Source organism: Pistacia vera, unplaced genomic scaffold, assembly GCF_008641045.1.
Source record: "Pistacia vera cultivar Batoury unplaced genomic scaffold, PisVer_v2 Contig67, whole genome shotgun sequence".
Classification (NCBI taxonomy): Eukaryota; Viridiplantae; Streptophyta; class Magnoliopsida; order Sapindales; family Anacardiaceae; genus Pistacia; species Pistacia vera.
The window spans coordinates 406,012-478,100 of NW_022196523.1; the positions used below are offsets into that span (position 1 = coordinate 406,012).

At 36.9% G+C, this 72,089-nt stretch overlaps 1 long non-coding RNA gene and 2 pseudogenes across 1 annotated transcript; all 3 read right to left on the bottom strand.

Annotated features, from left to right (window-relative positions):
• Nucleotides 1–7,016: 7,016 nt before the first annotated feature.
• LOC116112899 lies at nucleotides 7,017–8,447 on the bottom strand. The gene is made up of 3 exons (XR_004125323.1): nucleotides 8,051–8,447; nucleotides 7,750–7,950; nucleotides 7,017–7,333 (listed from the first exon to the last, which is right to left on the bottom strand). It is a non-coding gene; the product is annotated as an uncharacterized LOC116112899 (long non-coding RNA).
• An 18,911-nt stretch (nucleotides 8,448–27,358) lies between these two features.
• On the bottom strand, nucleotides 27,359–32,225 carry LOC116112802 (annotated as a pseudogene).
• Nucleotides 32,226–59,689: 27,464 nt separating this feature from the next.
• LOC116112876 lies at nucleotides 59,690–61,278 on the bottom strand (annotated as a pseudogene).
• Between the last annotated feature and the right edge of the window lie 10,811 nt (nucleotides 61,279–72,089).

A 72,089-nucleotide genomic window follows, 5' to 3' on the forward strand; every position in this document is an offset into this window, starting at 1 on the left:
GGTCGGTTGTGGTGGTAGTTTGGAATGGGGTGAAGGCAATTTGATAATTGCACCCTCTACATCGGTTTCAAAGTCCAACTGCCGCTAACAGAGTTACTTTTAAAGTGAAAATTTGGAATAAATAAAACCAGGATATCAAGTTAACATTTCGCTAAACCTCGGGTGGGAACTTTTGGTTTGCTCTAATAAAAATTGGTTGCAGTGTTTGCAGTTAGACGTATAACCCAATTTAATTTCTGCCTACTAAAATCTAAACCCCAAATATTTGTACCCTTGAGAGGGTTCCACTATTCCACCAATTGAAACACAAAAGTCCAAGCAAATCATTAACTCACTCACTCCACCAAAGAAGCAGGTTTGACCAGTCTATCCATCGATCCAATGGGATAAATGGGTACCTTTAATCAAGGTTCTGAAACCCGGACCGGACCGGGCGGTCGAACCGGTCGGACCGCCACCCGCTTACATTTCCGGTTTGAAGAGAGTGAATAACCGGGATTTGCCATTAAACCGTTTCAAACCGCGGTTGGACCGTCGTACTGTAGCAAACCGACGGTCCAACCGTTATTTAAAAAATTTCCGGTCCTAGTTTTTCCGGTTTAACGCATGAAAAAATGAAATAAAAAAAAAAATTTAAATTTCAAAACAATCACATGCACATAAAAGTCAAACTGTTGTCAGACTAAAACCAAACCCTTAAAATACTTTTATTAAAAAACACATTCTTTTTACTTTGTTTTGGCTACACATACACTGATAGTCTGATTATCTGATACAGAGCCGTCGCCTTCTTCCTTCAATTTTTCACTTTTTCTTCTGGTTTGCACTTTGCCGTTTGCTGCTGCCATTCACGATCTCCTCCAGTCTAGTCCTCCTCTTCGTGTCCTCCATTCGAGATCTCAACATTGTTTTTACTTTTGGGTTTTGGCTACAAATACACTGATACAGAGCCGTCGTCTTCTTCCTTCAATTTTTCACTTTTTCTTCTGTTTGCCGTTTGCTGCTTCCATTCACGATCTCCTCCAGTCTAGTCCTCCTTTTCGTGTCCTCCATTTGAGATCTCAGAAGCAATGTCAGATCTCCTTCAAGCTTTCAGCTAAGCTTCAGCGCCTCACGTCTTCACTCTTCAGTCTTCAAGTCTTCGGTCTTCGGTCTGCAGTCTGCTCTACTCTGCTTCAGCGCTTCATTCTTCAACTTCCAGTCTTCTAGTCTTCAACGTGAACTCTTCAATCATCACCATCTCTATTGCTGATCTACCGGATAAGTCATTTCAGCTCAGATTTCAGCTTCAGCCTTCACATCTGCTGCCGTCTGCCGCCGTCTGCTGCCATCTATGAGCTGCCATTTGCCGTGACCAAGTAACAATCTACAGATTCCTATATTTTCTGTCTTCTATGCTTTATGTACATATTTATGAATGCTTATAGATTCTATCAAGTTTACTACTGCTTATCATGTTTTATTATATGCTTGATTCCTTTGGTTATTGGCTTATTTTTAGTTGCTTTCTGTGTTCGCCATTTCATTGTCTAGATCAATGCAATCACAGTGCTGTCTAACATAGGAATAACATTATCAATGCCCAACAACAATTCGTCAAAGTGCATAAAAACTACATACAAACAAGCCCCAATATCTCAGACGAATCAAAAATACGAATCATCCAACAAATTATATCGCACTTTCATGCCTTAAACGAACGCCTCCATATCCTAACTCCAAATCCCCCGACAATCGCAAAAATTTACAAGCTTTTAATAAAAGTCAGCGGCGTGAATGAGATAGGTGAGCACCAGCACCACCAACATCAGCACATATGCAATCCCTTGGTCGATAGATGTCCCTGAAACCATTAAAAACCAAACCCAATTCAATGCCAAAGTAGAGCCCACCCAATTTGAATTTTTTGGCTTTTTTTACAATTTTTTCTTATTTCAGCATGCTGATTTCGTCAGCATGCTGACGTCCACGGTCTGACCGACCGGTCGAAACCGTTCGAACCGAGAACCGGCCGTTTGGTCGGGCCGGCTCCGGTCCGGTTTTCAGAACATTGCCTTTAATCTCTCGGCTAAATAATTTCGTTATCAATAATGGTTCCTTACAAATCAATCTTACTAACGAACCTACACACTGACATGGCAGAAACAATGACAAATACCACCTCATTTGCCACCTCATCCACTACCACGTCAATTAAAAAAAATTCAAAAATTTTGCCTCCCCATATTTATCAAAAATCTGTACCCAATTAGAAACTATAAATCAACAAACACTATAGACACCGAAAATATTGTACCGAAATATTATACGATCTACGTGTAAGACATCTCTAAATTCAATAATGCTACGGACACCGGGATTTTTGCATCGAAATATTGTACCGGCCTATGTGTAAGACATCTCTAATTTTTTAACAATTTTTTTCTAGTGAACGACCGTCCATCAAATTTGGACGGCCGTTCACTCAAATGGACGGGCGTCCATATACAAGGGACGGGCGTCCCCATTTAAAGGACGCCCGTCCATAAATAAAATACAATAAAAAGTTTTTATAAACTTTGGGGACGGCCGTCCATAATTTTGGACGGCCGTCCCTTATGTTTGATGGGCGTCCATTAGGAATGGAGCCCGTCCATACTTAAAAAACAAAAAAAAAAAAAAAAAAAAAAAAAAAAAAAACATTTGGACACTTAAAAAAAAAAAAAAAATGTGCTTCTTCGTCTTCATTCCCCAGCTCCTAGGTTTCATGTAGTTCTTCGTCTGAGCATTTTGTTGTACAAGAAATTATAAGAACTGAAGGTGCTCATCTTTCGGGTATTAGCCAAATCCTGATGATGCCAGGTGCAGGAAGCTAGGCTTGCAAGTTGATCTGGTTTAAGCTCAGAGCTCACCAGTGTGAAGAAATCTGCTGCCATGGATTTAACGTGCTCAGCAGTGATGTGTCCAGGCTTTCTAGAGCAAAATTGGATATATCCCTCTCCATGGATATTCTTTTTAATTGTTTTTTGTGAATGTGTAGACTTCTCAGTGTGATGTTTGCTTTAGTTGAGTTATTGGCATTGGTTTTATGGTTTAGTTTGTAGCGTGTAAAGAGGGATCATGGTTATCTGGAAAAGTAAATTAATAGTGGCTGGAGAGACGATCAGTTTTGGCTTGGCTTGAAGAAGAAGAAGAAGAGCGAAGAAAGCAAACATTTCCGAAAGGAAGAAGAAGAAGCAGTATCCATGTTTAGAATTTTTTTTTTTTTTTATTAAGTATGGACGGGCGTCCATTACGAATGGACGGGCGTCCATTCTTTTAAAAAAAAAAACTTTTTATTGTATTTTATTTATGGGGGACGCCCGTCCCTTGTATATGGACGCCCGTCCATATAATATGGACGGGCGTCCATGTGAGTGAACGACCGTCCAAATTTGGTGGACGGCCGTTCACTAGAAAAAAATTGTTAAAAAATTTAGAGCAATAACACTACGGACACCGAAATATTGTACCGGCCTACATGTAAGACATCTTTACATTTTTTAACAATTTTTTTCTAGTGAACGGCCGTCCATCAAATTTGGACGGTCGTTCACTCACATTGGACGGGTGTCCATATACAAGGGACGGGCGTCCCCCATAAATAAAATACAATAAAAAGTTTTTTTTTTTTTTAAAGTATGGACGTAATGGACGCCCGTCCAAAAGTAATGGACGACCGTCCATATGGACGGTCGTCCATTACTTTTTGACGGGCGTCCATTCGTAATGGATGCCCGTCCATACTTAATAAAAAAAAAAAAAAATCTAAACATGGATACTGCTTCTTCTTCTTCCTTTCGGAAATGTTTACCTTCTTCGCTCTTCTTCTTCTTCAAGCCAAGCCAAAACTGATCGTCTCTCTAGCCACTATTAATTTACTTTTCCAGATAACCATGATCCCTCTTTACACACTACAAACTAAACCATAAAACTAATGCCAATAACTCAACTAAAGCAAACATCACACTGAGAAGTCTACACATTGACAAAAAACAATTAAAAAGAATATCCATGAGAGGGATATATCCAATTTTGCTCTAGAAAGCTTGGACACATCACTGCTGAGCACGTTAGAATCCATGGCAGTAGATTTCTTCACACTGGTGAGCTCTGAGCTTAAACCAGATACAACTTGCAAGCCTAGCTTCCTGCACCTGGCATCATTAGGATTTTGGCTAGTACCCGAAAGATGAGCACCTTCATTTCTTATAATTTCTTGTACAACAAAATGCTCAAACGAAGAACTAACATGAGAACCCAGGAGCTGGGGAATGAAGACAAAGAAGACGATTTTTTTTTTTTTTTAAAGTGTCCAAATGTTTTTTTTTTTTTTTTAAGTATGGACGGACGCCCGTCCAAACATAAGGGACGGCCGTCCAAAATTTATAGACGGCCGTCCAAAATTTATAGACGGCCATCCCCAAAGTTTATAAAAACTTTTTATTGTATTTTATTTATGGACAGGCGTCCTTTAAATGGGGACGCCCGTCCCTTTTTTATGGATGCCCGTCCATATAATATGGACAGGCGTCCATGTGAGTGAACGGCCGTCCAAATTTGCTTGACGGCCGTTTACTAGAAAAAAAATTGTTAAAAAAATTAGAGATGTCTTACACGTAGGTCGGTACAATATTTCGGTGCAAAAATCCCAGTGTCCGTAGCATAATTGATAAATCAATTTCTGAGAACCCTTCCCCTAAAATTGAAAAATCTCTCCCACAACCAACCCATCTCTACCACCGCCATCGCCGAAATAAAAGAAGAAAACCATGAAACAAAGAAACTTCTCTCTTCATATCTTGGCTTAAGTTTCTTTTCACTCTTTAGCTTTATTTCCACAAAAGTCTCTCTTACTGATACCCATTTCGGAATATCAAGTGAGGGAGCTTTCGACGCGGTTGGTGATGGTGGAGGAGCAATTGAGGCAGATGAAGTCACAGAGGAAAGAGGACTCGAAGGCGAATCGAGGGTGGTGGAGATCTTTGCTACTCGCAGGAACACGCGGCAGGCGGAGTAGAGGCTGTTGCTGCAATAGATTGTGAATGAGGAGATGGCGAGTTTAAGATCTAAGATTGACGAAATGGAGAGGGAGAAGGCAGAATTGAAGAGGAGAGTTGAGGAACTTGAGGAGATAATTGGGTTTATGTCTAGAAGAGCAGGGTGTGAGTTTGAAGAAGAAGAGGACCAATTTGGTGGGTGTGGGAGTAGGGACTTTTACGATGGGGATGATGGTCATAATTGTAATTTTGGATTCAACTTTGAGTTTTTGGCTTCTGCTTCTAAGTTTTGTGCTGAGAAAGCTAGTGTCCGGTAGGTTTGAGCTCTGTTTCATTAATGTAATTTATTGCTCCTAATTTAGGTTTTCAAATGCTTCAAGCTTTTGATGTTGATTCCAATGTTATGCTATGGGATCATGTTTTGTTTTGGTGAGAATATTGTACAAGAAATGGCTAATACTAGTAATTGTATTAATAAAGTGTTTCCTTGCTCATAGTAAATCTTGTGACTTTCTTTTTTAATATAAATTACTAATGAATTGGTTATTTACTTGTGGGTGAGGAACTAAGATCCAATTTTTGCCGTTATTGAAGCTTTATCCATCGTAAAGAAAGAGGAGGAACTTGAACAGGATGAACACTAACTGCGGTGGTAGGTATGTGGTTTGAGTTTGTGGGTTGGATATACTGAATTTGGAGGCCAAATTTTAATTAACTAATTAGTAGATTTGCGCTGTAAAACTGTTTTCAACTATTTGGCAACAGCTTTTAACATCACTATAAGATATCAAACGCATATTTTGCTATTTAACTATGACTTTTTGTTAAAAAAGAAAACATTGAAAATGGAGTCAAGACATATTATATTAAAATAAATGAGACACTTTCATAAACATTTTGAATTAATTGTTGAATTTGTTAAGCTTTGAAGACAATTCAAGGGGATGAAATTGTTAAGCTTTAAGGGCAGCACCCTTTCATAAACATTTTGATGATGGATTGCATTGGCGTTATGCTGTTTAATTTTTTTAACGTGGTAGTTCGTTTTTCTATTTGACTATTAGTAGTTTGTTACAAAAATATTTCATTTCTACATAAAAGAAGAAACTTAGAAGTCAACAGAAGAAATTGAAAGCTTATGACCTATCCTCTTTATTGGAGTTCCGTCTTGAAGTGAAATTTTTCTTCAAGTTTATATGCAGAAAATGATTTACTTGACAATATTTTCTGAGGATGTTTGTAAAACCAGCTTCTAGATTTACCTTAAAGCCACCTTTTGTTTTTTGTGATGCATTTGTTCCTTTTGAGATACACATCAAGAAAAATTTTGGATTACAAGTTTCAGATTGTGATTAGTTCGCACCTATATCCATTGTTTTTTGAGTTTCACTACTTACAGATCTCAATGTATGATAGACTTGTATAAATGTAAACTTCTACTTTTTAGTTTTTACATAATAAACCCGGTAGTGCATTTGAGTTGTAAGTTTACTTTGGCACGAATGATTCTTAATAGGGCTTTAAGCAATGTACTGAAGCACTTTACATCAGATTAGTTGGCATTTTTTGGGAGTGCTTAATTAATGCTTAACGCAGTGCTAACAAAGCACCATCATTTCTCCTTTTTGTAGTGATTACACAGTATCATGAATAATCTAAGTATTGTGTTTATCACTTGCCTTTTCTCATCCACAAACCATAAAGTGTAAATATTTACATTTCAACTCAATAACACACTCGGCGTTTGAATCAATTGAAAAATTCTAGCATTCAAATGAAAGTCAAAATGAGATTAGATGAAAAGCTTGTCATAAACTTTGAAAATTCATACCTTCTCCTGTCAAAATGAGATTACATCAAAAGCTTGTTATAAGGTTGTCGAAACATATGTGTGTACTACTTCATTAATGATATAAAGTATAAAAAAATGAGATCCCAATAAGCGGACCTCTACAAAGTCAAAGTTCCTTGGACAAACCCAAGCAACCAAGCAAAACAAAAACAACAAAAGAGTCACAAATTTACAATCCATAAGAACCATCTAACCACCCTCAAAGAGGACTAAACAAAAAATGACCAGCATCACAAAAACAATGCAGGTTTTTTGGTAAACAAAAACCAATTGCACAAGTTGTACATTAAAACCAGCCACCAAAAAGAGGCTAAAAACCCAGCACTACAACTGCAAAAAACCTGCACATGAATGCAACCAAAACAAGGGGAAGAAGTAGCAGCAGCAGCTAGCAAAACTGCAGATAACTGCCGAGCGCAGAATGCCTTTGTTTCTCCACGTTCTTAGCCTTTGTTTTTGCCTCCTATGAAAAACCATAAATAAATTAAACTCAATTCTAATAAATTAAACTCAATTCTAATAAATTAAACTAAACTAAACTTTGTATGATTACAACACATAACAAAATCAAATGGCAACAACACTCAAAAGAAAACCAGTTATTTCATGCATCTGACCTTTTTAATTGTATTAGCACCCAATGGAAACAAAATAAATAACCGAGCAAAGACAACTAATGCCAATTCAAAACATAGAAAAATCAGAACAGTTAAAAGCAAAACTTTGAAGAAATGACAGAGCAAAGACATCTAATGCCAATTCAAAACATAGAAAAACCAGAACAGTTAAAAGCCAAACTTTGAAGAAATATCATGTTGAAATTGGCAGAGGAAATTAAACTAAAGTAATGAAACAGATTAATTGCACATTTTGTTGTACCGTCATTGTGAAGCTAATGTCTCTGGTCTCAGAACCATGAATTGCTTTGCATTTTATGTCTCGTCAAGCTCTTTTGCCGAGACATGACCTCAGTCTCGAGTCGCGACGATGGACTCACGTCAATGGAAATTGACGACAAAGAAGAGAATTTGGAGAAGAAAGTAGAGAAACCAAAATTGAAATAGCCTTTGTTTCTGGCTCCTTCCTTATAGCAAATGACAACACGTCAAATCAGTTACCTCTTATTTCACAGAATTCTAAATGATAAATAAGAAAAAATAATATGGTGCAGCTTCAACACCTCAAAGTAAAACTGGCATTTTCTTCAAGTTTGGCCGAAGATGACTCACAAATGTAATACGAAGACAAGAGAGCTAGCTGGAACGCAAGTTTGACTGGAGTTCGAACTCACTGGAGAGATTGAGAAAGAGGACTACAGACTTCGGCGAGACAGAGTGAGTCCATCTAGCTAGACATCTCAGTGGTGGTGGTGGCCCACAATATCCGGTTATGGTGGTCATATTTTTCCTCTGACGGTAGCATAGGTGGTTACGGTTGATTGGCGGTGGTAGATATTTTCCAATTTCAGAGGAAGGGAAATCAATTTCTGATTTAGTGTCCGTCTCTCAAAATTTTGATATATAATTTGGGAGGGAATTAGGGAATAATTTGGGAGGGAATGAAGGAACAGATGTGGGAAGTGGGTGATGTGGTGGATGAGATGGCATCTGCCATATCAGTTGCCATGTCAATTTGTAAGGCTGTTAGTAAGAGTGGTTTGTAAGGATAGCATTACTGTATCTTTTAAGGCTTCAAGCATTACGGTTTCCAACTCGAATAATACTACGAACACTGAATTTTTGCACCAAATTTTTTTACTAAACGACATGCCATCCAATCAGACATGGACATGTTGGATAGAAAAAATGTCTCCCATGAATGGACAACTGTCCAACAATCACAGACGATCGTCCATACTTTACGGACGACCGTTCATCACGAATGGATAATTTCTACAAAAAAAATCAATAGACCCCTATCCGCATATATGGACAGGTGTCCATTTACTATGGACGAGCATTCATATAAGATGGACGTCCGTCTAGAATATTTTAAAAACAAAATGATTGATGCCCGTCCATCTAATATGGATGGGCATCCATATACAATGGATGGTCGTCCATATGCAATGGACGACCGTAAATTATTATTCGAGTTTAATAAAAAAACTCTTTCAAAAGTTTAATTTTCGTAGGTATTGGGTTTCAGTTTACCAAACTCTTTGTGAAGCCCCCTAAAGTTTATGTGAAACTTTCTCCAAAATACTGATTTTAGAATATGGAAATTCCAGTCTCAGATGACAAAAGTAATACTTTAAAGAATTATTAACTAATAGTTGCATGTGTTAGTAACTGCCGGATTTGCGTAGTGGAAAAACGTAATATTTAAAACGAATAGATCAATTACACGAACCAAGATCCAAGTATAGATTATAACGTTTTCATGCATAAATTGAAACGTAAAATAAAACTATATAAAAACAAATCCATACAAGGATTTAGTTTATACCGACGTCTGGAGGCTCCTCCGAATATCTCAACTTCAGACACGAACATTGTTCACCAACTACTGTTCACCACGATACTGTTCACTGAACTATTCAGTGGATACTATTCACCAACACTGTTCACGTGATTCTTCGCTAATCAATCCAATGTAGGATCGCATTCACGAAATTCTACACGAAGATAATTCGCAAAACCCTTGATTATTTTGCTAGAACAATCAAGGGCTTCAAGAAGCAAGAAAAGAAGAACAAGAAAAATTTCTTCTTCACACAAGAGTGTAACGTGAGAGAGAGAGAGATAGGGTGGCTAGGGTTTTTGATTGAATGAATATATCACCTTGTTTTAATTTTAAGTTGCACTTATATAGTGCAACAATTAAAACCCTATTACACTTAAGAATAGCCATGGGCTCCAACCCTAGTTCACCCTTGCAACCAAACACACCCTTTATGGTATTTTAATTAATTAATTATTATTATAATTAAAATCAATTAATATATAATAATACATTAACATTTAATTAATAATAATAATTCATTTAAATATAATCTCACTAATTTAATTTTAATATTAAAATTAAATACAGGCAATAACCTCAGCAAATTTAATTGCACTATGAGATTACCAAAATACCCTTTCATCTTGAAAGACGAAAGTACCCTTCTCACAAATTGATTCTTAAATTATCTTCTAAGTGTGTGACCCGTAGGCTCTTCATCATATCGGCAATGTGTAGTATCGCGATTAACACCATTTAATCGCCTCACTACATACAGATCAAGATTAGCCCCTAGCAAGGCATCATGGCCACCTGATAGATTCGGATTCAATGAAACCGTAGCCTGTCACGGTATGGTTACCGTGCAATCCAATCATTTCATCATCTGTTATCTTATCAAGATTTGAGGTACAAAAATAGTGTCAACCTCAGATATCCTCGATATGTTTGTATTCAGTTAATGGACCAATGATCGGAATAATAAATTGGATTAAGCATCAACTCAATCCCACTGTGGCCATAGATTTAATGTCATTGTCATTTACTGAATTACTCAGTGAGATAACTTTTCCCGTACCCAGGAGTGATGAATCCTTTGTTGATCCACCATAGTCTAGATACATTTCCCAATGTAGCCTATCACTATCGTATTGATACCTCTGAATAGAACTATGTTGGGCTAGTGTCAAACTACATCAATTGGTGCACAAGGCGCTTTGGTGATCTCAAGTCTAAGCATCACATGCACCACCATCCGTTAGAAGATTTATTCCATAGACACTGGGGTTGCCATCCTTATGGAATCCTCTGGTGTCTATCCAGTGAACTTGCTTCTAGCAAGCACCCATGCATTGCATTAGGTTGTCGGCAAATAACTTTGACAAGTGAGATCAATCATTGCCTTTCGATAGGGTCATTCAATACTATAATAGCTTTACTGTATTATCTGTGTCCTTGGTCAGAATAATACTAGGGCTGCAGACATTTCTAGAATGGCCACCATATGTGATCATAGGGTTCTCACTATCAAGATTTGAAACACTGGATACCCTCGTCTCGATTCTACCATCTTAAGGACATATATCATTACATATAACTATGATTTACACGATATAGAAGAATATGCCTTTTATTGATAAATAAACATTTATTATAGAGTCAATTTTGCAATAATAGATTGGCTTTAGGACATCTACTCCAACAATCTCCCACTTGCATTATAGCCAATCATTTATGTATTTAACATCGAATGACCCAAGTGCTCATCATGCTTTTGCTCCAACTGAAACTTCAACAGTAGGTTAGTAGGTATTCTACAACTCTGCACATTCTCTTTCTGATTGACTTCTCATATCAGATTGAATCAACTAAGTGTTTGGATTATTGGTGAGACTGTGATTCCTCAGCCACAACAATTGCTCCATTGTTATCACAGTAGAACTTTATTGGATCAACAATGCTTGGAACTACATCAAGTTCAGTAATGAACTTCTTGATCCAAACCGCCTATACGGTTGCATTAAACAATGCGTTATACTTAGCATCAATCATAAAATCCCCTACCATACTTAACTTCAAGCTCTTATAGCTCATTGCAACTCTATTGAGACAAAATATAAACCCGGATTATAAACAAAAATCATCTTTATCTGTTTAGAGATTAACATCACTGTATCTTCTTACAGTGAGCTCATCTTCCCCTCCATAATCCAAGATCATATCCTTAGCCCCTTTTTGGGTATTTAAGGATGTCCATTGACACTTATCCAGTGTCACTCACTTGGATCTGATTGATATCCTCTACAAGTGCTGAATGCATAGAAGACATCAATCTGAGTACATAACACATTGCTCACTAAGATCCTATTGATATCTTCTGCAAGTGCTTAATGCACATAAGATATCAGTCCAAGCATGAAATCACAACATCGCTCTCTTAGATCCGATTGATATCCCCTACAAGTGTTTGATGCACATGAGACATCAATCTGAGTATACAAGATGGATCCACTTATTAAAGCATGTGGGATCCTCTTCATTCTATCTCCCGCAATGTGTGGTTTAGGACAAATATCCGCAGAGACATAGACACTATGTGCCACCAAAAAAGATTCCTTCTTTGATTCTTCCACACTGAATCCTTTAAGTACCTTGTCTATGTACTCCGACTTGGGCTAAGCAAACTTCCTGATCTATTACATTAATAGATCTTCATTCCGAGAATGTAAGCTGCTTCTCCTAAGTTCTTTATGGGGAATCACTTGGATAACCAAGTGTTTACTGACTGCAAGTTTGGTATATCATTCCCGATCAGAAGTATTTCATCAACATATAACACTAGGAATGCCACTGCACTCTCACTCACCCTTTTGTAAACACAGGTCTCATCTTCATTCTTGATAAAACCAAAATATTTTATGGCTTCATCGAAACGAATGTTCTAGCTCCTTGAAGCTTGCTTGAGTCCATAAATGGACCTCTACAACTTGCATATCCTTTTAGCTTGTCCATCAAGAACAAAACCATTGGGGTGTGCCATATACACATCTTCTTCAAGGTTTCCATTCAGGAAAGCATCATTGACATCCATTTGCCAAATCTCATAATTATGATATGCAGTAATCGCAAGCATAGTCTGGATGGATTAATCATGGCAACTACCAAAAGGTTTCTTTATAGTCAATACCATGAACTTATTTGAAACTTTTGGCAACTGGTTGTGCCTTATAAGTGTGCACCTTGCCATTCATGTCAGTCTTCTTCTTGAAGACTCATTTACACCTTATGGGTTTTACCCCTTCTGGTGAATTCACCAGAAACCATGACTGGTTCTAGTACATACAGTCCATATCAGATTTTATGGCTTTAAGCCATTTAACGGAATCTAGATCCGATACAAATTCATCGTAGGTTCTGGGTTCATTGTCTTGGTAGACCAGTACGTCACTATGTTGAGTCACGAAAAAACCATATCTCTCGTACTCACGACGTACTCTCCCAGATCTACGTAGCTTCTATGCTACCTGACGTGGTTCACTTTGATCTATAAGTTGTGGAATAACCTTCTCTTGATGTTCAACCATTTCCTGTGGCACATCATCCTATACTTCGTCTAATGTATCTTGTGGTACTAGAACTTCATCGAGTTCTACTTTTCTCCCACTAGTACTTCTTAGAAAAAAATCATTTTTTAGGAAGACGCTAGTATGAGTAACAAAAGGTTTTGTGCTCTTCTAGACGGTAGAAATAATATCCTTTGGTCTCCTCAGGATATCCCACAAATAAACTTTCGTAGGATTTCGAGCCCAGCTTGTTCAAAGTCAATTTCTTGACATAAGCTTCGCAACCCCAAATCCTTCGAAAAGACAAGTTGGGATTTCACCCTCTCCATTATTCATACGGAGTCTTATCTACAGACCTTGGCGATACACGATCTAGTGCGTGAGTTGTAGTCTCTAGAGCATAACCCCAGAATTATGTGGGTAGATCACAAAAACCTCATCATGGACCTAACTCCCACATTCCTTCGGGTATGTTTAATTCAACTTGCCACATTCGGCGTAGATGTGACTTTGAGAATATTCTTATTGTCCATTTTGAAAACATATAATTATGAAATAGTTCCATAGAATATTATTTGTACTAAAAGACAACAATCCATTAGTAAAAGAATATTCTTACTTGTCCAAAGTGGACATAGAAAAATTATTTCTAGAAACTGAATGACTATCATAACAATCCACAAGTTCTAAGTAACAAGCTCATAGGCAAAATCAGACAATAAGATCCTACAGCTAATGCAGCATCATGTGCTCCATCTCGAACTAGTAGATCTACCTCTCCCTCAGCGAGCAATCTACTTTGCTGTAGTCCCTGCATATTAGAACAAATGTGAGTACCATATCCTGTGTCAATAACCCAAGATGTTGACAGGAGAAGTTAATCTCAATCAAGAATATATCTGACGAAGAAGTAACATTCTTCTTCCTTTTTGCTAGAAAGGCCTTGCAATGTTTCCTCTAGTGGTTGGGATTCCTACAGTGGGGACAAACGCCCTTTCTATCAATAACAGTTCCTTCCAACGACTTCTGAACCCTTATCTTCTCACTTAAATTGGCTTCAACCAACGTCAATGTTTCTGACATTCTCATGTCTGACTCAATAGCCTTCAACATATCTAGAAGCTCGAAAAAGGTACTTTTCTTATCATCCTCAATGAAGTCATAGACAAATTAAGAGTAAGAATCTGGCAAAGACTGTAACATTAGGTCTATTACTAAACCTTTATTAAGTCTACATCCTAAAATCTCAAGCATGTTTATATACTCGGTTAACTTGAGTATATGATTGCCAATTTTGGTAACCTCTTCCATCCTACATCTGAATAATGACTAAGACACCATATGCTTCTCATTTCTCTGAAGAAAATGAAGAATAGAAGCCAAGTTCATTCTCTGGCACTACTGTCGCAATAATGGTGTCATTGATGCAAGCATAATGTATCTAGTCATTTCTGCTTTCACATCATGTGTATGCTTCACATATACATACCCAATCTCATGGATAAGCAAGCTCTGGTGACAAAGCCTGCTCAATGGTGTATAATCTATCGCTTGACTGAAGTATATCGTTTATACTTCTATACTAGTCAATGAAATTCTCACCATTCCATTTCTCTCCCAGTTCGATGATTTGTCGCAGTGATGTTGGGATCATTTTGATCAATTAAGTGAAACTACAAGTGCAGAATAAAACAAAATTATTATCATGTTTATTTTTATTTAATAAGGTCTTTTATTAAATAATCGCTCTAATATTTTCCTTAACCCAATAACCCTTACTATTAACTGGAAAAAGCCCGTTGGCTTTTCTAGTAGACTGAGATCCCATCTAGCCCATTTAAAACCTTTGTTTTGGCGAATAAGTGAAAATTGGTTGTTTAGATAGGCCAACAAACTTAATCCACACCAGTTGATAGCTCCTACTACCAACCTCAAATGTGAAGCAAGCCAACAAGCCAATCACACAATTCAACGGCCTAGCTGTCGTTCTCAAGTGTGATTCCCAGTATTAGTAGAGTGGATATTACATGTCGCCACGTACACATAACGAGTGTACTTCTCTACTATGCCTATGACGTGTTTATCAACCTTCGCTTTGACAAATAAACAAAATTGTCATTTTAAGTCGACCCATTACCATTAAGGAAAACTCCAATGAATTTTAACCTTCCATTGGTAGAAGTGTACCCCTCGCTTTGGCGAACAAGGTTCCGACGAACAGCGGTTTGATTAAAACCATGGTGCTGGAAGGCATATGTGACTTAATATACTTAAGTTGAGGGTTTTATTTAATGTCTCACTAGATTATTATCTTTGTTAGAATGTCATTGTTTGGCATGTTATTGAACATTCAGCCTTAGCATGCATTCTAAACAAAATAAACTGTGTCGGTACATAGCCCACTAAAACCAATTTCCTCGAGCCTAGAGGAATCGGTGGGTCAACCTAGGGTTTAAAAGTAAATCTTGGGTCTTCAAGTTATTCCTCTTTATAGTTCTTTCATTTCTCCTTCACGATCATCACAAAGTATTTTATAATAAAAACCTTATTCTAATTTACATCGATAAAATAGAAACCTCACGTTACATACGAGGGGAGTAAGATGAGAAGAAGAAATACATAGAGATATAAGAGAGAGAGGCAAGACACGTAGGTCCTATTTTTTTTTATAAAATTACAAGCAAACCCAAAATTACAAAAACATACCGAAGGTCTAAGGCTCATGTACCGGGCACCATGCAATTTTAAACAAGAACATTGCACACATCCAAAATTAAAATTTTGAATTTGGGTGGGTGGAATTATTAAATTACCCTTTTTATATGTGTAGAATTATTATTGGCTTTATAGGTTCAAAAACTGCAATTTGACCCCCTGTGCGAAAAATAGAAAAGCAAAATAGAACAGTAGCTTTCTTGCCATGGGGAATAAATTATTTGCCCCGGCAAAATTCATACATACATGGTTGCTGCGGTGAAGTTTTATTTCGCTGCGGCAAACTCCATAAACTTCCAAAAAACACAAAATGTTTCAGAGAGTTTCATGCCGCGGCTAGATCTACTTTTTCGACAGTTCGCCTTGGCAAAGGTTTATTTCGCCGCGGTCAGATTCAATTTTTGCATCTCGCCACGACTAGGGCTGTGCAAAAAAAACCGCTAACCGAACCGAACCTAACCGAATCTGGAAAATCGGGTACCCGAAAATTCAGGTCGGTTTCGGGTAGTTATAATGTGATACCCGAATTTTCGGTTCGGGTATCGGTTATTTGCTTTAAGGTAACCGAGTGCCCGGTAACCGATTTTAATAAAAAAAAAAAAAAAAGCAGATTTTCAATAATTCAATTTTCAAAGGCAAAAGCCCCAAATCGGCAAATCCCTTATGCCCTAGTCAAGTACTCAAGTCCTAGCTCGTCTCAAACTCATCTCTCTCACTCTCAAATTGATAAATTCTCCAGTCTGCTATTCTGCATCTGCACCGCACACTGCACAGCCGCACTCAGCATCCTAAACCGAAGAACAAAGACAATACATAAAATAGAGCCTCAGATCTTAAGCAACCTCAACCAACTTCACCTTATTCCTGTCTTTCTGAATCGATTCTACTGACAGGTACCCTTTTTATTCCTTTACTTTTGTTTTCTTTTTCAAGTTTTGTCGTGGTTTCTGTTTTTTTTTTTTTTTTTTTTTTTTTTTTTTTTTTTTTTTTTGGTTTTTGAAGTTTGCAAATCGTGAGTGCTTGAGTTGATTTGTATTTTCTTTGGTTTCATCTTTGCTTGATTTAATATGGGATTCTTCAGATCCATTTTTTATTCCTTGTATCAATATTTCTTCGCTTTTTCTTGAGATTTATTGTTAGATCTAATAATATCATAGGCCCCAACTTAAAGTGGCTTGAGATTAAGAAGGGCACTTTTAATTTCAGTTCAGTTGATTGTGAAATTAAATTTGGAGTTGATGTGGCTTGTAGCCAAGGAAGATGGATTGTGTATTGATGTTAAAGATCATTATCAAATTAATTATATTGTTTTTCATTTTAATATATTATCACATATTAGCTCTTCTTAATAGCACCAAAAAAAAAAAAAAAAAAAATGTTTTTGCAATGTTTTTTTTATAGTCAAGTTGAATTCTTTTTCCTGCAGGGAAATTTGGAGTTTTGTTTGCATCAATCCCCTTCCCAATATTTGTTGCTGTGTACTTGTGTTTTGTTTTTGTTGTGGTCTGTTGGTGGTTTGCTTGGTTTTTTTTTCATTATACTATTTACTTGTCTTTTTCTTCTTTCTGTATCGGACAGTACTTTCTTCTTGTTTAAAGCATCTGTGGGGCTATCATTTTTGCAATTCACAAACATGAACTCAATGAGGAACCTCTTCATTGTTGGTGTTGCCCTCTTCAATCAATAGCCGCACCATCTCTCTCACCGCACAGCCGCACTTATCTCTCTCACTCTCAAATTCTTTAGTCTGCATCTGCAATTATTGGGCTTCACTTTGCTCCAGCTCCATCACCTTTCTGCATTGCCGTCGTCGGCGCCTTTGGCTTGATTTTCAGTCTCCATCTCCAAGGTAAATATTTCAGTCATTTTATGTCATCTTCACTTGGAGACAATGGGTCTGTTAGTGAACTAGGGTTAAATTAATAATTGGCCCCTTATAAGACTGAAGTGGTAGAGTTAGTGTGGCTATGTTGAATTGTTGATAATTTTTGTGACTGAATTGGTTGTGGTGGCTGTTATTTTTGTGATATTGTTGGGGTTTGGGTTGTGTGGGTGATTTTTTTGTGTAGATTACTGGTGCTGGGTGAAAAAATAAGTATATGAAATTTTGTTTACACTACTTTATAGGACAAAATACAATAGTAAAATCAGAGGGATGTGATTTTATTGGTCTGAATAAAAAGTCATTATCTATTCTCTAAGATGCGCAATACCCTACATTAAACTATAGTTTGACATCTACAAACTGATTACCTATTAAATAACACTATACTAATAGTATTTTTGACACCTTGGTATGTATTGCAGATGTCCTCCGCTGGTAAAAATACTAGTACCTCTTGTATGGGCTGATGGGTAGCGACACTAATATGTCAATCCCGATGACAGAGGCCAGAGTCCTATAATAACTGCTTCATACTAGGTTACTCATAGAAATACATAGGTAAAATGCATTTATATTAGCAAAAGTAAATGGCCCGAAATTTTCTTTTAATACATATAATCATCTTTATACAAAGTAAGTATCATTTGTAAAAGTTATCAAAAACAGTGGACAGTGTAGCTATTGCTCCTCGCTTGTCAACGCCATCTGACCGCGTCCTCACCTAGATCCTGCAAAACAAAGAGAAACAACGGGGTGAGCATAAAATAATGCTCATAAGTAAATCCTCTACTCGTCTGTCCCCGTAACTCTTTCTCTTAATCTTCCTTACACTCATCTCATCTCATTTATTTTCTCTTCTGTTTCTCTTTCACATAGCTCTTTTCTATTAACTTTCTGTTGTATGTCACGGCCTCATCTTACCGGAGGCACGGTTGAGTGGAGATCACAAAGCACCCACCCACTCTTCGGGACTCTACTTATTCTGTTCCTCTCTTCTTTCTCATATTTTCTCATTCTTTCCACTTGAATGTCACGGCCTCATCTTACCAAAGGCACGGCTAGGTGGAGTTCACAAAGCACCAACTCACTCTTCGTGACTTCCGGGTGGAGTTCACAAAGCACCAACCATTCTTCAACTTCCGGGTGAGTTCACAAAGCACCAACTCATTCTTAGATTTTTCTCATTCTCTTTACTTTTAGAGTAGCTTATCACAAAGTTCTCTCTCTTCTCAACATTCTTAATGCACAATTAATGCTAAGGATGGTTCATGCTTAAAGTTTCTTACTTAATGCACTTATGAAATGCACAAATGCAATATTGCATCAAGATAGTCATTCTGCGTAGGTCACACCTCAAGAAGGCATAACTTGAGTTACCACATTGGATTGCTATGATTTTGGTCTCGTTTTAAAGCTTAAGACAGGGCTACAACTTTTACGTTTTGGTCTCAACCCAGTTCAATCTTTAAGGTGCCCAAAAACACATAGAAAGTCACGGTTGTGACAGGGCAGTTTTCACTTAGGCATTTCATCAAACATTAGTTGTGCATAAACAAACCAAATTCAATTATCATTCTATTTATTTCTCAAACCATCCAAAATGAGAGAAAAACTCTCTTGTAGCATCACATACCTACATGCAAACACACTCCAAAAAATTTCTCCAATTCTTTCAATTTCAACCCATCATCAAATCATCACATATACTTCTCATATTCAATATACTCCAACAACAAGCATATTCATCATCACCCTCATCTAATTTCTCAATAATCACAACATATGCATAATTAGAGAAATCTCTACTCACTTGAATTCTTAAATTTTAACTTGAGTTGGATTTTGAGTAGAATTTACTTACCTTGTGCTTGAGTATGTCTCTCCTAAGCTCTATACTCTTGTTGATTTCAATCTTCTCTTAACCCTAAGCATAAACTTCATAAGAACTCAACCTTTACACAAATAAATCATAGATAAGAGCATGAATCCTTATCTTTTAATGCCTAAATCAAAACCTTATGAAAAACCTCTTAAAGCCCTCAAATCCTTGGAGATTGAATGACAATTTGAGAGAAAATGGGGGAGAGTGTGGCGGGGAATGAAAAAATAAGGTTTCAAACCCTAACACTTTAATTTATAACCACTTTTCCCATTTTGCCCTTGCTCTTTCTTAGAAATTCATCTATGTCCCTGTCAATTATAAATGCACTCATTTTTAATGCATTCTCTATGAAATTCTATCTCTTTTCACTCCCCATAATTTCAACTAATTTTGATGTGAAAATACCATTTTACCCCTATGAAAGTTTAAGGGATTTTCTTCATATTTTTTCTCAAAATAACTTTACACAAAATTCAACTAGCCAACCAACCAATATTAACAATATAAACCCAATGAGAGCAAACAATAAACATTCAAGCATACCCCATAACTTACTACGTACTCAAGTGGACGTTACAATCCTAATCCTTCTCATATGACTCTAGCCTCCACGACCAACCACAGCTCCCAAACGGTGTGAGTTCTACTATTAGGAAAAATGCTTCAAAAATGTGGGACCATTTTACTAAAAACCCTTGTGAGGATAAGGATAATCAGACAGCTACATGTAATTATTTGTGGTCTACTCTTGCTTGTCCAACCAAAAGTGGTACTACTTCTCTACTAACTACTTAAGTAGTGTAAAAAATACCCTTTCAATGTAGTGGACAAGAACAAAGAATCTTAGTCTATCAACAGCACTCGGGTGAGCCCTCAAGTGGTGTTGCAGCTACTGTTGCCTCCACTTCACTGTCGACTTGGAAATTTGATCAAGATTTAATTAGGGATGCTTTAGCTAAAATGATAATTACTGATGAGTTGCCTTTTAGGATAGTGGAGTATGAGGGGTTTCGTCGATTGATGAGATTGCACAACCTAGGTTTCAAATACCTAGTCGTACTACTGTAACTAGGGATTGTTTGAAAATTTATTATGAGAGAAACAAAAGTTGAAGAATTATTTTAGTAAGTATCTCATAGTATTTGTCTCACCACTGACACGTGGACTTCTTGCCAAAACCTCATTATATGTGTCTTACTGCTCACTTTATTGATGATGATTGGAAACTGAACAAAAGGATTTAAACTTTTGTCCAATTACCAGTCAAAGGTTTAACTATTGGCAAGTCATTAAGAATGTTTGATTAAATGGGTATCTCAAAGTGTTTCACTGTGACTGTTGACGATGCAAGTTCTAACGATGTTGGAATAACTTATCTTAAGCATCGTTAGAACGTTGGAATGGAAGTGTCTTGAAGGGTAAGTTTCTTCATATGAATGTTCTGTGCATTTATTGAGTCTAACTGAAAGAGGGGTTAAAAGGAGCTGGATGACTCAATATTTGGATTTGTTCTGCAGTGAGGTATGTGAGATCTTCTCCAGCAAGATTACAAAGGTTTAAGGAGTGTTGGAGCAGAAAAATTGGAAACTAAAAGTCTTCTAGTTCTTGATGTAGAAATAAGATGGAACTATTTGATGTTGGAAGTGGCTTTAAAATTTTAGAAAGCATTTGAGTTATTGGAAATCCAAGACCCTAAGTATAAGATGCTTACTGTCGGGGAAAGGTCAAGGGTTTGCCTACAATTACTGATTGGGATTATGCTCGATATTTGTTACCTTTTCTGAAGGTTTTTTATGATACTACTCTACAAGTGTCTAGCTCTCTTTATGTTACCTCTAAGGAACATGGAAGCATATATAGCATTGCATTGAAGATTAATACATGGTGTAACAGTAGTGATCCTGGCTTACGTTTAATGGCAACTAAGATGAAAGCAAAATGATAATATTGGGCAAATCTTGATAATATCAACTAATGATATTCATTGCAGTGGTATTAGATCCTAGCATAAGTTAGAATACGCATATTGAGCTATTGATAGTGCGTAGGATGATGTTGATGCTGAGGGTTGAAAAAAAAAGTGAATGCACATTTGTTCTATTTATTTGAGGATATAGTTTGCGTAAGGCTTGTCCTAGTGTGTGTCAAGGGGGCAATCTCAAGTTGCAGCAGGGATTGATGTTACTGATGCAAATGTTGATCCAAAAGTCTTTATGAAGGTTAGTTTAATCAACAAAGGGCTGGACGACGTGCTTTGGAGCCAAAATCTGAGTTGGATAAATATTACGGGAAAGCCTTGAAGATGAGAATGACAACTTTGATATCTTGAGTTGGTGGAAGATAAATTCAGCAAGATATCAAATTCTCTCTTTGATGGCACGCGATGTTTTGGCTATGCCTGTGCCCACTGTTGCATCTGAGTCATCTTTTAGTACAGGGGGTCATGTCTTAGATCCATTTCGTAGCTCTCTTACTCCTAAGACAGTGGAGGCTCTATTTTGTGCGCAGGATTGGATTCGGGCTACACGTGTACCATTTCTTGTTGAGGAGAGCTTGGAGAATTATTGGAGTTGAGTTGGTAAAACTTTTGCTTTAGTTTCATATATTTAATATTTAATTATACCTTATATCTTACTTATTGACTCCATTTTGTACCATTACTTATATAATGTTATTTCCAATCTTTATGTAGAATTTTCGTCTACGGATTGGAGAGTACTCGTATTCATGGTCATCTACATGATTGATGATTGCAGCCCGTAAAAGGTAGAATATGCAAATCCTTTTTCAATGATGAATTAACCCTTTACTTTAATTGAATTGCCTTTTTGATGAGTAGTTTGTTGGGTTGTTGCTATAATGATGAGTAAACTTTGAATGTTATGTTAATTTTGATGGTCATGATGCTAGTTTATGGTGGTATTGAGGCTGGCTGAAGTTTGTAAGTCATTTCTTTCTTTTCATCTAGAAAATTGGCATAAACCAGTTAAGATTGCTCTTGAACCATAGTCCTTTCGTGATGATACTCATAATGAAACTGCTAGGGAAAGAATACAGCAAAGGTGATTCAAGAATATGGCAAGAGATGCAGGATGTTGTTGCTGTTGAAGGACTAACTGCAGTTCGGAGGGCCCTGCTAGTCCTAGCAGTGTAAACTTCACTTCACCACAAAATCGGATTATTTTCTGAAACTCCATACGAATGATGGTCTTAATGGTAACTGATTTTTTGCAAGATTGCTAAGCTAAAGGAAAGTCATACAACTACATACTTCAACTTGCAATTCTCTTGGCCAGCTCTACAGTACTGCTGTATAAGTTTGCTCTTTGCTGGTGTAATTCTGGGGCATTTTGCCATTCTGTACAAGTGTTTGTTGCTGCAGTATTTGTTTGGTGATTAAATATTTACATGTAAAGACATTTTTCATTTCTTATTATATTAAATATTAGTATGTTTGCTGTAGTATTACATTTGATTTGGTGATATTAAATCTATAAATATTTAAGGCATTAAATTAAAAGCTGATGTTATGGGCAACTAATGATACTACACGATAAGATTTAAGTTTTACATTTCTATATCCTTTGAAATATATATGATTAGATGTGGTTGTGGTCCATATAATTTATTATTTGCTTCAGTCATTAGAAGTTTTGTGTGAATTTCTTGAGTTATATATAGAGGACTACTGGAATGAAATTATGCAGAATTTTCTTTTTGGTTTCTACCAGATAGATTCCCCTGTGATCTATTTTGTCAAGACTCAAAATTGGTGCTCAATTGAAGAAAGTATTTGTTTCCATTCTTCCAAATGATCTGCATCAAAAGAATTGGTCCCAGGGAATATATGATAATGGTTTAGAGATTACTTTTTTGTTGGAATATGTTTGATTAGTATGTTCAATGATTTGTGTTGGACATTGTGAATAATAGTTAAGATTGACACACATGAATTTAAAGTGATATATTCTGCATTGTGCGGTGTAATTTACTAATTTTAATGAAATTTGGGTAACAAAATCGATACCCGTTTTGTGACCCGAATTTTTGGGTACAGCAAACCGGTATTCTAAAACCGTTTCGCTTAGCGGGTACATTTTTAGAGGTACCCGAATATTTTTGGTCAAAACGGAGCGGGTACACGGTTTTTGCACAACCTACCCACGACGAAGTGTTATTTCACTCGGCTACCGCCACAAAACAATGAATCCGCACAGTAACCTTTTTTGCAGTTTTTTCACGTAACGATATGGATCCAAATCAAATCGAATGCACAAGCATTCGACTAGACATCAACAACCAATAAGTCCACTCATCAACATCATTAGTCAATTGATCAATTAAAACAAATTTACAGATTAAAATAATCAATTTATGCATCACATGTTATCATCATGTCAACGATTAAACATGATAATTGGTACCCAGGCTCTGATACCACTGTTAGTAACTAACGGATTCGTGCAGTGAAAAGAATATTTAAAAGGAATCGTCAATTACAGAACCAAGATCGAGTAAGATTATAATGTTTCATTGCATAAATTGAAACGTAAAATAAAACTGTATAAAACAAATCCATACAAGGATTTAGTTCATACCGTTTGGAGGTCCTCCGAATATCTCTGACTTTGACACAACACTGTCACTAGTTCACTGAACTGTTCAGTGGTACTATTCATTGACACTGTTCACGTGATTATTTCTAATCGATCCATGAGATCACACCACGAATTCCACAAAATAATCGCGAACCCTTGATTATTTTGCTAGAACAATCAAGGGCTTCAAGAAGCAAGAAAAGAACAGAAAAATTTCTTCTTCACACAAGAGTGTAACGTGAGAGAGAGAGAGATAGGGTGGCTAGGGTTTTTGATTGAATGATTTATCACCTTGTTTTAATTTTAATTGCACTTATATAGTGCAACAATTAAAACCCTATTCACTTAAGAATAGCCATGGTCTCCAAACCCTAGTTCACCCTTGCAACCAAACACACCCTTTATGGTATTTTAATTAATTAATTATTATTATAATTAAAATCAATTAATATATAATAATATATTAACATTTAATTAATAATAATAATTCATTTAAATATAATCTCACTAATTTAATTTTAATATTAAAATTAAATACAGGCAACAACCTCAGCAAATTTAATTACACTATGAGATTACCAAAATACCATTTCGTCTTGAAAGAAGAAAGTACCCTTCTCAAAAATTGATTCTTAAATTATCTTCTAAGTGTGTAACCTGTAGGCTTCTCATCATATCGGCAGTGTGTAGTATCGCGATTAACACCAATTAATCGTTTCACTACATACAAACTAAGATTGGCCCCTAGCAAGGCATCATGACCACCTGATAGATTCGGATTCAGTGAAACCGCAGCCTGTCACGGTATGGTTACCGTGCAATCCAATCCTTTCATCATCTGTTATCTCATTGAGATTGAGGTATAGAAATAGTGTCAACCTCAGATATTCTCGACATGTTTGTATTTAGTTAATGGACCAATGACCGGAATAATAAATTGGATTGAGCATCAACTCAATCCCACTGTGGCCACATATTTAGTGTCATTGTCATTTACTGAATTACCCAGTGAGATAACTTCTCCCGTACCCAAGAGTAATAAATCATTTCTCGATCCACCATAGTCTTGATACACTTCTCAATATAGCCAATCACTACTGCATTGATAGCTCTGAATAAAACTACGTTGGGCTAGTGTCAAACTACACCAATTGGTGCACAAGGCGCTCTGGTGATCTCAAGTCTAAGGATCACATGCACCACCATCCGTTAGAGGATTTATTTCATAGACACCAGGGTTACCATCTATATGGAATCCTCTGATGAGTCTGTCCAGTGAACTTGCCTCTAGCAAGCACCTGTGTGTTGCAGCAGGTTATCGGCAAATAACCTTGGCAAGTGAGATCAGTAACCGCCTTTCGTTAGAGTCGTTCAACACTATGATAGTCTTACTATATTATATGTGTCCTTGTTCAGAATTATACTAGGGCTACGGACTTTTCTAGAATAGCCACCATATATGATCATAAGGTTCTCACTATCAAGATTTAAAACACTTGATACCCTCTTCACGGTTCTACCATCCTAAGAACATATATCATTACATATAACTATGATTTACACGATATAGAAGAATATGTCTTTTATTGATAAATAAACATTTATTACAAAGTCAATTTTACAATAATATTAAAATGATAGTACTCCAAATAAACTCTTTCAAAAGTCCATTTACTATGGACGGTCGTCCATTGCATATGGATGGTTGTCCATTGTATATGGATGCCCGTCCGTATTAGATGGACAGGCGTCAATCATTTTGGTTTTAAAATTTTCTAGACGAGTATGGACGTCTATCTATAGTAAATGGACACCTGTCCATATAATATGGACGGGGTCTATTGATATTTTTGTGGATGCTCGTCCGTTCGTGATGAACGGTCATCCATAAATGGACAGTCGTCCATTCATAGGAAATGTGTTTTCTATCCAATATGTTTGTGTCTAACTGGATGTTACGTCGTTCGATACAAAAATTCGGTGCTTATAGCATTATTATTTCAACTCATCGCATGCCACGTGTTCACCAAAATCCCATCAACCTTGGATATCTGGAACTATGAAAGATATATTTTAACTTGTCAAAACTGGTTGGCAATCTTAAAAGACTTAAACCCTTCTAGTCTGAACAGGTCTACTATGAGAACATTTGGATTGACTTCCATGATCGCAATTACTGATTGGAGAGTTGGGTTACATTCACGCCTTATCAAAGCTAGTTGAATATTGACTGCTGCATCTGGATCTACTAGCGATTTGATAACTACGCAACCAAGTTCCATAACGATGAGATTCTTGTATTCGGTGCAAAAAGACAAAAGTAATTAAAGAAAGTAAGAGCTAAAAGACAAATACTCCTAAAAATAGGAATCGGGTAACTAAATAGAAAGCAACACATCAAGTCTTTCAACCTATAACCAAAGACTGATTAAACCCCACTAACTAAAAAGACTTTTTTGAAGCAGACTTCAACAGAGAGATTAAGCGGACCTTGTCGGCAGTTGTTAGATTAACATCTCGCAAGTAATTGAAGTATCCGTTAGACAACAAATATAGTAACGTAACCTGGAACCTATGCTGGTTGAGTCAGGCGACTAAGGGGTTGCCAAGCTCGAGGACAGATGTTAGCTGGCTGGTGCCCAGGCTAGAAATAAGCGCAGCATGAGGCTCCCTGGTCAAATCCATGGTAATTTCTTTTAAGAGATCGGGAATTAATATTCAAAGAAAGGTAGATCAGCAGAGAGACTTGCTAAAGATAAGTTTGCTCATCTGTGAATGTGATGTCACGTTGGGTTAGTTTGGATACAACCCGCAAGGTTCATCGGGGGTTCATGTTCCATGTTTGCACAATTTTGTTTCTAAAGCAGTCGGATATAACTGTTCTAACATTTTCAATATGGTACGTTGATGAATTACTTAAATAGCACTTAATGTATATAAGCTCATAGATAATTACTATAAAATATCAATTGGGTATATTGGTATGTTCAAATGGCTCCATAGCAATTTTCAATTTGCTCTCCTCAAAACTTTCAGCTTACTTTTTCATGCAGGTGTGTAGGCTTTGTGTTCCAATATTTTTATTTTGTTCTGCCGATCAATTCATAATAATATTGGAATGAAACAATTAACCAGAGCAAATGTTTATAAATAGTGAGTACTCAGGACTGGCATTCCTCATGTACATATAAATAGTGAGTACTCAGCACTGGCATTCCTCATGTACATAAAAGATTACATATAACACCGCAACAGTTTTAACAATTCACAAAACAAGAAATATATTAAAGATTATTATTGAAAAAATAAAAATAAAAAATGACAAAATGAACAAATATATTTCACATGATACTCCCTCCATCGTTGACTTAACTGCATTCAGTGATATTCATGGATGCTTTCACTTATTGGCCAGCAGAGACAATGAATTATGAGTGGATCCACCCTCATAACTCCATGCTTTCTCTGCACCGAGCTTCAGCTCTTTTGCCCGATCCCTTATTGCATGCCCTTTTTTTTCCACCATAATCCTTCTCACCATCATCATTATTTCCTCCCTTCCAACCACTCTCTTCGACGGCAATATCTTGGGTCGAACGGCGACCCCAAGCTCCTCCGCTAACAAAGTAGCATTCATTCTCTGCTCCGCATATAATGGCCATGCGATCATCGACACTCCATTGCTGATACTCTCCATTATTGAATTCCACCCACTGTGTGATAAAAATCCTCCAACTGATTGATGGTTTAAGATGTTCACTTGTGGAGCCCTCTTTGGGACCAATTTTCCTACTTCATTGCACTGTTTTAAAAACCGGACCAGACCGGCCAGACTGTGAACTGGTCACGTGTCCGGTTCACAGTCAACCCTAAACCCGCTATTACGCAATAAACCGTTTTAACCCGTAATGGACTGCGTGAATAGTACTGGACCTCCGGTCCAATCGGACTGCAAGAAAAACCAGTCCAACTGAAAAATTAAAAAAACCCTAATGTCTCCCTTTCTCCCTTTGCGCTGCGCAGTTTCTTCTTCCTCAGTTCCTCTACGCGCAAAAAACTCTGAAATTTTTTGAATGAAATCGCAAAAATCTGAAAAAATCACAAATCAAAACTCAATCTTGCTGAAATCACAACCATCCCTTGTTGAAATCGCAACCATTCGTTGCTGAAATCGATCGCAACTCCAGTCTCTAAAATAGGGACGACGCGTTCCTCCCTCACCGGAAATCGACGACGCGTTCCTCCCTTGCCGGAAATCGACGCATGAAGGTTGATTGGCATGCATGTCTTGACAATACAATTTGATTCAAGGTGAGTTGTAATCTTCGAGACCTCTGCTGTGAAATCTGAATGTTTCATTGTTCATAGAGATTTTAGACCTAATAACATCCTCCTCACCCATGACTTCAGACCAAAGGTCAGTTCCATATTTTCATTTTCTTCAACTTCAGTGGCAAGCGAAACTCGAACGAAACCTGTACTTCTTTGTCTTCTTCATTGATTTTGCAGGTTTATTCTCTTTTCCTTCAACTAAAATGCATTTTTACTTTGCTCTTTATCCTGAAGTTCGTCTTCTTCTGCATTTAGTTAGCATTTTTAGCTGTTTCATTTGTTGTTCTTTACAAATATTTGATTATAGAATACATATTACAGAAGAAACTGAAGAGATTTTGCAAATATCTAAATATCTGAAGTTACAACTTACAAGGTCAAATGAATTTCGAGGATACGAATTAGATATTTAGATTGTTGGGTCTGGTGAGTGGTGGCTAGTTTGCGTGAATATTGCCCTTTTATCGATTTAGAAATTTAGATTGTTGGGTCTGGTGAGTGGTGGCTCATTTGTGTGAATATTGCCTTTTTATTGTTTGTTATATTGTCTGTGTGTATGTGCTTATGTTGTTTTTTGGGCATAAAGTATTCAAAGAGTTAAACTTTCCTTTGCAAATGTTGTTCATTCTGGATTCTATTGCAAATGATTTTGTTATTAATTATTATGTGACTTTTTTTTTTTTTGGTTATTTAATTTGTAATCAGAGGAAAACAGCGTGACATTGGGGCTGTTTTTTAATTTGCGACAAGGCTCCATTCCTCGCTTTGAGTTTTTCTTCAAGCAATGCCAGCACTTGCCTCCCCATTTCAATGCCTGGAAATTCATCATTAGATGTCTCCTTGAAACTGTCAACCGGCAATGGAGAAGAAACAGATCACCAACACCAAGGTGGTGGAAGAGTGGAATCCCAACTGAATTGGGCCACCGGATAGGCCATAAATCAAGTGGCTTCAATGGGAGGCCCACTGGCGGAGGCTCTGCGATCCTCCACATCTAATTCTTCACCAACAAGCGTTCTTCATCAGTTGCCCAAGAGCTCTACCTCTGAGGCTAGCTTCGTTAGCACCTGAATTTAATTGTTTTTTTAAACTAAAATAATCTGGTTTGAATTTTCTTTTTCGATGATCGTCTCTTGTATAAATAGTGTGCACGGGTGTTATTCAATTTCTTAATTAAAAATTCGCCTTTTATTGAAGACATAGATTTATATATAGAAATTATAAATACAGTGCAATCTCTGCTGTATGTCCAAGAAAAACTTAGCACATACATAATTTGAATTATGTTGGACAGTAATTAAGTTGTTATTGTCTATTTGTCTTATTAAAAAAAAAAAAACAGGTTTTTTTAAATGTGTTGATGTCATCATGTTGTATGATGATGTCACTGGTCCAACCGGTTGGATCATGACTCGGGCAGCAGAGCAGGTTGCCCTCCAGTCCGAGTTTTAAAACAAAGCTTCATTGATCTGGTCCAGGAATCCTTCAGGCAAGAAGCTTGATAACTCATCATCACCATCGCTTCCCACCGTAAAAAACGAGCCGTCTCCCTTTGCTGCTGGCCGCCGAACCACCCAAATAAATCTTTGTTGGCTTAACTCCACAAACCCCAAGCCAACTCAATGGTTTGCTCATATGACAGCGTCCTCCATTCCCCAGTGACACGTAAAGCACTGAATCACTTGGTTGCTTATCTAGCCAATCAAAGAGTTCTTTGTTGGAGCTAGTAGGTCCACGGGACCTCATTAGTCACTATCGGGCCAACAGTATAAATGGGAGCCTTAACGATTCCACCTAAAAGTTTATCATCTCTCAGTGCAGCCAGTGCTTTCGGCTGCAGATCCTCCCAAGTGTTAATCAAAATCCCATCACACAGCGGGATCTCCGTCCCCATGCGAACATATTCAAAATATTGTTGATTAGTCCGATCCTACATTGGGTCAATCACCTCTTCATGTCGAATGGACTTGCAGCCCGGGATGTCAATCGGTTCTTTTTGATCAACATATTGTCCTTGCCCCAGCTTATCCAGGATCGGAGTATATACAGTGAGTGCGAGAAACCATGCATGCGAGGCTACAAAGTAGTACTTTGGTATCTCAAGCTCATCAGCGATCTCAAAAGATTCAGTTCCGAAGAGGTCAAAAATCATCGCAGTTGGGCGAGATTTCAAAGTAGATATTGCTGCATGTAAAGGTGATTTGCTTTCACGCATCATGATTGCAAGTATGGTGACGAGCGCGGTATTAGGGTCTACGAGGTGTGATGAGAATGCAAAATGTCATATTTACCCCCCTCCTTAATGTCTAGTCTTTTATACTTATTTACTGCCTAAATGTACTCATTATTATTCTATTTTGATTTAGGATGCAAATGGAGGCGTTAATTGCAAAACGGAATTAATTAAGTGAATTCGGACAATTTCAACATTGTTTCGTAATCTAGGCATAACTCTCTCATCCAAGCTCTGATTAAGGTGATTCAAAATTCTGTGGAACGCTAAGAAATAGATCTACAACTTTCATGTTTTGAGTTTGGAGAGATACTTGCTGCATCAAGGTTGTAATCCGGCTTGAAGTTGACGCATCTGCACTGGACGTTCTGGAACATTCTGCCTTGTCATGCAATTCAAATAGGCAGATTTTTATTGGGAGATTTGAAGACCTATTGCACGAAAATTACAGCTGGACACACTATTTTCTTATTTTGTATTAAGACTTTATTTTATTTTCAGTTACTCAGATTAGGATAAATGTTATTTTGGGATTTTAGAATATTTTTAGGAGATTTAGATTGAATAGAATTAGAATTCGAATGAGATATTTTTAAAGGGAGATCAGATTAGGGATAAGGGAGATCACACACGTCTCTCTTGGCTCTTTTCTGGAACTTTTCTTTGTATTTTCGTGATGGCAATAAGTGGCTGATTTTTGGTAACTTGGTCGAAGGAAACGGAGACCTCGGAATCAACCAACTGTGAGATCTAATCTATTTTATTTTAGTGTTCAATTTTCGTGTTTGAGTATTGAAAGTTATTCTGTGCATATCTTCATGATTGATGCATTTAATTACTAGGAGGCCTACTAGTGTATTATTTGTTGCAATCTACTGCTAAGTTTGATATCAAATCCGTAATTGTTTGATCCCTCTAACTTGTGAAGCAATTAGGGTTAATAATTTGCTGCGTCAGGAATTAGTAATCTTAAGAATAACATTCAACTAAATTAAATACAACCGCTTGTGTTTGTGTTGTTTAGCTTCATCGATTTCTCTAATTCTTAAGGCTGCCATTAGATTAAATCTTTAGCGCTTGTCTAGGGTTGTTTAATGGTAAGATTAATTAAGATCGCTTATTTCCTAATTAATTACAATTAAGGAGAGATAGGAAAATAGTTCCAACGGTGAATATTCAAAGTAAGAATTGATTTACTTTTGCATCAATGATCAGTTGTAAGATTCCGATGGTGGATGTTGACGGAGACCAAGTTTCGTTATATTAATTGATTTCAAATTGAATTGTTTTTGTTTTTTTTTTTTTTTGGCTAAGATTGTTTTTTGTTTTACTCAAAACCCTAGCCTTCTTCACATCCTCGAAAATTCGGCTAGACACTCTTCGTAGGATCGACCCTTGCTTACCCTATTTACAGTTCAGTAGTTAGGTTAGGAAGGTTTTTAATCTTGGTTGCCTACGACAGCACACCAAGGTGTGAGATATCTAGGGGTGGAATTTCGATAAGTTGACAAAGTTTTAGACTCATGGCAGCTTGGATCATCTCTGATTCTGCAGCTAATGTTTGAGACGCAACAACAAAGATTGTTACTTCAAAGTTGTGGAGGGTGACAAGGCGTTTTCCAAGTTCCAGAACAGGGATGAGGTGCCCCAAACCGGGATTTGATATTAGAACTACATGTGGCTTTAAGATGGAGGTCTCCATGGCTCAAAGTTTAAGGATTCACTAGACCTGGAGTTAAATTCTTTCACCAAGGGAAGGATACAATTAGTATGGACCTTCAGCTAAGTTTGTGTGGTACATATGTAAGAAAATATCAAACGATGAGAGTCAAGTTTTGTACTATCCAGAGCTAAACATGAAAAAAAGTTAAGAAAATATTATCTATTAATCAGTAGTTTCAACTGTCATTCAGCTGTAGTCTTTGATACAACAGTTTATGGGCTCTTCTATATATTAAAATTTCAATAACTTCTTTTCAAAGTAACTTTTTTTATATTTTCATGGATGCAATTATTTCGTTGGATGGGCAACCACATAAGTTATACTATATATTCCAAATCACTGACCAACTTCAGGAAATTAATTAAGATTGTTATGCCTGAAAATGTAGGGCTGACGCAAGACTCAGTCAGCACAAAAAGTCAGAGCTTAGGTAGGCCCACAGCCAGTCAGAGGCAGCCATGTCATACAATGACAAGGGCGGCATTCTCGTGTCAAGGCAGTGGGTGCACGTCAGACCAGCCAGGAGCTATAGCAATTCCATGTGTCCAATCCCTGCACCAAATCGCGAAAATCACTCTAGAAGGTGGGCAATGGGACATAAAGAAGGATTTGCACGGATAATCCCACCAACTCACAGATTTAGCAATGATAACCTTAATCCATCCCACTATAAATAGAGAGCTCCTCTCTCATTTAAGGGATTAGCTAATCTCTCTGAAGAAAAAATAACATTTTCTCTCTTGTATAATTATTTGTAAGTCAGTCCGCTGAATGCGACCTGACCGCTATCATTAATACAAAATCAGTGGACATAGGATTTGCCTCCTTAGCATCTGAACCACTTTAAACGTTGTTCTCTATTGTATTTACTCTCATTCATTCATCCACGTGTGTTTTCAAGGTCAGCTCAGCATTTTACACGTGCGTTTGGTTGGTGTCAAAATCACGCATCAACAGTTTGGCGCTAGAAGGAGGGCCTAATTTAGTATTCGTCCTTCTTCAGGAGAATCTCTAACTTACTAGTCCTACAACAGCAAATGGCCCGCCGACTTGAACCTAAGCGAACCAACCACGGTGCTGAGGAGATTCCCTAAGTACAGGAGGATACCTCTCCCAGGGTACCTTCGGTTCGGCAAAATGTCGCGGGGGATATCCCGTCAAGGTCACTACTTGACCATGCCATTAGAAGCTACTTGGAGAGGTTCGACAATACTCTCCAGATGGTCAACCGAAGGTTAGACCATTGGGACTGGGGCGTGCCACCTGAATCAAATGAGGCGGCGCAACCGCCAAAAACGCCTGTAGGTCACTTGAAAGCGTGGCAAAAGGCGATAACCCGTTCCGCGAGCACTACAGCGCGCCGAAGGAAGGGTAAGCAAGTGGTAAAAAATGGGCCTAAGGGCTCCAAAGGGCCGACGAACACCAATCACATCCCGAGTAGAATACCCGTGGCATTAAGACTCGGTGAAAAGTCATAGCCCGAGTCGTCCCATGCCACGTCGCATGGAAACCCCTATAAAAGTGTTGGACGGGGTGATTCTCATCACCGTCAGAGAAGCAATCCTGATCATAGTCGTGCGGGAGGTTCTCACACTTCGCGGGGCGATTCTTACCACCGCGGAGGTCACGAAAATTCCCCGCATCATTCATCGTCATCACACAGCTCTAGCCAGCATGTGTCGAAAGCGACTGGAACTACTGGCCTAGGCGAAGTGGAATCTGACCTCCGGAGTTTCCTCAACCACAACCACAAGGGTTGAACTCGCATTGGGGAAAGCAATCCCTAGATAGCTCCACTGCCTCAAATTGAGGAGCTGCAGCAAACTCTAGACCAACTAAGAGCTCAACAAAACGAGCAGGTGCAAGTCACTTCAGCGTCTCCCTTTTCTCTGGCAGTGTTAGCCGCCCCACTCCCATTAAGATTTAGAATACCCGACATGCGGGCGTTCGATGGAAATTCTGATCCGCAAGATCACTTGTATGAATTCAACGACCTGATGGAGCTTTACCAGGTTTCAGATTTGGCGAAATGCCGTTGTTTGACAGTAACTCTAACCTCTCATGCCAAACGATGGTTCAGGTCACTCCCAGCCAGATCGATCAACTCGTGGCCTCAGATGAGTGCGACGTTCTTGAGGCACTTCCAAGCAAACCAAAAGTTCTCAATGACTTTGAGCTACCTCAGTAATATAAGGCAAGAGAAGGATGAATCCCTCCAGTCTTACATCGACCGATTCCACAGAGAACTAAATAAAGTAGCCCACACTCCCGAAGAGTCTGTTCGGACTCTCATCATAGCAGGAGTTCACCCACAGACCGACTTGTAGAAAGAGTTACAGGCTGAGGATGATGTTTCCCTCACCCGCTTCTATAACCTTGCGGAGAAGTATCTCCGAATTAAAAATTTTGTGGTAGCGCTCCACCACCGCGACCCCGACGCTTCACGTAGTGTGTCTGGTCAGGGGGAGAGTCAGAGAGTTGATCGCAGATGGACTACTGACGATCAACAAAAAGGAAAGAAACCGCCCTATGAGCCCAAAAAGTCCTATGCTCCCGTTCCTCATCGCGATCGCGACAAAAATCAGTATACGCCTTTGAATGCGTCTGTATCGGCTATTCTTGACAAGTCAGAAGAAGCCAGCCTGCTCGGAGAGCCTAAGCCCATGAAAAATCCCCCATCAGCCAGAAATAGTAAGAAATACTTGTAAGAACAGCATGCATGCATGAAGAGTGGTGGAAATGGAGAAGAAAACATGAAATGATGGATTCAAAAACCGATTTTTAAAGCATGGAAATGAGATTATACCTTCTCCTTTGCTTTGGATTGATGAAGATTAGCCCCAAAAAGATGAGACCTCCACACTTTAACACCACCTTGAGAGGATTAGAGAGTGGCCGTGGCTAGGGAGAGAGAGCTTTTAGTTTGTGTTTGAGTGAACAAGTGAAGAATGAACAAAAATGCAACCTTTTGCACTTATATATACTTGGGCAATTTTACAATTATTTATTTTTCACTTCCAAGCCCAATAAAATCTTATTTTATAAAGGGACCCCACGAATTTAATATGCTACCCTTTGAATAATTGAATAATCAATATTATTCAAGGGCCCATGTAAACTAAACTAGTTTACATTAACAACCCATAAATTTACCCTTTTTACCTTTTAACTATTAAAAGGTTATTTTTTTTCATCTCATTAATCTTAACACTTTAAGATATAATAATTAAATATAATTAATTATTGCTTGACCATTTTAACCCTTAAAATGTCACAAATAATTTTCTATGTAACTATTACTATAGAAATCCCGTTATTACCCTTGGAAGGTGCTAGCCCTCTTCGGATAATCATTTCTCTCTCTCATCCTTCTCTAACTTCTCAAGGCTATTGGTGTGACCATGTAGGTCCACCGTGGATTAGCCGTGAGCCTGTTTTGGATGAATCCAGAAACCTGTCTGGAGGCCCAACGACTATGGTAAACATCTAGCAATGTGCCATAGTCCCTAAACCACGATGAAGAAATACTTCATCGAACCCATTTCAGATCATACGTACCATGCAGGTAAAGTCCCTCCATTGAGATATCCTGATCGAGCATGGATTCATGGAACGTCAAAATCCTAAACTTGATCTTCTACCGAATCGTCGATCAATATGTCTGGAACTTGTCATCACAAACTTGCTTTTATATGACTAATAATAGACTCTGGCCAGAGATTCTGTTTTCCGACATTTATCGATGTTCATCTAGGAACTCGAATCCGGATGGAGTCAGCGGTACTCTCGATCCTATATTTCTGAGTCAATGGATCCCTTCTTGACTATCGTTCGTTTCCGCATATGAACAACGCATGACCAAATAGGCTTTATTATACGAAACATGATTAGTCTCATACTTATACACCGTATGAACCATACGCATCCATATCAGATCCAACTACAATGTCTCAGGTCAAAGGACTACATCGTGCACTAATATAACCAAACGATAAATCATTGACTACATGCTTTTCCAAGTGATTTGTCATTATTCGATCACGTTTGAAAAACAGTTCACCAACCGTTAATCCATACCAATGCCCCAATGACATGACTATCATCGTCATCCATACTTATATCAACTCATGATATCTTTTGGAAGCATCTGATATGCCTACTGTGCAATATAGTTGCCCAAATTATATTGCTTTCGGGAAGCCACCTCTCATGTCCAAGCCTCTCCCACAAGAGATCCTCCTCCTATATCTGTCCGTATCCCAGTTCGCGGTCAATGCAGCTTTTATTCGGGAAAAGGATAGGGTCCAATGGCCTGTGTATTATGAGAGCAAGCGTCTGTTAGATGCCGAGATGTGGTATCCAAAAATAGAACGATTAGCTTATGTCCTGCTAATCACTTCCAGGAAGTTGCGACCTTATTTCCACGCTCATACGATCCATGTAATGACTAACTACCCGCTCAGGCAGGTCCTCCAGAAACCAGAGGTGTTGGGTAAATTGCTTAAATGGGCCATGGAATTAAGTCAGTTCGATCTGAAGTGCAAACTAAAATCAATTATCAAAGGGCAGGCTGTTGCCGACTTCATATCAGAATTCTCATATCATCTGACGAATGAGTCAGAGCAACAGCCCAACGAAGTCATTCAGGGGACTGCTCAAAATCTGTCAACCTGGAGCCTCTACGTCGATGGATCATCGAACAGAAAGGGGGTCGGAGCAGGTCTTCTCCTTTTGAGTCCCAAAATGGCTCGCATTCACGGCATTCTCTGGTTCGGTTTTAAGGCTACCAAAAATGAGGCAGAGTATGAAGCTTTACTCGCTAGATTGTGGTTGGCCAAAGAAATGGGTGCAACCGTGATCAGTATCCGCAGTGACTCCATGCTGGTCATTAACCAGATTTTGGGAGAGTACCAAGCCAAGGAAGAAAATATGATCAACTATCTGAAGAAAACTAAGGCCGCACTCGAGCCATTCAAGCACTTCACGATCATACAGATTCCTAGAGAGAGTAATTCTGTGGCAGATGTCTTGGCAAGGATAGTCTCTTCATTGGACTCAGATGCACCGGAGAGCATTTCTGTTCGATTCATCGAGACCCCCAGTATCAGCCCGATCGAACAGGTCGTGAATGCAACAGAATCAGATTTCTGGATGACCCCTATCATTCAGTATCTCAGGGATGGGACCTTGCCTGACGATTCTTCGAACAAGATCTGCTCGTTACACCCTCGTCGGAGACCAGCTATGCAGGCGAGGGTTTAGTGCCCCTCTCTTCCGATGTGTAACCAGCAAGGAAGCAGATTACATCAGGAGGGAGATACATGAAAGGATCTGCGGTAATCACACCGCCGCACGATCTCTTGCTAACATAGTTGTTCACCAAGGGTACTACTGGCCCTTAATCCAAGAAGACACCTACAACTTTGTCTAGAGGTGTGATAAGTGCCAGTGGTTCGCGAACATACCGCGAGCTCCTTCCCACCAGCTGATAACCATGACCAGCCCCTGGCCATTTTCCATATGGGGAATCGATCTCATCGGTCCCATGCCAATTGGTAAAAGGGGAGTAAAGTATGTTGTGGTCACAGTGGATTACTTTACCAAATGGGTCGAAGCAGAACCATTAGCTGCGATCACGACCAGAAAGCTCAAGGATTTCGTCTTCAAGAACATTGTGTGCCGCTATGGGATTCTTCATACTTTTATCTCGGACAATGGTAAACAATTCGACAACAAGGAATTCAAGTAGTTTTGCGACGAGCTGGGTATTCATAAGAAGTTTGCCTCAGTCGCAAGGCCGCAAGCAAATGGTCAAGTTGAAGTTGTCAACAAAACCATCAAGCATACTCTGAAGGCAAAACTTGGCACAGCCAAGGGAAATTGGGCCGACGACCTCCCCGAAGTCCTATGGCATATAGGACAACTCCAAGAACCTCTACCTCAAAAACTCATTTTTCGCTAGCATATGGCTGCGAAGCAATGATCTCTGTGGAGGTAGGAACTGGTTCACTTCGGAGGGACCTATACAGCGAAGCCGACAATGAAGCGCTTACGCGTGCAAGTCTGGACCTGGTTGAAGAACATCGCATCAAGACTCAGCTAAGAATAGCAACCTATCAACAACGCACGAAGAGGTTCTTCGACTCAAAGGTCAGGAGAAAGGACTTCCAGGTTGGCGACCTTGTTTTGAAGGGAGTTCTTCTCGGTACTAGAGAACCAAGCGCGGGAGTTTTAGGACCGAACTGGGAAGGTCCATACTGCATTGCCAAAGTGATAAGACCGGGGACTTATCATCTCAAAAGGCTGAATGGTTCCGAAGTGCCCCGAGCTTGGAATGCTGAGCATCTCCAACAATATTATCAATAATTTCAAACTCAGTTTTCCCTTGTAAAGATTTTATTTTTCACAATCTTTGTAAATGTAAATAACAAGTGTATTATCCTATTCTTTTGTTATAATCCTCGCATGTAATTCTGTTCGTATAGACGTGTTATAATTATGTTCGCATAGACTTGTTCTAATGATATAAACGGTTAGAATGCGATCTCATAGGGTACAGAAATTGTAAGTGCTCAAGATTAAGGAAGATGCATTTCATTAATAAGTACAGCGAACAAGAAAAGATCCTAAAAAATGAATTACAATTATCAGTCCTGACTCTCGACTCCTGAAGGACTGACCTCGTCACCTCAGGGCTAGTCGCCATCCGCCTGGTCGGTTGCAGGTTCCTCAGGGGCGTGTCCCGAAGCACCTCCCTGATCAAATCCTCAGGCGGCCTCCGCTGCTTCGTCATCCTCTCGCCACGCCATGGAAATGAGAGTTTCCCGCCAATCCTCCGGGAGGTCGGACATATCAATCTGCGGATTCTTCGGTCGCAAGGCATAGATGGACTCGAATTCAGTAGCCTTTGCCTCAATCTCCTCTGCTTGGTTCTGCATCTCTTTAGTTAGTGAAGTAACCTTTCCCTGTCTCGCTTGGAGTTCGGCCTCAAGAGCCTGCCTTTGCTTCTCTGAGACCTCCCTTTCCTACTTTGCTCGTAAGACCCACTGAAAGGTCGTTTTAAGATCTTGATCTTTCTCGCCGACTTCCCTGGAGAGCTTGGCTATAGTTCGCTGGAGTTCCTTTATCTCCTCCCCATGCTTCTCAAGCTCGGCCTTTTGAAAATCCACCGTGCGAAGAGTCGCATCCCTTTCGTTCAGGTACCGGACCATCGATTCGGTGGATAGCCTCTTTTCTGCTTCCATGGCTTCTAGGTCCTGTTTGAGCTTTGCATTCTCTTCCTTCAGCGCAACCTGTCCCGCAGTAGCTCCCAGCCGAACCTTTTGCAAGGATAGTTGCATAGAGAGCAGAGCCTGCGAAAAAGAAGAATGTCAGTTTCTTATCAAGAACAAAAAGGCAATCCTCGCTGAGGACAGTTCATTTTACCTTGCCTATGTGTTAAATTGATGTGGACATCAGGTCTACGTGGTCGGAACCCATGAACTCTTCAAATACTTTCGCGAGTTCGCACTCCAACAAGGCGAAAACCACCGGCTGCAAATGATCTAGCAGTTGGCCCATCGAGTCCAACACTGGAGTGTCCTCGCCGGTACCCCCGGCAGGGGTGTCACCCACCGGCTCCTTACCCGACCTCTTTCCAGTGCCTGCGACCTTGCTTTTCCCTGTTCGAGATGCTCTCAAAGCAGTGGGAATGCTTGGCTGCGACCTCCCGGGCTGGACACCCAGGTCCTCCGATTCGGACTCTGACTCTTCGACCCGAATTTGTCGCCTCTTCATGGGTCATTGAGCCGTTGTTTTTTTCTTCGGGCGAGCAGCCGAAGGTTAGGAAGCGCCAACAGGTCGGATCGGGGCATTCGTCGAAGGTTGGGGAATCTCGGCAGGACGCGTCGAGGCCTCCGATGTTGCCCCTTCGACCGGAGGGCCACTAGGAGCAACTTCAGTCATCCTAGCGGTCCTCGCCCGAGGGAAAGAAAACTGCCTTTGTTGTGGTGACCCTGGTATCTTTGGAGGCATGGTTCTGCATATGAACGTCGTTAGTAAAAAATAGCTCATTGCACAATAAAAAAGGATCCAGTTAACGCAACTTACTTGATGGAGGCTCTAAGGTTGCGTCTACGTTGAAAAAGTCGTATCTCCATAGATTCGCGGTTGTCACGAGCAGCTTTGCATCGCGACTGGCTTTGGGCAAGAAACCGAAGGCTACGATTCTGTTCGGATCTGCGAGCACATCCAAACTGGTCATTTTGTTAACTACCAGAAAAATAAACAGTTCGTTAGTAAGAAAAATAAAGTCAATGAGCTCGTTAAGGGAAAAGAACCTACTTGGGTCTTGGAAGCGGCAGAGGCCGTCGTAACGAAAAAAGAAAAACTTCGTCTCATAAGCCCCCGCGTTGCTAGGGTAACTATGTATCCCCGCTGCGATAGTAGGTCGCCTGAACAAGTAGTAAGAGTCATTGTCCTTGCTCTTTTTTAAGATGTATGAGCAACCGAGTTCTACTACGGTTAGCTCGCCTAACCCATTCTAGCGGCATGTGATGTACATGGCCACCGCAATCATGTACGCATTCGGCATGAGTTGTATCGACGCAATCCCAAAATGGTCCAGGACCGACCTGACAAAAGGGTGGAAAGGGATCAACACTACCTTTGAAGATTTCCTTGGAGATCGTGGCCAGCCCACGTGACGGATGCCAAGCTGTGCGCGTCCTATCGCGAAAAACATCCTCACGGATACCATATTGGTCTATCACCCTATCGAGCTCATCCTCAGTAAGTACCGAGAAGATCTCTTGGGTGGGACTCATAAGAACATCCTGCGTGGATGAACTAGTCCCTTCCTCGGATCTAATCGTTGAGGGGTCCATCCTATTACAGTCTACAAAAGTGACAAGCAGGGAATCTTTTTAGCCCTCGTACACCATTTCGTACGATGACATGGAGGAAAGCAAAACACTTCCCCTCCTAAATCCTAGAAAATCCCTAACAGAATGATTTGAGCTGCCATTCATGGCTTGAACCCAGCAAAAACATTTTGTCTCCGATCAACTACCAGAAAACCAATCATTTATCAACTATTGGGAATAAGAAACAAAAACAGAAAATGATTCTTACCTCTTGGAATATGAAGATATATCTTTCTGCTTCGAATATCAGGTACGAGTTGGCTTGAAAAACAAAGAATCCAAGTTTGCAAAAAGTCTCTTGCTCTCCCTGAAAAGATGAGTATGCTGACATTGCCTGAGACGAACCTGGGTTTTATAGCAAAAGAACTGGCATTTGGTTTTCTTGAAATCAAACGACGTTTGGGCAGAAAAATGTACCTCCCCGTTGATCGCAACCACATGTCGTAGATCCACGGGAAAGGGTGGTCGTCACGCTCCAAGAAAACCCAATCGTCGTTGAAAAACCCCAAACAACGGCACGATTCTCCTGTCACATTAAATGCGCCCCAATCTGCATTTAATGCTCTGATAAGAGTATATCGTTTCAGCATGTCACGCATTTAATGCGCATAGCTGACATTAATTATGTACAGGACACGTTTGTCAAAGCAGAAGGCGCTTCATTAAATATATCCCTTACGAAAATGCGCCAAGTAATGTCTGAAGAGATCGTTACGTAGAACACTCTTCGTCTAGCCAGTCACGAAGCAACGTGACTCCTCAGTTCTACCACATTGGTCACTAAACGACGTGACTCGATGAGTATTCAGCTTCGAAACAACCCAATCCCTTGTCCAGAGAATTCCAAGTATAATCGGGTCGTAAACTTAGAAAAATCGAAATCAACGGCACTGATATGGTCTGAGATCAGGTCGCTCATCCTTAAGCGAAAACCGTATCGGGTCGCGCGCACGAAAACGCATTCACGACCTATTCTCATACAGGTCGGGATCACCGAAGTTTCCTCAAAGGCATCTTGTCACGGCATGAATTATAGTTTCCAAGGTCCGATCCTTGCACCTTAGAAACTAGGGGACTTCTGTTATGCCTAAAAATGTAGGGCTGACGCAAGACTCAATCAGCACAAAAAGTCAGAGCTTAGGTAGGCCCGCAGCCAGTCAGAGGCAGCCATGTCATACAATGGCAGGGGTGGAATGCTCTTGTTAGGGCAGTGGGTGCACGTTAGACCAGCCATGAGTTATAGCGATTCCACATGTCCAATCCCTGCACCAAATCGCGAAAATCACTCTAGAAGGTGGGCAATGGGACATAAAGAAGGATTTGCACAGATAATCCCACAAACTCACAGATTTAGCAATGATAACCTTAATCCATCCCACTATAAATAGAGAGCTCCTCTCTCATTTATGAGATTAGCTAATCTCTCTAAAGAAAAAATAGCATTCTCTCTCTTGTATAATTATTTGTAAGTCAGTCCGCTGAATGCGACCTGACCGCTATCATTAATACAAAATCAATGGACGTAGGATTTGCCTCCTTAGCATCCAAACCATTTAAACATTGTTCTCTATTGTATTTACTCTCATTCATTCATCCACGTGTGTCTTCAGGGTCAGCTCAACATTTCACACGTGAGTTTGGTTGGTATCAAAATCACGCATCAACAAAGATTCTTCTATAAGAAGATCTGGACAATTGGCTATAGCTTTCTGACTATTTATTTTAATTGCGGGTACATCAAGCAATGGATTGGCACGACTATTCGATGATCAAAAGTTTACTAGAGACATTTAGAATGTCAAACGCATCACTACATTAATAAACTTATTCAAATGCTAATCATTCATCGGCGCCCATTCAACATTTTTTTATAGTCAAAAGTGTGCAATTGATGAGAATGAACCCTTATCTTGTTTCAGTGCTTGCCCATTCACCGTCGCCCATGATTTTACAAGGAGGTAAAAATTTCTATTATTTCTGCTTATCTAATAAGTATGTGGCTTTCCCATTCGCCACAGGTTTGAGTTTGATGTCTTTATGGTATTAATTCCCACCTTATTTAATTTGAATTTAATAATATATACTACAATATCAAGATGACGCACAACACAAGTGCAATTAAATCGCGTAATCTAATTAAATATGTAATAAAATCGGACCTCTTTAATACGTGTTAGTTTTTAAAGAAAGTAATCACAATGTTTATGATTTAGAATTGTATAATAATTTGGAGGTTGACTGGTAGTTGTAGATGGATGAGATGAATTAGATCAGATCAATTGGTTTATGATGTTATACTGCAATCAATTATGAAGATTGGCGTCTTCGAACAAAATAAACAGCATTGCCTGGCAAATCACAATTGGAAGCATCTATCTTCATCACCACCACAAAACTACTACTTAGCAGAAATAGCAGAACCCCAAAGGTTCAAACAATTTAAGAGTTGTAACAACAGCCTAGAATGAAACACTTCAAACTATTGATGCGATAGTTCATATCAACCAGAGATACCTAGCCAGTCTCAGAAGGGATCAGGTAAGATATACGCGTGGTTCCTAGTAACTAGCAAGGTCGCCAAAAACGTCATAATAAAATAAAGAACAAAAAAGATTTTATAGTGGTTCGGCTATATAAAAACCAAATCTACATTCACTGATATGCCATTATTGAGGGGTGTTGTAGAGTCGAATGTGGTTACAAAGAGAAGTTTGCGAGATGAATGAAGGCCATTCTACTCTCGCAACCTATTCTCGCTCAACCTATTCTCTCTAAACACTCTCTAAAACAAGTCAAGTGTATTTTTCTCTTAGACTTTACAAACACTAGAATCCCTTGGAACGGAGGCCGTGGGATCCTTTTATACTTGGCTCATCTGACAGTGGTTGAGAGTCGGTGTTACGGGCTGCTTGCACGTATAATCCCCTTAATTAGGATCTGAGTCAGTAATCTTCATACTTATAATAGGTCAGGTCATGTTAATGACAGTTTAACTCATGCTTTTGACAATAATCACCTTGTAAGAAAAGACAAGTGCTGATAAAACGACAAGTGACAAGTGAGAGGATCCAAGTTGTTAGCCTTCTGCACAACTTAAGGACACATGGCACAAAGCTGACTACCAAGAAATTAGGCACAACACAAACAATAAAATTGATATGGTGGTGGGGGTGGGAGCGGGTTAAACCTGGCCCGCGTATACCCCGTTGCACAAACTAGGCCTTCATAGGTCTACCCGACGACCCGACGGGTTATATATATATATATTTTAAAAAAAAAAAAACCTATGGGTCAACCTGGCGGGTTGGACAAAATTTTTTTTTTATTTTTACAAATACCCATTTTACCCTTGAGATATAGCCATTTTATAGCAGTTGGAATGGTCTTTTTGGTCATTTTCTTTTCCCATTTTTTCTATAAATAGCGCCTAAACTCTCATATTTCCTCACATCCCAAATTCTCTTATTTACTCATTTTCTCTATTGAAATCTCTCAATTATTCCATTTGTTACCAATTTGCTCTCATTTTAATTTTTCTTAGTTTTTGCAATTTTCAAATTCCAATTCTGCTTCTTTAATTCTTTATTTCTTTTATATCCATTTTTTTTTTTAAACTAGAATGGATAGATATTTCCATCCCATCAATTTCAATGATGAAGGAAATTATCCTAGTCCCCTTGAATTTACTAAAGTAAATGTAGTTGATTCAAATAGTCCCGTTATCCCATTCTCAGAATCCAATACACCTCATAATATTCCCCCCTTCCTTTCCATGCTGCTCCAGCTCCTGATGGTTCTAGAAGTTATCCTCGTTCAACTCCATCTCAAGTAGAAGCGGGTTCATCAATTGCAATCAAAACCGACGATAGGCACACATCAGATGTTTGGGTGCATTTTGATAAGTCTTATGAGACAAAAAATGAAGTTCAAGTGAAGAAAGTAAGATGCAAGTATTGTGTAAATATTTATAAAGCTGATGCAGATAATGATACTAGTATTTTTAAAAGGCATGCTACTAAACATATTACTCAACATGGAAATAGAGAAACCAATCAAACTCAAATAAATAATATGGATACTACTTGGCATTATAATTCTGATGTATATAGGGAACAATTAGCTTTATATATTACTGCAACTGATCAACCTATTAATATGGCTAAAGATAAATATTTTGAAAGATTTATTAAAAATTCATTTTTTCCAGGATTTAAAAGTTATTCTAAAACTACAACTAGAAATGATTTAATAAAATTGTTTGGGAAAATAAAATTAAAATTAAAAAATAAAATACATAGTTGTCATGTTAATGTAGCTCTAACCATCGATATTGGGAAGGTTAGAGCTAAACAAAATTATATTTGCTTGACTAGTCATTATTTTGATAACGAATGTAAATTAAATAAATCCTTATTAGGATTTAGATTAATGGATGTGGATCATAGTAGTCAACAAATTTATAATAAAATTGTTAAAGTTTTAGAAGATTATGATTATTCACAAAGTGATAAGTTTAACTTTAGATAATACAAGTGCTAATAGTAAAGCTATTATATGGCTAAAGATAAATATTTTGTTACAAAGATAAATACTCACTTGTAGTTGGTTCATTGTTGGTATCCATGCACAAGAAAATAGTTTCATTCTTGAAAGAATCAAACAATAAACATTTGCAAGTTTTAGTTTGGGCGGGGTGTGTATTAAAATTGTTAGAAGAAATAAGGATAAGAATTAACGAGTATTATTAAGGAATCAATATGGATGTGTTGATTAAAAGATTAATACATCGATTAGCAACTCTTCAAAAATAATAATAATAAGGGTAATCATTAAGGCTCTTATTTTACCGAAAATTTCAAGACTTTGGAGGATTAGTCGAGATGCACATAAGTTGATTTAAACACTCTTGGTGATAAAAAAATAACTTTATTTAACTTGACTCAATTGTTGCTTTCTTAACTTCTAGTAAATGATTTGAACTTCAAATTAACAATTCATTTATATCTAGATATGATAGGGCTGGACAACTTTGAGACGATCTAATTAAGTGAAATTATATTGATAAAAGAAGTAGTTATACATTGAAAATGTAGCCAGGAATTGGATGGAAAGGGAATACTGATTGTAAAAAATCTTAACAGCCCAATTCATGTTCGAGGCTGGATAGTGAGAGCAATCAGCACATAATTGGTTGATTATATATATTGAGGGCCTGCAAGCAACTAATTCTGGATAGCATATATCAGGGTTTCACGGGGATCGTAAACATTCAATGAACAGTAGGTTGATCACTATTCAGAACCCTACATAAAAAAAAAATAAACTAGTTGCAGAAACTAAAGGCTGTATGATTTGATGAGGTTTCAGTTGATAATAACAGAGGGTAATAGCAGGAGTCGAGAGGTTGATGGTGATAGGTTTCTGCTGCTTGAAGCAAATGACATTACTACAACCAATTGTTTGTTAACCACCAATTGTTTGTTAACCTACTGAAATACATACTACAAAACCATATATAACACAAAAGCACTTCCAAAGTCAAGACTCAAGATTAAGACTTATAACTCCCGATATTTTGAAATTTGAAGCTGATAAACGACAACAGACAACTTAATGCTAAAATTTAAACCCACAATATTTGCAACACTGAGAGTTGAGAGGGTCCTACTACTCACCAATGAAAACAAAAGTCCAAGCAATTCTTGACTCACTCCACCAAGAAGCGGGTTTGACCAGTCTACCATCGGTCCAATGGGATAAATAGGTACCTTTAAATTTAATCTCCCGGCTAAATAATTTCGTCATTTTAGGGCTTCAAGTATTGCGGTTTCCAACTCAAGCATTGCGGATAAATGGGTACCTTATGTCATGAGTTAGGAATTTTATACCCTAAAGGCTAACCTATTAGGTGGAGGGACTCTCCCCATTTATAAGCCCAAGACCTTCCCAATACACTTTCGATGTGGGTTCGTTACATTCTTCCTCACCCAATCTGTGACGCCCTCGTCACAGGTGGGGTCCCCTACCTACCCATTTACGTCACTCTGTATGGACCCATAATCACACGGGATGCCCCCACGTGGACGCTTAGCAAGACATCGAAAAATGGATCAGGTTTGCTTTGATACCACTTGTCAGGGCTGGGAATTTCACACCCAAAGGCTAACCTATTAGGTGGAGGGGTCCCCCATTTATAAGCCCAAGAACCTCTGATAATCCTATTTTTCTCTATGATTTTGCATTGAATTTTAATAGGATTTAGGATACTTTTCATACAATTTGAGCCATAATTGCTATCTAATTCTATTAATTTTTTACAGGCCTAAACGATGATTTTGAGCATAAATGACAGTTTTGAGCGTAAATTGCTAACTTAGCTTGAAACTCGGATGATCTGAATTTGAAGCTTTGGAAATTAAGAAGTAGAGCTACAACTTTTATCTTTTGGGTTTTTCCTAATTCTGACGGACAAGGGAGAAAACTTGGCTTGAAGTCGTGATAGTATGTTAGAAACTGAAGAAAAAAAGTCTTTGGACGTGCTTCAGTATTTTTTCCATAACTTGAGCTGTAGACCTTTGATCTGGCTGATTCTTGAAGAGTTGAAAGATAATTGAAAGTGCTACAATTATATGTTTACCACTATTCCAGATTCAAATCTAGCATGCCAAATTTGGCCCGAAAGACCTTGCCGTGCACTACAAGAATTTAGGCTTTTCGCAACAAAATAATTTGTCACTATAAATATCAAAATGTGACCATTTCACTAATGTTAGGAATTATTGGTCATCAGATTGGTCACATTAAGTTCGTACTCTTAAGTGTATGGTGGGAAAGAGTGTTTGGTCATCATAGCCTAATTATTTATTGTGACAATAATAATTTGTCATGTAAACTAGTTTATTGTGTAAATATTTGTAACAATAGAAGACAATTTTTATCACTATAAGTAATATTTTGTCACAATTGATTTACATTTAAAGATTAAATGATAAGCTTATGGTGAGAATTTAATATATGATTACAAATGATTGTCAAATTTGTGACAATAATGACTAAATTATATTCTCATAATTTTAATAGTGGCCGAAATTTATTTGTCATTGACTTTATTGTGACAACATTTATTTTGTCCATGTTTGTTATATGATAATATTATTTGTCAAAAAAATGCATAGTGACGGAAATAATTTTGTAAAAATTTAATAGCATGACAAATAATTTTTAATACAAAATTTTTACATGACAAATTTTTTGACAAAATAATGTAGGCGTGACAAATATTTTTTCAAATATTTTTTGTCATCTCAATTACTTTGTTCTCTATCTTTGCATAACCCTTCTCGCATATTTTTTGGGTAAAAGGTAATTATATAAAGAATAAAAGAATGAGTCCCCAAAAGAAGAGCACTACAAAGTCAAGTTCCTTGGACAAGCCAAGAACCAAGCCAAGAAAACAAAAAAGGTGGCATGGATTTACATTCCAAAAAAGCCACAAAGCAAGCCTCAAAGAGGACTCTACAAAATGACCAGCAACACAAAAAACAATGTCAGACTTTGGTATACAAAAGCCAACTGCACTGCTATACACAAAAGAACCATCACCAAAGAACCCAAAAATTCTGCACAACTACTAAAATCCCTGTATATACGCAACCAAAACAAGAAGAAAATGAGGGAGCAGCAACCTGCAATCTGAAATAATTCCCTAGCGAAAAGAGCTCCAGAAAAGGTTCTGGTCAATGGCGAGAAAAGTCTTCTTCCAAGTCTCAAAGGTTTCAACATGGAAATATCTACAGCCCAAACAGTAATACTCGCCCAGCACACACGAATAAGCAAGCAAGAATGCAGCAGCTCCCTGGAGGAAGACTTGGCGGCATCAAAACCTGAAGAGTTAAAAAACAAAAACAAAAAAAGGGAAAAAAATCATCAATACAATATGAACAATGTTTATGCATTAAAAGAATTTGGAAAAGCATAAACTGGTAACTATTAAGAGAGAATGGAACTTAAGGTAATACAAGTAGCTACTATTGGGTGTTAAAGGTGAGCCCATGAGGTTGGAACTAGTCAATACTGAGTAAAATACCCAGAAAAACCAACATTAAACTATCTCCATTGACTTAAAGCTAGGGGTATTTGGCACATAAGGGTTAATCATACTTCAAACCAGGGCAACATCTTACAAATTATTTGCATTGGGAAACTAAAAGATGATAAACTAATAAAATGATTCCTGAATAAGCAGTTTGGTTGAAGGAATAAAAGCTACTAATTCATCAACACCAGCAGTAATCCCCATAAAAATCATAAACCAAGATGCTCAAGAATTAATTATATCTGTAGAACTTGATCATAGTTGCATCCTTCAACAGAACACACTTATCTTCTTATTACTTAATTAAGGGATAATAGAATATATGAAGTGATAAAATGATGCATCCTCAAAGAAGTTACAATTCTAGATTATTCTAGATTTCAACATTCATCATCCAGCCAAGTGCATATCGTACAAAAGTCATGTTGTTTCATGAGATGCACCAAATGCTTGTAGTTTGATCCTCACGCTAAACATGCAACATATCATATCACAAAATAATGGAAACTAATGTTTGTCTCTTACCCATAAGTGACATATGGCTCCACCTTTTGCAACTGTTCTTATATGCCTTCACTAGCCATGGCAAAGACAGCGCTAAAGATTTTTGTCAATCTTAGTTTGTACAAGATCTTCTTAGTTTTTGGGTGCATGTAATTTTGCCTGAATAAAATGATAGTGAGATATCATAACCCAAAACAATACAAAGCAAAAAACTTTAGGCAAATCACCAAAGAATGCAACGTACCCTTGTATGCGTATGATAAAAAGCAGCTTAGATTTTGGCTCCACCAGAGCTGATTTTGCCCTTTTATCTTTCTGTTTCATTCAGATAAGGTCTAATTCCTTTGTAGAGACACAGGTTAGTAATTGCTAATATCAAACCATGTTTACACTAAACCGTAAACATTAAGGATAATAGGCAAACAAATTATCATCAAATAAATAATATTGAATGAAAGTTGAATCCAAGAACAATGGATTCAACAAGTAATATGATTTTGATTACAGTAAATCATAATAAAAAGACCAACAAACATGCTGAAATTTTGTCTCTATATTTCCACAATTATATATTACTGCTCAATAGATTCCATTTTCCATTAATTTCTCCCACACAACCAACGCAATGCACCATATAATCAATTTAAACGCAATATGCCAACCCAAATGAAAAAAATTTAAGTTGAAAACGCCAGAGATTCTATATACAAGCCTTAAAAATCAAACCTTCAAACGAAATTCACCACCACCGCCTCCCTGGTGACAATCCCTAGCCAGATGACTATTCTATTCACAGTTGTAACAAGCCCCTTCGTCGCCGCCCCTTCATCTTCTGCCCCTCTACCCACCGCCGTCGCCTTAGCCTCCACCATTGTCCAGTTCGCACCAGGCCTGTAATAGCATGGTGCGATTCTGGCAACGAATGCACCCTAAAACCATAACCACAACAAACAAAAACCTCCAAACTACGCATTATATTAACCCAACACAAGCAACTAGTGCACCCCAAACAACCATCAAATTCACCTTGAAAATGAACAAATCCATGAAAACATTAAACAAATAGTGAGAGAGGGAAAACAAGAATGAAGAGAAAANAAGGGAATACTGATTGTAAAAAATCTTAACAGCCCAATTCATGTTCGAGGCTGAGAGTGGAGAGCTAATCAGCACATAATTGGTTGATTATATATATTGAGGGCCTGCAAGCAACTAATTCTGGATAGCATATATCAGGGTCTTATGGGGATCGATAAACATTCAATGAACAGTAGGTTGATCACTATTCAGAACCCTACATAAAAAAAAAATAAACTAGTTGCAGAAACTAAAGGCTGTATGATTTGATGAGTTTCAGTTGATAAATAACAAGAGGGTAATATAGCAGGAGTCGAGAGGTTGATGGTGATAGGTTTCTGCTGCTTGAAGCAAATGACAATTACTACAACCAATTGTTTGTTAACCACCAATTGTTTGTTAACCTACTGAAATACATACTACAAAACCATATATAACACAAAAGCACTTCCAAAGTCAAGACTCAAGATTAAGACTTATAACTCCGATATTTTGAAATTTGAAGCTGATTAAACGACAACAGACAACTTAATGCTAAAATTTAAACCCACAATATTTGCAACACTGAGAGTTGAGAGGGTCCTACTACTCCACCAATGAAACACAAAAGTCCAAGCAATTCATTGACTCACTCCACCAAAGAAGCGGGTTTGACCAGTCTAACCATCGGTCCAATGGGATAAATAGGTACCTTTAAATTTAATCTCCCGGCTAAATAATTTCGTCATCTTTTAGGGCTTCAAGTATTGCGGTTTCCAACTCAAGCATTGCGGATAAATGGGTACCTTATGTCATGAGTTAGGAATTTTATACCCTAAAGGCTAACCTATTAGGTGGAGGGACTCTCCCCATTTATAAGCCCAAGACCTTCCCAATACACTTTCGATGTGGGATTCGTTACATTCTTCCTCACCCAATCCTGTGACGCCCTCGTCACAGGTGGGGTCCCCTACCTACCCATTTACGTCACTCTCGTATGGACCCATAATCACACGTGGATGCCCCCACGTGGACGCTTAGCAAGACATCGAAAAATGGATCAGGTTTGCTTTGATACCACTTGTCACGGGCTGGGAATTTCACACCCAAAAGGCTAACCTATTAGGTGGAGGGGCTCCCCCATTTATAAGCCCAAGACCTCTGATAATCCTATTTTTCTCTATGATTTTGCATTGAATTTTAATAGGATTTAGGATACTTTTCATACAATTTGAGCCATAATTGCTATCTAATTCTATTAATTTTTCTTTACAGGCCTAAACGATGATTTTGAGCATAAATGACAGTTTTGAGCGTAAATTGCATAACTTGAGCTTAGAAACTCGGAATGATCTGAATTTAGAAGCTTTGGAAATTTAAGAAGTAGAGCTACAACTTTTATCTTTTGGGTTTTTCCTAATTCTGACTGGACAAGGGAGAAAACTTGGCTTGAAGTCGTGAATAGTATGTTAGAAACTGAAGAAAAAAAGTCTTTGGACGTGCTTCAGTATTTTTTCCATAACTTGAGCTGTAGACCTTTGATCTGGCTGATTCTTGAAGAGTTGAAAGATAATTGAAAGTGCTACAATTTATATGTTTACCACTATTCCAGATTCAAAATCTAGCATGCTCAAATTTGGCCCGAAAGATCCTTGCCGTGCACTACAAGAATTTAGGCTTTTCGCAACAAAATAATTTGTCACTATAAATATCAAAATTGTGACCATTTCACTAATGTGAGGAATTATATTGGTCACCAGATTGGTCACATTAAGTTTTGTACTCTTAAGTGTATGGTGACGAAAAAGTGTTTGGTCATCATAGCCTAATTATTTATTGTGACAATAATAATTTGTCATTGTAAACTAGTTTATTGTGATAAATTATTTGTAACAATAGAAGACAATTTTTATCACTATAAGTAATATTTTGTCACAATTGATTTACATTTAAAGATTAAATGATAAGCTTTATGGTGAGAATTTAATATATGATTACAAAATTGATTTTGTCAAATTTGTGACAATAATGACTAAATTATATTCTCATAATTTTAATAGTGGCCGAAATTTATTTGTCATTGACTTTATTGTGACAACATTTATTTTGTCACATGTTTGTTTATATGATAATATTATTTGTCAAAAAATGCATAGTGACAGAAATTATTTTGTAAAAAATTTAATAGCATGACAAATAATTTTTAATACAAATATTTTTACATGACAAATTTTTTATTGACAAAATAATGTAGGCGTGACAAATATTTTTTCAAATATTTTTTGTCATCTCAATATACTTTGTTTCTCTATCTTTGCATAACCCTTCTCGCATATTTTTTGGGTAAAAGGTAATTATATAAAGAATAAAAGAATGAGTCCCCAAAAGAAGAGCACTACAAAGTCAAGTTCCTTGGACAAGCCCAAGCAACCAAGCCAAAGAAAACAAAAAAGGTGGCATGGATTTACATTCCAAAAAAGCCACAAAGCAAGCCTCAAAGAGGACTCTACAAAATGACCAGCAACACAAAAACAATGTCAGACTTTGGTATACAAAAGCCAACTGCACATGCTATACACAAAAGAACCATCCACCCAAAGAACCCAAAAATTCTGCACAACTACTAAAATCCTGCTTATATACGCAACCAAAACAAGAAGAAAATGAGGGAGCAGCAACCTGCAATCTGTAAATAATTCCCTAGCGAAAAGAGCTCCAGAAAAGGTTCTGGTCAATGGCGAGAAAAGTCTTCTTCCAAGTCTCAAAGGTTTCAACATGGAAATATCTACAGCCCAAACAGTAATACTCGCCCAGCACACACGAATAAGCAAGCAAGAATGCAGCAGCTCCCTTGGAGGAAGAGACTTGGCGGCATCCAAAACCTGAAGAGTTAAAAAAACAAAAACAAAAAAAGGGAAAAATATCTTCAATACAATATGAACAATGTTTATAGCATTAAAAGAATTTGGAAAAGCATAAACTGGTAACATTCTTAAGAGAGAATGGAACTATAAGGTAATACAAAGTAGCTACTATTGGGTGTTAAAGGTGAGCCCATGAGGTTGGAACTAGTCAATACTGAGTAAAATACCCAAGAAAATCCAACTTTTTAACTATCTCCATTGACTTAAAGCTAGGGGTATTTGGCACATAAGGGTTAATCATTACTTCAAACCAGGGCAACATCTTACAAATTATTTGCATTGGGAAACTAAAAAGATGATAAACTAATAAAATGATTTCCTGAATAAGCAGTTTGGTTGAAGGAATAAAAGCTACTAATTCATCAACACCAGCAGTACTCCCACATCAAAATCATAAACCAAGATGCTCAAGAATTAATTATATCTGTAGAACTTGATCATAGTTGCATCCTTCAACAGAACACACTTATCTTCTTATTACTTAATTAAGGGATAATAGAATATATGAAGTGATAAAATGATGCATCCTCAAAGAAGTTACAATTCTAGATTATTCTAGATTTCAACATTCATCATCCAACCAAGTGCAATATCGTACAAAGTCATGCTTCATGAGATGCACCAATGCTTGTAGTTTGATCCTCACCTAAACATGAACATATCATATCACAAAATAATGGAAACTAATGTTTGTCTCTTACCCATAATTGACATATGGCTCCACCTTTTGCAACTGTTTCTATATGCCTTCACTAGCCATGGCAAAGACAGCGCTAAAGATTTTTGTCAATCTTAGTTGTACAAGATCTTCTTAGTTTTTGGGTGCATGTAATTTTGCCTGAATAAAATGAATGAGATATCATAACCCAAAACCAAAGCAAAAAACTTTAGGCAAATCACCAAAGAATGCAACGTACCCTTGTATGTATGATAAAAACAGCTTAGTTTGGCTCCACCAGAGCTGATTTTGCCCTTTTATCTTTCTGTTTCATTCAGATAAGGTCTAATTCCTTTGTAGAGACACAGGTTGTAGCTAATATCAAACCATGTTACACTAAACCGTAAACTAAGGATAATAGGCAAACAAATTATCATCATAAATAATATTGAATGAAAGTTGAATCCAAAACAATGGATTCAACAGTATATGATTTTGATTACAGTAAATCATAATAAAAAGACAACAAACTGCTGAAATTTGTCTCTATATTTCCACAATTATATTACTGCTCAATAGATTCCATTTTCCATTAATTTCTCCCACACAACCAACGCAATGCACCATATAATCAATTTAAACGCAATATGCCACCCAATGAAAAAATTTAAGTTGAAAACGCCAGAGATTCTAATACAGCCTTAAAAATCAAACCTTCAAACGAAATTCACCACCACCGCCTCCCTGGTGACAATCCTAGCCAGATGACTATTCTATTCACAGTTGTACAAGCCCCTTCGTCGCCGCCCCTTCATCTTCTGCCCCTCTACCCACGCCGTCGCTTACCGCTCCACCATTGTCCAGTTCGCACCAGGCCTGTAATAGCATGGTGCGATTCTGGCAACGAATGCACCCTAAAACCATAACCACAACAAACAAAAACCTCCAAACTACGCATTATATTAACCACACAAGCAACTAGTGCACCCCAAACAACCATCAAATTCACCTGAAATGAACAAATCCATGAAACATTAAACAAATAGTGAGAGAGGGAAAACAAGATGAAGAGAAAAAAGAAAATAAATTAGAGAAGGTGGCCACCTGAGAGTCGTAGTGATTTTGATTGGAGGTTGTTAGATTTTGGGCTGTTGAGGGAAGTCAGTGGGGATGAGGGAATGTGAGCAACAGGCATGAAAGAAAATTGGGGGTGGAGCTTTTGGGCGGTGGGTGGGAAAATAGATAAAAGGGGCTGGGCAATTTTTCTATTTATTTGAAATTTGTTTTTTTTTCTAATTATTAAAATGGTTATTTATAATTTATGTTTTATATACTTTTTTCTTTTGTTAAAAAACCTATTTTTTTCTTTTTTAATAGACTGATTTATAACAAAAATAAAAATGTTTATCTTTAATATAAAATATATATTATTATTCATCATATCCAACACAATTTATATTATTCGACCCTTCATATTTTTATAGATTTAATGACCCAAACTTTTCAATTGAGCTTTTTTCAAGTTTTTATATATGTTTAATTAATCAATTACTTATGCTTATAAAAATAAAAATTCTATCGTTAATATATAAAATATATATTATTATTTGTCATAACTGTAAATATTGTAATTGATTTTTTGTTAAATTTCAAGCTAATACATATTCATCGTTTATAGGCATTATTTCTCATTCCCACCATAAATTAGAAGTTTAAATCAATCACTCTATCAAGTCATTGCTGCAATAAATTAGAATGGAAAATTAATTAAATAAGTATTAACTAAACCCACTATCAACCACCCACCTCAGGTAGCTTGAATGATAATTATCTCAATCTTCTAATTTCATATGATCATATATTGTATATACTTTAGTACATGACAAAAAAAGAAAAAATGAAAGTATTCCAAAGAGGATGACACACCGCCTATATGGTCTAAAATTATGTTATTTAATCAAATACTGGTTGTAGGGTCTTTTTCTGATATTAATTATTTATCAATTTTATTAGTCTAAAGTTATTATTAAAGTTGGAGTAGTATTATAATTAAGTATTACTACATATGATTACTGTAAGTTTATATAAGAAGCCTAAACATGGATTTCATTGTATTTTTTTGGATTAGGTATATATCTAATATACTAAAATGTTCTTTTTTCTCTTTTCTTTTTCCAAATTAAGTGTAATTGTGTGCAAAGACATTGGTGGAGCTGTAACATTAATGAAATAAATTAAAAAAACAAAAAAAGATCAAAGAAAAAGCAATTTTTTAAAAAATGGGTATTGGAACCTATGCACTCTTCTCTCAATTCTTCCCTTTACACTTAAGCAAACCTACTCATTCTTTTCCTACTCTATATATTATTATATCTAACATAAAACTCACAGCCAAAGTGTGAGGGAAACAATTGCATTTATAGATGCTTGTCCCTTCTCCCTACTTCTTCTCCTTCTTGCGTTTATTTTTCTTCTTTCAGGATTTGGTTTTTCCAATTCAATTTTACAAAAAATAGAAGAGATCAAAGACGGCTCACTTCACCCAATTCATTTTTCCTTTTTCACCCAATTCAAATTTTCCCTTTTGTTGTAACACCAAAGAAAATTAGGAGAATCAAAGGAGAGTTCATAGGAATTCCCTTTTTCCCTTTTTCGCCCAATTCAATTTTTCCCTTTTACCCTTTTTGTAACCATGGCTGAATCGATTTATTTTATAATTTCATCTTTGATGTGAACGGTAAACAAAAATTATTTAACATGTAATCCAAATAAAAGTCTATAACATTAAGCCGAAAATGTAAATATTTGTATTCAATTGAATTTGATTTGTTTCTTTATCATTAAAGCCGAAAATGGTACATAATATTTACATTTAAAAATTATTAATGTTTTGTATTTTTTACATTTTTTTGGCTTTTTCGAGTTTAAAAAAAAAATTACAGGAGATCATATTATATTTTTTTTAGCAAATTTTTTTCACAAATATAATGTTTAATCTAACTCAAATTTTTGGTCCACTAATACCTCCATTGTAACATATAAATGACAATTTTTTATTTTATTTTTTTGTAATGATAAATAATCTTTTGTGACAAATAAGTTTGTAATTATACCATGTATTATTAAATATAGTGATTAAAGTTTTTGATGACAAATATGTTTACACAATAAACAATTTATCTCGGCGCTTAAATTTGACTCAATATTTTGTCATTAATACCTCTATTTCAGCATATATTATGACATTTTTTTTTAATATAAATAAATTCTTTTGTGACAAAATAATTGTAGTTATACAGTATAACTAAATATAGTACTAAAAGGTTTTATGATAAAAGGTTTGTTACAATAAACAATTTACCTAGCGCCAAAATTTTGCGTCAAAATTTATGACGAAATATTATGATAAAAATGTTTTTCTTCACTACATTTATTATGATTTCTTTATTGTGATAAATATTATGACAATATTTTTTTTAGTCACTGTATATTCTCTTTGTCATACTTTGTGATATTTCTTTATTTTGTCATAATACTATATTACTCGTGACAAATAACATTTGACAAAATTATTTTGTCACAATATATATATTTTTCTTGTATGGTGGCAAGGAAAAATATTTGCCGCAGCGAAATTGCTATCAGATATAAAAATAAAATGACGCGTTTTGTGTTGCTAGGCCTTCGTCCTTAAGTGAAAGAGGTATAAATTAGCGTGAAAAGAAGGGAAAGGGGTCTTGGTTCATCATTTGGGAGGCAACTCGTGGAAGGGAAAGTTATTGAAGATTTTGGCTTCAAATTAGAGAAGACTTCTCCATCTTTTGCTTGTTTTTCAATGATAACCTTGATTTAGTTTGTTTTTTTTATTTTGTTTTGTTTTTTAGTATAACTGAGTTGTTTAGCTAGGGTTTGATGTAACTTTTACAATGATTCAAATTATATGTTTTGAATTACTTTGAGTTTCAATTTCATGATGGAGTGTTTATCTCTTTGCTTATGACTTTTGGATGCTTGATCACCATTCAAATGTATGTTGATCACAATGAGACTAAGGAGTTATTGTTATTGTGCCTCTTAGGATAAATACCATAGATTGAGCGAAAACTGGAGATAAATAAACGCGATCTAATAATCTAGATAGAATTCCATAAAGCTTAAGAGACTTTGAACTATTAATCTTTATTTTGTTGGGTGCGGAAGCTTAGTAGGGATAAGTAGGAAAATATGTCTGGAATGTATGTTTTACAACTTAGGGAATTCGATTTTCAATCAAGAATTGGGTAATAGATTTTATGATTTGGGTTAGCAATCTAGGTGAATCAACACCCTAGCATTTTTTGCATTTTTTTTAATTAGTTACGTTGTTGGATTTGCATGTGTTTTAGTTTTGTAATCTTCCATCAATCCAATTTATTGTGTTTCGATTAGGACTTAAACTAGAGAAATCGGTACTTAGTAACACTATCCTTGTGGGAACGATACTCTACTTATCACTTTATTACTTTTTGCGACTAGTATACTTGCTACACATTGCATATTGTAAAAACACACATCAACCTCTCTAATACACTTCCGATGTGGGATTCGTTACACTTATCAAAGCTAGCTGAATATTGACTGCTGCATCTGGATCTACTAGCAATTTGATATCAAAGTGACAAGTTCGATGACGATGTCATTTTTGTATAGTGGAGAAAGACAAAGTAATTAAGAAAGAAAAGTAAAGGACAAAACTTTAAAAATAGAAGAGTAATGTGACACTTACAATAAATCTTATAAAAGTCTTTATACAAACTAATGTATAAAATGAATGGAAAGATGAATATAATAAGTTTAATTTTTTGTTTCACTCCTCTATTCATTTTTTGCCACTTCACTTGGTATAAAATCTCTGTAATATTTCTTCATAAGTGTTGTGTCAAAAATACACATTAATGTCAGTATTACCTAAAAAATAAAGTGTATTAGCTATCAAAACTCAAAGCACCTCCGAAGATATTTTATATCAATCATATCTCATTTAAGATAAAATTAAGAAGTGATTCCCATATATCAAGATAACTTATAAAAGTACTCATTACATTAACCTCGAGGTATAAATGGATATATCTCTTGGTACTTTCGAATGGCTAAGAAGAAAATTATAAATGTTTATAAAATAGCGAGTACTCAGCACTAGCATTCCTCATGTACATGGAAGATTACATAGCACTCAACAGTTTTAACGATTCACAAAAACAGAAATATAATGAAATTATTATTGAATAAAATAAATAAAAACTGACAAATGATTATAAGTGGATCCACCCATAACGGCATTCGTAATTTTCGACTTAACTGCATTCAGTAATTTTCATGGATGCTTGCATTTAGTGGCCAGCGAGACAATGAATTATAATGGATCCCCCTCATAACTCCATCTTTCTCTGCACCGTGTTTTAGCTCTTTTGCCCGATCCCTTATTGCATGCCCTTCTTTGTCCACCATAATCCTTCTCACCACATCATTATTTCCTCCCTTCCAACCACTCTCTTCGACGGCAATATCTTGGGTGTAACGGCGACGCCAAGCTCCTCCGTTAAGAGGGTAGCATTCATTCTCTGCTCTGCATATAATGGCCATGCGTCATCGGCACTCCATTGCTGATACTCTCCATTATTGAATTCCACCCACTGTGTGATAAAATCCTCCAACTGATGGATGGTTTAAGATGTTCACTTGTGGAGCCCACTTTGGGACCATTTTCCTACTTCATTGATCCGGTTCAGGAATCCTTCAGGCAAGAAGCTTGATAACTCATCATCACCAACGCTTCCCAACGTAAAAACGAGCCGTCTCCTTTGCTGTTGGCGGCCGAACCACCCAAATAAATCTTTGTTGGCTTAACTCCAAACCCAAGCCAACTCAATGGTTTGCTCATATGACAGCGTCCCTCCCCCCCCAGTGCCACGTAAAGCACTGAATCACTTGGTTGCTTGTCTAGCCAATCAAAGAGTTCTTTGTTGGAGCCAGTAGGTCAAGGGACCTCACTATCGGGGCCAACAGTATAAATGGGAGCCTTAACGATTCCACCTAAAAGTTTATCATCTCTCAGTGCAGCCAGTGCTTTCGGCTGCAGATCCTCCCAAATGTTAATCAAAATCCCATCACACAGCGGGATCTCCGTCCCCATGCGAACATATTCAAAATATTGTTGATTAGTCCGATCCAACATTGGGTCAACCACCTCTTCAGGTCGAACGGACTTGCAGCCCGGGATGTCAAACGGTTCCGTTTGATCAACATACTGTCCTTGCACCAACTTATCCAGGATCGGTGTATATGCAGCGAGTGCGAGAAACCATGCATGCGAGGCTACAAAGTAGTACTTTTGTATCTCAAGCTCATCAGCGATCTCAAAAGATTCAGTTCCGAAGAGGTCAAAAATCATCGCAGTTGGGCGAGATTTCAAAGTAGATATTGCTGCACGTAAAGCTGATTTGCTTTCACGCATCATGATTGCAAGTATGGTGACGACCGCGGTATCAGGGCCTACGAGGTGCGAGATATCTGGCGGTGGAACTTCGATAAGTTGACAAAGTTTTGGACTCATCGCAGCTTGGATCATCTCTGATTCTGCGGCTGATGTTTGAGACGCAACAACAAAGATTGTTACTTCAAAGTTGTGAAGGGTGACAAGGCGTTTTCCAAGTTCCAGAACAGGGATAAGGTGCCCCAAACCGGGACTTGATATCAGAACTACATGTGGCTTTGAGATGGAGGTCTCCATGGCTCAAAGTTTAAGGATTCTCTGGAGCTGGAGCTAAATTATTTCACCAAGGGAAGGATACAATTATTATGGACCCTCAACTAAATGTGTGGTACATATGTAAGAAAATATTAGAGGATAAGAGTCAAGTTTTTGTACTATTCAGAGCTAAACATGAAAAAAGTTTAGGAAAATATTATTTATTAATCAGTAGTTTCAACGGCCATTCAGCTCTAGTCTTTGATACTACAGTTTATGGGCTCTTCTATATATTAAAATTTCAATAACTTCTTGTTGTAACTAAACTACAAAAGCGACTTATCAAATATATCACACGCGCCATAAAGAAAAACAAGAATCAATCACAACACATAGATTTTATAGTTCATTTATCCAAATTAGATGACAAATATATAGACGATATAAACCTTTAATTTTAAAACAAATATATAGACAATAAAATTAAATTGCATGAACGTGACTGTATATAAATATAATTTAGTAGTTTATGAAATTAACAAAAATAATAATCCCAATGTACAATTCTATGTAGTAAATTTGAATTTTATATAAGCCCTTGGAATATTATTATATTTTTTAATTTCATATATCACAAGACTTTATTATATGGACAATATTATACTTACAACTTAATCTTATAAATTTCATAATAGATTTTATTTGTTTAATTACGAATTGATTAATTACGAATTATTAGGTGGAGATTATGAAAAAAAGGTTTGTGAGACTGTAATGTGGGGCCAATCTTTATTGTTATTATATTTAATACAACATTCATGAAGCAGATAAAACTTTTGCTTTCAAGAGATCCAAAAAGTATTTGACTCGATATGCTTTATTGAATTTAACAATAAAGTAGTGTTTTTTTACTCTGATGTGTCTCTATGTCAGGAAAACCATCAAGTAGTATTCCTTTTTGGGATTAAATTAAAATAATATTCTTTAATCCTATCTTGCTTTATTCGCATGTTCATTGAGGCCATTAAAGCTCCTATCCCCTTGGATTCTTTGTGGACCAAAGGCCCAATAGCACTTTGGTGGCCATTGTTTATTGTTTGCAAATACAGCACTTAAACAGTTAACAGTCCCGATATTAGAAATCGATCAGCTTTTGCTTCAAATATCAATGGGGCCATAAATTGTTTATTCCAGATAAAGATTTGTTCTAACAACAAAGCTGCGAACATCGAAAATTTTACATAAAAAATGTGTATTAGCTTACGTGTAACACGCCTCTGATTTTTTTAACAATTTTTTTCTAGTGAACGGTCGTCCATCAAATTTGGACGACCGTTCACTCACATGGACGTCTGTCCATATTAAATGGACGGACGTCCCCATTTAAAGGACGCTCGTCCATAAATAAAATATAAAAATAAAACTTTGAGGACGGCTATCCATAAATTATGGACGGTCATCCCTTATATTTGGACGGGCGTCCGTCCATACTTTGAAAAAAAAAAAAAAAACATGGACGCCCGTCCCTTTGATGTTTTTTTGCCTAATTCTTCATCATCATCTTTATATCCTGAAGTAACCTTTGAAGTTTTAAGTTTCTCCAGGTATCGAATCTCGTCATCCTCATCATCATCAAATTCTCCATCCACCGCACGCCTCTTAGATACTCGCTTGCTCTTACGAACAGCGCCAGAGTGATCTCCTTTTTTCCCGAAGGAATTCTTTCCAGTGCTCTTCCCCGTCAATTGATCCTCCTTCCCCAAACTAAAACCAACTCTTGAGAAATCCTTCCAAGGGATCCTTGAAGGCAGACCTCTTATCTAGAGCGGAAAGGCTATCATCAGAAATTCCCTGCGATAGAAACATTAAAATGAGAAGATTGCACAGGATTCCAACATAATTCAGTGAATACTTATTAAGGTATGAAAAACCCATACACAGAAGATATCCTTCCAAACAATTAAATTAATTCTCTATCCAACTATAAAAGCTGGAAATGCTTAAAAAGAAAAAGAAACAATTTCACATTTGGATGCTCTAACCATTTAGACACATATGAACAAAGTTAAGGCAAGTGATACTCACGTAAGTGTAACAGACCAAATATTTAAGTGAAATCGAACCTAATACATACGAGAATGAGGCTACCAAATTTCACAGAACTGAGCTGACAGGAAGCAACAGTATACCTGAAGATTCTGCTTCTGCCTTGGTCTGGAGTCATCTGGGGACTGGGAATTCTTAGAAGACCACACCTGCCAACACATTGGCTGTGGAGTTGGGCTGTATAGTGTGTGTAACACCACCAACCTTGAGCTTAACCTTTTCACCTACTCTCATTTCCTAAACCATCACAATTCACTCCCCCAACTCCCTGGACTCTGGCTTTCACCATCCTTCTCCAGTTAGCAGGGGCAAGGACACCTTCACTAGCAAGTTGTTGTTATGACCACTTCGCCCCAGTTCACTATTGTAGAAAATGTTAAATCCTCCATCCTCCCTCTTAGCTTTTTTGGGGGTTTCTCACCTTCAAATCCATACCAGAGAAAACAGAAACGATTGATTGAGATTGAACTCTTTCGCTTAGATTTATTACCACACCCAACATTTCATCACTAGAGTGTTGAGAGTACTTACGTCATGGAGTAAGCTGTTTTAGAGCTATTCAAAGGTGGATATGAAGACAGAGAAAAAAGAGAGGAGATGGGGAACGAAGACGAATTTTTTTTTATTTTTTTTTTTAAGTATGGACAAATGGACGCCGTCCAAACATAAGGGACGGCCGTCCAAAATGTTGACGATCATCCCCAGTTTTTTTTTTATTTTCATATTTTATTTGTGGATGGGTGTCCTTTAAATGGGGATGTTATGTGAGGTGAACGGCCGTCCAAATTTAATGGACGGTCATTCACTAGAAAAAAATTTGTTAAAAAATCAGAGGGTGTTACATGTAAGCCGATACTATTTTCAGTGTAAAATTTTCGATCCGATACATATTTTCAGTGTAAAATTTTCGATGTCCATAGCTTGTGTTGTTGTCTGATGGTGTGGTTTTCAGATAAAGATTGCGTGGTCTTCACGTCCACTCAGACAGGACACCACTTCTCTCTATGAATCTCCCTGTTAATATACCGGGCAAGGGACGGTCTTGCGGGCCCAGGCCTGGGCCCGCAAGGGACTGGTCCCAAATGGGACCAGTTCTCATGGGCTGGGACAGTCCCAGGCCCATGAGAAAAATCAGGACCCGACCAGGCCTTAGGCCTGGTCCGGACTGGTCCCATGGGCCCAGGACCGATCCTAGGACCAGTCCATGGGGTTTGGAAAATTTAATTTTCCCCCCTCAAATTTTTTTATTTTGGGGGCAAAACGAATTTATAGGGGGTTTTTTAGTATTTTTAGGGGTTGATTAGTAAGTTTCTAAAAATTTAATATTTAAAATAAAAATAATAGTTAATTTTAATTTTTAACATAAATATAATATTCACATTTACACCATTCACGCTTCACAAATAAACAATTAAATAATTTTTTATAAATTATTCTACTTCATTTTCATCGTCAACACTAGTTAATTATTCAAATCTGATCCTAAATAGTTCGAGTAGTTCGGGATCTTCAGGGTGCTGTTGTAGTCTTCTTTCTCATGAGTCCAATCCCGTAAACACATTATCACTTCAATCATCTCATCGGTTAAAGAACATCTTTCGTCTTCAACAATCCGACCCATCGTTGAAAATGTGACTCGGATGCAATTGTAGAAACCGGCACAGATAAAATTCACGTGCCATTGGGATATAATGGGGAATTGACTTTCTTGTGGTTTCACCATTGAAGAATATCCATGTCAAGTTGCTCTCATCGTCATAAAAGTCAAGTCCACCTATAGGTAGCGAGTCATCTCATTTGGTCTATGTATGTACGAGCTGGAGCTAGAGTTGGAGCTTCTGCTACGTCCCACATACGCCACATGCTCGACCATTGAGGGGGGGTTACATCAAGGTCCTGATCGCCTCTCCCAGATGTTCCACTTCCACTTTCACTTCCACTACTTGCATTGTACTGTCTCATATAAAGAAAAAAGCCTATCCATTTGTTTTTAAAGTCAGTCAAATAAGCGTTAAATCATTCTAAATAATGGGCTAGCCAGTAATACACCGTTAACTATGATGAATTTAACCTAGGATCTAGAAAAGGCCTAATCCATATAAGAATGGAATATCTAACCAATATCTCTTATATTTTTCTTCCATACTTGAAACAAATTTCACTAAAAATGTTATCATGTCATATTGATAAAAAGTTTTAGCAATTTGAACTAAAATATCAACACTAAATTAGTAGTGGATAATAATACCACTTAATGTATTAGTAGCATCATAAAAAATTTTAAGAAATGAATAAAAAAGTTCACAAACCCCCAATCATCATAATCGACAACATTCCTCTGGAAGGTCTTCCGGTTGACGAAATCTGTAATTTGTTCGCGGTTGGCAAAGCTTTTTCCAACATCAAGTAGGTAGAGTTCCAACGGTAGGCATGTCTGTACATAACTTCAAAGGTCGAACCGGTGGGTCCTCTTGCTTACAATATTTGACGTACTCCTGCCATCTTTATGCTACCACCGACGAATAATCCGATAGCTCTACGCACCCTCTCAATCCTTGAATGTATAGTATCTAAACCTGCTTTAACTATCAAATTGATGATGTGAAAAGCACATCTCTGGTGGAAAAATTTGCCTCACCAAGCGGATCCAATTTCTTTCAAATAAAGATATTGCCGCGGGTGTTAGCAGCTGCATTATCAAGCGTTAGCGCTACAACTCTATCAGTTAATAAATATTCTTGCAAAACTTCAAGAATCGTAAAATAAATAGTTTCAGCACTATGTTTTTCATATAATGGTTTAAAACCTATCAATTTGTTGTAAACTCCAATTATGATTAAGAAATGGACTGTAACAGTTAAAAAATCGGTTTTGATCTACAAGCATATGTCTGATGTAAGTGCAATAGATATATTCCTAAAATTTGAAATTCGTTTTTAAGTTTATTATTTATTTGTTATAAAGTTTTAGTATATCTCTTCTACTTGTAGTTCTACATAACAGGGGTATATGCGGGACAAAATGCAGTTTTAACCATATTAACAAAAAAAGGATTTTCAGAAATAAACAAATGGGAGAGTCTGTAGCAACATATATCTTGCTATTTCCTCTCGTGCAACATGTGTATTGTATTGCCATGTTGAGAGAGTTGAGGATTGTGGATTAAAATTAAGTTGAGTTTGAATTGTCTACTGATCGCTTGAAGATGCACTTATTTGGGGATGCTTCTTCTCTACGTGTCGTCGCATCGTCGAAGTCCCCTTCTCAGCCAAATAATGGTTCCGCAAATTACATATCCCACACGATTCTTCCCCCTCCCATTTGTCTTGGCCGTTTGATTTGGTGAAGTATCGCACCAGACATCGGACAAGACCCTCTTTGACGGTGGGGGGGTTGGGCTATGTCGTGCCCGTTGGACTCGCAGCTCACATGTGTTTGGCTACACCTCGTCCCGGTCGATTGTGGTTGTGGAATTACAGCTGCACTCTTGAGGAAATGGTGAAAATGGATTGAAGGCTTCAATTTCATCGGTGGATGGAACGTAAAACTCATTTGGGGAAGACCTTATAAATTTATGATAAAATATAAATAATTAAAATGAAAAGAAATTAAATAATAATATGAAATATGATATATTGAAAAATAGAAAAAAATTTGAATAATATAAAAAATAATATAAAAAATTATAAATATAATTGAATGAGAAATTGATTGGAGATTTGAGTAGAGAGAGAGATGAGAGAATGAAGAGAGATTGAGAGATTGGTGTGAAAAAAATTAAAGGTTTTAGGGTTATTTATAGTGTAGTTGTGGGGGGAAAATGAAAAAAAAAAAAACTTTATATTATATAAATAATAAATGTAACCGTTGGCACTGGCAGTTACCGTTGCAGCCAACGGTTATTATTATTTTTTTAATAAATTGTAAAATATATTTTAGTCCTTGAATTTATACTGATTTTAGGAGGTTTAATGTAATTTTACAAAGGATTAAATTGATAAAAGACAAATAAACTTTTGGCCCAGGCCTGGGACCGGGGCCACATGCGGGACCTTGGAGGAGGGCCCGGTGGAGGGCCCGGGCCCTCCTCCTTAGGCCTGGTCCCATTTTGGGACCAGGCCTCCTAGGACCGGTCCTCCCAAGGACCGGTCCTAGGCCCGGTTTTTGGAGCTGGGCTTTTGGGCCCGGTCCCAAATGCCCAGCTCTACTGCTTAAACAAGAATCTGGAACAAGATTTACATCAGTTTTTGTTTTGGCTTGATTTGAAGTACTGTGAAAGAATAATAACCATGCAGTTAGAGTAAAATAATATTTGAAGGTCCGTGATAAATGATGACACTCCGTAGATTTTTTTCAATCACTTGATCATTATTCTCGTACAACAAACAAATTTAATTATTAACCTCTAAAATTTCAAAACACATCTGTTTCTCGATCTAATCTTAAATAGTTTCATGTTTGTGTTTTCTTTCTGGCACTTATCAATGTTTTTCTAATTTTCCCTCCAACCAAACACTCATTCTCTTTATTAAAAACTCCGAAAAACCAAACGAAGATCTATGTCCACGTTGAGCTCCGAAAATGGAAGAGCTCTTTACATTATTTATTATCAAGATTCAACCAAGAACAAATACAAATCGAGTCACACTCTCACTTATTACAATCAATCTTAACAATAACTAATCTTAGAGATACTCACATAGTTACAAAGATTAATCCAAGAACAAAAGCAAAGAAACTATTAATATGGCTAAAGATACTCACCTAGTTACAAAGATTAATCCACAATTAATTTTATATATTGCTGCAACTGATCAACCTATTAATATGGTTAAAGATAAATATTTTGAAAGATTTATTAAAAATTCATTTTCTCCAAGTTTTAAAATTTATTCTAAAACTACAACTAGAAATGATTTAATAAAATTGTTTGGGAAAATAAAATTAAAATTAAAAAATAAAATACATAGTTATCATGTTAATGTGGCTCTAACCATCGATATCTGGAGTGGTAGAACTAAACAAAATTATATTTGTATGACCAGTCATTATTTTGATAACGAATGTAAATTAAATAAATCTTTATTAGGATTTAGATTAATGGATGTGGATCATAGTGGTCAACAAATTTATAATAAAATTGTTAAAGTTTTAGAAGATTATGATGTTGTTAGTAAAGTGATAAGTTTAACTTTAGATAATGCAAGTGTTAATGGTAAAGTTATAGATTTTTTTTCAAATAAATTTTCCTTTTTATGATAATTTGAAGTTTTTTCACTAACGTTCTGCATATTATATTATTAATTTAATTGTGAAAAGCTGTAAAAAAAACAGTAAAAATAATATTGATAGAATTATGGATTCTTTAGTTTGGATTACTAATAGTAATAGAAAAAAATACTGAATTTCAAGATGCTTGTATAAAATCAAATATGCCTTCTAGAACTTTGGCATTAGACATGCCTATTAAATGAAATAGTATTTATTTAATGCTTGATTCATGTTTATCTTATGCAAATTTAATTAGTTATTTTGTAGGAAATAATAAGGGTCATCATTATTTGATAGACAGTGATTGACATATAGCCCAAAAATTTCATTCTTTTTTTCTTTTAATTTTTTATCAATCTACCTTACAACTTTCTAGTATATATTGTCTTACTAGTTCATTGGTAATATATATAATTATAAAAATTTCAGATTTATTTAAAAAAAAAAAAAGAAACAATGAAATTTTAGCGAGACCAATAAAGGCAATGGAATTAAAATTTAAAAAATATTAGAAACCTCTACCTTTTCTTTATTGTTTAGCTGCCATATTAGATCCTAAAATTAAATTAACGCATTTAGAAAATGGTATAGACACTTTAAGTGAAAATTTACGGGACGAAGCATATGTCAATCAATAGGAGAGATAAGAGAGTGTCTTGCAAAGGTATATTTGCAATATGAAAATAGGTATGGGAACCAGTGAAGAGGTGAAATACCAGAGGAAGTAGCATCAGAAGAAACAAATGAAGACCTCGACTTCTGGAGTGCACGTAATAGGCCGAAGAGGACCGAACCCGAAGCACAATCTCCTCTTTCAGAAGCAACGAATGTATTGTCCTCCATGCAGCTAAAGAGTAATGAGCTTCACCAATATTTGAGAACCCCCGATGTGCTACAAGCAGATCCACAACAAAGAGCCAACTTTGATAGCTTAGAATATTGGAAAGCCAAAAAATGTATTTTTCCGATATTATCAAGACTTGCCCTGGATGTTTTCTCAGTTCTTGTCTCAACTATCTCATTCGAACAAAGATTTAGTGCAAGTGGAAGAATTTTAAATGAAATGGGGACTAAACTTTCATAAAAAATGATTGAAGTTCTCAAATGTCTTCAAGATTGGGAAAGGGCGCACCCTCAGGATCAATGCAAGGTTGTCGACGATACTTTAAATGAATCATTTCAATTTTGTAATATAGATGATACAGATGAGGTCCTAGTCAACCCCCAAATTAGTTGTTTTGTAAATTGTAATTTTGTAATTTGTAAATTAATTATCAATTATTGCACTCTTTTTCCTTACCAAGTTTTTGTCCCAATTGGGTTTTTCTTGGTAACGTTTTGAATAATGCTATATTTACACAATTTTCATTATACCATGATGTGACGTATGTCACAACCACACAAATTTGTAATTATTTTGAATTTTTAATATTATAATAGAATTTATATGGTTATGACATATGCTACATCATGATGTAATGAAAATAGTGTAAAAGAGTTATGTAAATGTAGCATTACTCTACGGTTTTTAACGAGGCAATAATTGTTGTAATTTTTTTTTTTTTTTTATAAATGAATAAATCTAATTTTTCTTATATTATAATTTAATTATATTAAAATTGAATTAATATTTGAAATGTTAACAAAAAAAATTAATTTAATTAAATTATCAATATTTGAAAAGTTAGTTATAAAAATTACACAAGAAAAAAACAAATTCCGGCTAGCCCGCACCAAAACACACCGGTTAGAGTTAACGGGTTGGGTTGGGCCAACCCGTTTGACCAAGAGGTGGGCCTGGCAGGTCGGGTTAGACTCGGCCTGCCATTTTGCTTAACCTTCCATGGGTTGGGTCGAAAGGGTTATTTTTCCACCTGTCAGGATACACATGCTGCCCTGGACTCCTGAGATTTTTTTAAAATTTTGTCAGTAACTATTTTCACCCTTATTTTTCTGGTTTTCACAACTGACCTGCCCTTGCAAAGGTACTGTATGTTATAACTTTAACAACCAGAGCGAAATTTTGATACCATTATTGAGATTTGAGAACATAAAACAATTTTGTTTTCCCTAGTATTTCTTATGTTAATTTTAATAATTGACAAACAACACTGTAAACTCATTTGTTTGATAAGAATAATAAAAAGAAAGAACAATACTTAAATAGTCTTATTGAAAACTTGTTTATTTGTTACTGAATTACATGAATTGTGACATTACACTGTATTTGTGTTTGTCGTCATGCTGCATGAGTTCTGCTCATTCTAACTGATGAGCCCGTGATTGTATCAGGGGCTCTGGGCAGCCCTGAACATAAAGGCTAATGCAGAGCTTTTTTTCGCAGAAGTCATATCTTCTAAATCTGGGCCATAGTTACTGATGATTCCATATCATTATAATATTTGGGCCTGAAACCCACGAAACCAACCCAACCTGAAGGGAAGAAATGGAGGAAGAGCTATACACACTACACACCAGACTTTCTAAATCTGCTCACCATTATTGTTTTCTTTCCTTTTTTTATTTTTGGTTAAATTATAATTTTATCTGTTATTAAATTAGTGAAAGAGGCAAATATAATTTTATACATACCCAATTAGTTAATTTGCTTACATGTGGCACAATAATTCTAATAAATAATTTATTGAAGAATAATTCATAATTAGGTGTATTGTTACTGCAGTTGAAAACCTAATGATATAAGAGCCGACAAAGAACGCCAGAGTGAGTCTCAATTCAATTAAATGTTGAGTCGGATGGGGCAATGTTTTTGCTATCTCATCGACAACTTCAAAACTCCTGACACCACATTGCTAAATGGCTGCCGCTTGAGCTGGTTCCCACCCACCAGTAATTACGTTTCACATTGTAGTTGGTTTATTGTTGGTATCCATGCACAAGAAAATTAGTTTCATTCCTGAAAGAATCAAAGCAATAAACATTTTCAAGTTCTAGTTTGGGCGGGGTGTGTATTAAAATTGTTAGAAGAAATAAGGATAAGAATTAACGATTAATATTAATGGAATCAATATGGATGTGTTGATTAAAAGATCAGTAGTACATAGATTAGCAACTCTTCAAAATAATAATAATAATGATAATAATAATAAGGATAACCATTAAGGCTCTTACTTTATTGACAACTCCAAGACCTTGAAAGATTAGTTGAGGTTTGCATAAGTTGGTCCAAACATCCATAGTGATAAAAAAATAACTTTATCTAACTTAGATTCAATTGTTACTTTCTTACAATTTCTAGTAAATGATTTGAACTTTAAATTAATAATTTATTTATATCTAGGTATAATAGGATTGGACAGATAAAAGAAGTAGTCATACGTTGAAAATATAGCCGGGAATTGTATGGAAATGGAATACTCATTATATAAATCTTAACAGCCCAAGTCATGTTTGAGGTTAAGATTGGAGAGCTAATCAGCACATAATTGGTTGATTATATATTAAGGGCCTGCAAGCAACTAATTCTGGCTAGCGTAAATCAGGGTCTCACAAGGATCGATGAACATTCAATGAACAACAGATCGATCACAGTTCAAGACCTTATATAAAAAAAAGTGAACTAATTGCAGAAACGAAAA